General features: G+C 43.7%; 2 protein-coding genes across 2 annotated transcripts in view; both read right to left on the bottom strand.

Moving 5' to 3' along the window:
* Nucleotides 1-19276: 19276 nt before the first annotated feature.
* Nucleotides 19277-55865, bottom strand: GNG4 (G protein subunit gamma 4). The gene is made up of 3 exons (XM_026649569.2): nt 55782-55865; nt 31780-31888; nt 19277-20643 (listed from the first exon to the last, which is right to left on the bottom strand). Exons 2-3 carry the CDS (start codon nt 31876-31878, stop codon nt 20515-20517), a joined length of 228 nt encoding a protein of 75 aa, XP_026505354.1. The 5' UTR covers nt 31879-31888; nt 55782-55865; the 3' UTR covers nt 19277-20514.
* A 7289-nt stretch (nt 55866-63154) lies between these two features.
* The window catches only part of LYST (lysosomal trafficking regulator), a 127226-nt gene continuing 118291 nt past the window's right edge, over nt 63155-72089 (bottom strand). The window contains exons 45-49 of the mRNA XM_029911041.1: nt 69909-70048; nt 69628-69725; nt 67673-67829; nt 67356-67427; nt 63155-65331 (exon numbers count right to left, since the gene is read on the bottom strand). Of these exons, the coding sequence (XP_029766901.1) occupies nt 65193-65331; nt 67356-67427; nt 67673-67829; nt 69628-69725; nt 69909-70048 (606 nt within the window). The 3' untranslated portion in view covers nt 63155-65192. The remainder of the gene's footprint in view (nt 65332-67355; nt 67428-67672; nt 67830-69627; nt 69726-69908; nt 70049-72089) is intronic.

Raw genomic sequence — 72089 nt, 5'->3', positions numbered from 1 at the left:
ACAAAGGTTTCCTTTGTTTCCTATACCATGGATTTACCTGACAAAATGATGCGGATGTGCAGTCAGTTGCCTCTGAGTACACAGCTGTGAGATTCACTCACAACAGCTGTCAGGGTTAATGGAAGGTTTACTGATGCTAGTCTATCAGAAATACATGAGTTAACAGCAGACTGTGACTCTGCTGCTGCCTACCTAGTATATCAGGAAGGAAAGACTGAGGACTAAATCTATAAAGGGATTTGAGAGCTTGTCTACACTGGCAATTAACAGCGCTGCAACTTTCTCACTCAGGGGTGTGAAACCCTCCGCCTCGTGCGCAGCAAGTTGCAGTGCTGCAAAGCGCCAGTGCAAACAGTGCCCCAGCGCTGAGAGCTACGCCCCTCGTTGAGGTGTTTTTTTTAAGAGCACTGGGACCACATGAAGGCATGTTAAAGCGCTGCTGCAGCAGCACTTTAGCGTTGCCAATGTAGACTAGCCATGAGTGTTGCAACATCTAACTTTTAGATGCAAAGTCACTTGGTGGAATTCACAGCCGTGAGATAGGCCCTCATGGTCCCTATACAATGCTTGGAGAGTTGGGTGTCTGAGCATGGGATCCACAAAAGCCCACATACTGAGTGTGAAGCCACCTAAGTTGGCTAACAGGAAATGCCAAGAAGTGGGGTGTGGCCTAAGCTCCGTCCCTCTCAGGTGCTCAGAGGTCTATGTCTGGGCTGTGCTTGAGATTCACAGCTGTGAATCCTCTCCTGGAGTTAGGTGCCTAAGCTGTTTCTTACAAGGTGCTGGTACACACCTAAAATGACTGGGGTGGGAGGAGGGGCAGACTCTCTAATAACCTTTAGCCCAGTGGAGCAGGTCCAGCAGAGGCTGTGCTTCCTGGCAGTGTTGCCCCCCTGCAAACCTGATCAGGTCCCCTGCTGCGAAGCACAGCCCCTGCTGGTGCCACTCCATGCCTGCCCAAAACTTGCAGTTGGGGGGCAGTGCCATCCCCTGCCCCCTCCCAACTACACCTATGTTAAAAAGTGTGGGGTATGTTCCCCTGGCCCTGGCGCCATTGCCCCCCACATCAGACCATTCCATAGTCCAGGGGTTAAGGCACACGATGAGAAGGGAAACCCCAGTTCAAATCCCTTCTCCACATCAAATAGAGAAGAGAATTGAACAGGGGGGTATCCCACATCCTGGGTAAGTGCCCTGAACACTGCACTGAAGAGTAGCAGGGAGATGTTTTCCTTTTCCCCATCCCCTGTATGGGGTTTGGCATGTGTCGCTACCGTTCTTGCAAGAACCCAGCTTAGGTGCCTGGCTCCAGGAGGTTACTGGTCATGGATCACAAGTGGAGACAGGTGCCTAACTCTGTGTGTTGGGTGAGGCTTAGGACATACCCCTCTCCTCAACATGGGCTATTTAGGTGGCCTCCAGTCCCAACTACAATGCTGGCTTTTGTGGATCCCCTTCTGAAGCACTTAACTCAGGGTTTGTGGGATTCCACTGGGTGGAGCTAGGTGCTTAAAAGTTAGGCACTGCAACATTTAAATCTTTGTGGATTTGAGCTGATGTCACTAAAAATAGAGTTTAGTAATACAGGACTGCACAATTCTATTTCCAGTAAAAGTGTGGCTAAGATTTTCAAAACCAGAGGCTGAAAGTTAGGTTCCTAAATAAATATTAACGCCCTCAATTGCAAGGGAATTACTCACATTGTGTATACAGTTAAAAACATACATAAATCTTTGCAAGGTCAGGGCCCTCCGCACCTTGATATTGGCCTGATTTTCAAACATGCTGAGCACCCAGGATTTCACATTAAAAGCCATGGGAGTTGCTGGGTGCTCAGCATGTTTGAAAATCAGGCCAGTACCTAGATGCCTAAATATGGATTTAGGAGCCTAACTTTAGGTATTAATTTTTTTAATCTTGGCCCACATATTCATCTGAAAATAAGAACTCTGGAGATTTTTTACCACGATAATACCTGACTTTTTGATAGCTATTATGAGAAAACTAATGGATTTTGGATTGATAGTTAAGATTGTGAAAAGGAATTCTTTAAAAACTCTGACTCAAATTTTTTAGTATTTTATATTATGTACTTTACAGTATTTTGACTTAGCTGTCCCTACCTACATTAATGAGTATTTTTACTTTATTGGCACTGAGGCCTTGTCTACACAGTTTGTGTACTGATTGAGCTAAATCAGTATAGAAACAGTTTATCTGGTGCAACTTTATGTGGACATTCCTATGTTGGTCTTAAAACTGGTTTAGCTTAAGTCGCTTACAAAATATCCTATGCTATTACAATTATAGCTGGCAGACAAGATAATATTTCATCTTCCTTTTCCTAATACTGTACACTCTTAATTCAGCTTACTAATATGTCTAATGCAAATTGTCTCAGTTATACTGCTGTAACCCACTGAAGAAATATGGGGTTTCACTGCTGTAAACAAAAGGAAACTATGGCTTGATACTGAAATATCATCTTCCGCACTTACAAAAACACTTTGTCTGGTGACATTTCTTCATTCAATTTTGTGTACATGAGGTTTTTCTCATAGGAGACCAGGGGAAAATTCAATGAGTGAGTCTCTCTCTCAGCTGATTTAACTTGCTTCATGTGCCTGATTTCTTCTTCAGTCAATGGGGTCAATCTGTTATGATTAGTTTTTCAGTTCACCTGTTTTTCATAGTTTTCCTTGTCCCTTTTGCTAATGATCAAGGGTATTTGTGTTTAAACAATGCAGGTTTTTTCCTCGCCACTCATCTTCTCCATTCCTTTGATCTGGCAATGAATTTATATTGTTTAATTTGTAACATTGCCATCTTTCCTATGGCAATCCACTACGATGTCATTAAGACAAGATTGATTATGCTCACATTGCAAACATCAAGGAGGAGAAACTCAGCAGTCGGTGTGAAGGATGTAATTCTAACACAAAGCTTATGACATAAATTTCCTGTCTAACTATGTTGCTTCTTGTACCAGTGTTCTCAGTATTCAAGATTGCCCCAGTGAGAAAATCTCTTTTAAGAGTTTGTGATTTTTTTCATGCAGCTTCATTAAGTTGTGATTTTAGGGTCCTTGGCCAGTTTTGTTTACTTTTGCCTATGCATGTGTTGCAAAGCACACTGCCTTTAATCCACCAATCCTGGGGCAATCCTAGTGGGTCGCTACAGTGGCATTCTTCAGAGCAATCATTCATCTATTGTGTTTGATGTGAACAGATCCAACTGGAATGAAAATGGGCCCAGAGGGCTTTGCTCAAACCCCAGTTGCTGGTTAATAATGAATGATTTGAAATATGTCATTTTTCCTTATACACTTTCTGAACATTCAAGTTTCCACTCCCTCCTTCTGTCATAGAGGCTCAGGTTATTTTTGTGACATACACTGAATAATTTGATGGGCAAGGGCTGTTTTCTATATGAGCAATGAGCATAAGGTGGCACTGCTCTGAAACAGTTGCTTTTGTACCTGGGAGCTAGGAATTTTAGGCTCCAGGTTGCTGGCTGAACTTGGGACATCATGTCTTAGGATAAGTATTTACGGTCTCACATGCAGTAGTCATTACTGATGTCTAAAAAACATGCATTGTTAAATACCAGAGGGATAGGTACATACATCAGTGAGCCACTATGTAACATTGACTCTACTTGCTTGCATTACTCTTGCCCTGACTGGGATGTTGGTGTTTTCTTTTAATAGAACAGCAGGGGCAGTTGAAATAAACAGGAATTAGGGTAAAGGTACATGTATGTCTGCAGCGTTTACCCACTAAAAGTTGTGTTTTTCATGCTTGGCCAGTTCTTGCTTCATCCGAAATCAATGAAAGATCTAGCAATGACCTCAGTGGGTGAGATAAGGGTTATATAGTCAGGATAGGCATTTTTCACATAGCACATTGACCAACCAGCTGATGCACTATATCACACAATCCACTGTGCCATCAGTAACACTGCTTGCAAAAGTTCAATGACGTCTAAAGTTATGTGGACAGTACTCTTAGGAAAGGGTAAATGCTACAGAGTTCATAAGTGTTACAAAGGTGTTTCCACCTCCCATTAATATAACAGGTTGCATTGTGGAAGCGTGGGGAAGGATATACTTAATTTTTTCCAGAGCTCATAAGCAAAAGGGGAACAAGTATTCATCAAAACGAGTATTGATGAAAGCAAGGAACCATCAATTCCTTTCCCGTATTCCCAAGGATCTTCAGAAAATTTGGAATATGGCTCCTGTATCCCCTGCTTGGCAACATAATCAAAGGAAGGGCTATCTAAGAACAGGTATAGGTGAGTTCCTAGACTCCTCAGCTGGGCTATTAATGTTATCAATATATTGCTGACAACCCTGCGGGTAGAGGACAGACCTAAGAGACTTCTGCAAAAGTTGAAATCCTTGGAGCATGGACCATCCTTTTTAAACGGAAATCACTGCAAATAAATAGCTGGAGCGGGAAACAAGGAGAAATGTTAGCAGTATGTGACCAGTCTGGTCTCTATAGACCGCCCTGAACAGCCAGAGGGTTAGACACAATTGGAAAGTTTTGACCTACACAAGCTGTGCACACAGGGCAGCAAGGAGCCTGTACTCCTTTACACTGTAAACGGAGGCAGGATTCCTACAAGACTTTGCCCATGGCTACTTTTCTAAATAATCTCTTATGGGAGACCTATGAAAAGGTTTTAAAAAATCCAGATATGTACGTCTACCTGTTTCATTCAATATACTCCTTTACGAAGAGTTTAAAAGAACTACCTGCTCGGAAAGGCAGTTTTTCCCTTTACTGAAGCCATGCTGATTTAACCCTGTCACACTGCTGTTTAAATACTGCAGTGTTTTGGTTGCATGTGAACTGGATCTTTCTATCTATTTACAGTGGTTGAGAGCAAAATAGTCATCAGCCTGAATCTACAAGAATTACCCAAACCAGGCAGTAGAGGTGGGATAGTATCACTAACTATTAAAATTGTCCAACAGTCACATTTAAAATCCAGTTTTCAGTTGCTTATAGCTTGGCCAAACTACAACTGTTAGGGCTGAAATTTTCTATAAGAGCCGTGGCTGTCTCTAGACTGAATTGTTTTGCAAAGTTTCAGCCAAAATGTTTAATCTGATTCTAAGAACAATGTTAAAAAATTCTGCCAATTTTTTCTTTGAGTGCCCCCATGCTTTGGAGCAGAAACTTGAAATTGGGCAGGGGATGGCTTTTGTGTCATAGACATGCCTTTTGCTGTTCCTATGGAAATCTGCACAAATTTGACCAGGTTATCAGCATTTGAAAAATATCAGATTGACATACTCAAAAGACATTCACTAGAGTTTAGCAGCTAAAATCTCCATAGATTCAGTTCTCACTGAGCATTCTCAAGCCCCTCACAGCTTCTATATGTGACCACATCTACAAATTCTGTCGCTACGGAGCAAATGACCCTGCTCCAGCCTAGAGTTATTGGGGCTCAGAAGGACTTTCCCTGTAACTGCTGCTGTCACTTGCTCTGGACCACTGTGGGGCTGGGTTCTGGAACTGAGAGCAGGGAGCCTGTCTCTCCTGTGCTCTCAGTGATCCCAGTCTGTTGGCACCCAGGCAGCATGGAGGGGAAAACTGCCTGTTTTGAATGTAGAGGGGACAAAAATTGGACCAGGGGAGAGGGAAAGTAGATTAGGAAAAGGAGTCTGGTCAGACTGGGATCTGGAGGGGTGAGGTGGCAGGAGAGAAACTCTGAGTTGCTGGGAGGACTAGCAGCCAGTAGGAGAAGAGACTGGGATTTTCTGGGGAAGATGGGAAATGGAGGATACTGGGAGGAAGTTGGCAGGTGGGAAGGGGAACACTGAGATCGGACATGGATCTAGAGGAGCAGGTAGACTGGTACTGGCTGGCCAAGGAGACTGGGACTGAGAACCAGTGGATGGGTGCGAGGAGAGAAGACAGATCTGACAACGAGCTGTAATGAACTGTAATGAAAAGCCTCAGGAGTGGAGACTGGGACTGGATAGACAAGGAGAATGGGAATGGATGTGAATGGGTGAGGAAGAGCCAGGACTGGGACAGGCACAGGTTGGAAGAAATGGGGCAGAAGGGGTCAAGCTTAGGGAGTGCAGGGGAACAGGCAGAAGGGCCTATGACCTCTAGAGAACACTTCCCTCCAGAGCCTGGAATGGAACCCAAGATTCCTGAGTCACTATTCCTCTGCAAACCTTCTGGCAAAGTGTATCTCATCCCCCTCTAATGCTGGTCCACATAGACCTCCACCTACTATGGCTCTCTGTTACTCTATTAGCTCGAGTGGCAGAGGTCTGTGCAGTTGATCTAGCTGTTCCAACCCCGCTGATGACCCTTCTGAGTTTCAATATGATGCTACATGATAGAATTGCCATTTTGTGTAATGAAAGAGCCAGTTGTCTGAAGGACCCTGCTTCGTTTGTTGCAGAAGTTGCAAGGTATGTAGCAAATGAGGCAGGAGATTGTAGGAAGAGGAAGGATGATCTCAAGGTTAAGCCAGCTGAATACTGCCCTGTAGACTTGGATTCTATCACTGACTCTGGCCACAGACTTCCTGTGTGATGCTGGGCAAGTCACTTAAACCAGCGTTTTCACAGGTGGGCATTAATTGTATGTTCTTCATTTTCTGGATGCCCAACTTGGGACCCAGGGGTCTCATTTGCAGAAGTGCTGAGCTTCAACTAAGTCAATGGGAGCTGTGCTCTGAATCTTATATAATACCAAGTACTCTAAAAAAATCAAGTCCTAGTCAACTCAAATTGGGCACCCAAATAGGTGAATACTTTTTACCTTAATCTCTTTGTGCTTCAGCTCCACATCTGTAAAATAGGGCAAATACTACTCTTTCACCCTCACAAGGGTATCGTGAAGGTAAATTAATTCATATTTGCAAAGCATTCAGTGATGAGCACTACAGAAAATCCCATGAGGAAATTAATAATTCTGTATTCAACTCAGATTTGAATAGTGTACAGCAGTGGTGGTCAACCTGCGCCCCCCGGGTCGTCAGGGTAATCTGCTGGCGGGCGAGAGAGACAGTGTTTACGTTGACCGTCCACAGGCACAGCCGCCCACAGCTCCCAGTGGCCTCGGTTCACCATCCCTGGCCGAGGTTCACCGTCCCTGGCCAATGGGAGCTGCAGGAAGTGGCGGCCAGCATGTCCCTGTGGCCCACACTGCTTCCCACAGCTCCCATTGGCCGGGAACGGCAAACCGTGGCCACTGGAAGCTGCGGGCAGCCCTGCTGCGGACAATCAATGTAAACACTGTCTCAAGGCCTGCCAGCGGATTACCCTGATGGGCCATGTGCACCCCACAGGTTGCCCACCACTGGTGTACAGTTAGTAAGGCCTGGTGCTATACATTGAACTATGATGATAAAACAATACTGAATAGCTGCTCATTAATGGAGCACCATCCACCTGTGCACTGAATAATGCAGAAGTTCTGTGGAAAATCATGTAGGTAAAGACAATCATAATGCATAAGCCCAAGGGAGCTGAATTAAGGTTGCACAAGCAACCTTACTTCTGGCATTTCCTAACTTCTGAGTGCTTGACTTTGCAACCTTAATGTTCCTTTAACATAGTTTTGCGTTTATCATATATACATTCCCTCCGTTGAAGTGTTTGTTTGGCAGGGGAAGCTGTAAGATGTTATTCTGTTTTATGTCACTGTACGCGCATGGACACTATTTGTTCTCCTTATTTCCCTTAGTCTGAAATAAAAATAAGACTGAAAAACATACATTTTGCTCTTTGTGAATGGCAAAACCTGTAACAGCTGCCAATCTGGTAAATGTCAGCATTGGAAGGTTATAAAAGAAACTCTGAATTTTATATCCATCACATTCCTTATTTAACTTTTTGTTAAGTTTCCTTTGAAAAGAGACCTACTATGTTTAACTTCTGAAGTCTTGTTTGATCTTCAGAGTATGAAAAAAAAAATTCCCTCTCTCGCTCTCTCAAATCAGGACTCGTGGGATTCCTGCCGATAGAGGCATGATAAGTAAGGAAGCAGCTGATCTGCCTGCAAAGAATCGCTTAGTCAAGAAACAGCCCAGGAATGTGGGCTTAAGCCATTTGTGATTAAAAAGTTGTTACATTAAACCTTTTTAAAGTCAAGGCGATTGGAAAGGCTAACAGTCAGTCTATAGGTCTTTGCTATAATTATAAAGTTAAGAGGAAATGTGGATCCTCCTTCCTCTCACTAAAATAACTTAATAGCACATTCCTTTACAATATGCTATACAAAGAACAAGATTTCTGTCTTAAGGAGCCTAGAGTGTGTAAAGGCAATATAGGGTACAGTTCACAGACTAGAGGTATGTATGGTGTTTGAGAATCAGAGGAGTTTTCAAAAGTTTAGTGAAGGAGAGAAGAGACTGTTTGGTATGCTTTAAGTGAGACATTGTTCAAAGCTTAAGGGGTGGGCTGAGTTCTATGGTATCTAAGTTCTTATTCTGTGGAACTTACAACACAATCTGACCTAGACCTCGGGAGTGGATAAAAGAAACAGTAAGGAAAGTAGCTTGTGAACACTGAACGAAGAAAGGTGGGCAGAGATGTAAATGATGGCAGAGTTGTGAAGTGCACTGGAAGTGAGGAAGAGAAATCTGAATGGTGTATAGAAGACGGTAAGATTCAGGCATGGGAATCATTACAGAACAATCCAAAACCAAAACTCTGCATCCAAAGATCCCTAAACTTATTGACAGTTTAGGTCTGAACACCTCTAATGTACGGAACCAGACAGACACCCACATTGGATACCCTCCTCCAAACTTCTAAATTCATGAGACTTGAATTTAGAAGTTTGGATCTGGAACTGAACTTTGAGCCTCAGGCATGCATTTGGGTAACATTATGCAAAGCCCTGGTGTGTAGCTGCGGTCATGTACATTAAAGTGCTCTCTCTGGGTTGCAGTTTGGGGGGGTTGTACAGGAATATAAAGGAGGTTTCTCATAGCTAGAGCTGGCTATTTAATCCCTTTTTCTTTAGAAAATCTATTATTTTATCACTTTGTCCAATAGGTGGCACTAATAAGTCACTCTATAAGACATTTTTTCAAGGTAGGAATTTGGGAAGGGAAATAGCTGATTTTAGTATAAATCTGCTCTTTCATTCATAGATTTACATGATAAAATTATACTTGACAAAGCCTGCTATGTCTCTTTCTATATGATAGAAAAGCTGTTCCTATGTTTCATCAGGCCTTGCATTTGGTAAATAAAATGGGTTAAATTCAGCTCTGGTGTCAGTGGGTGCACACCCTTGATTTAATAGTACTGCATAAATTTGCATCAAGCTGAATTTGGGCCACACCTCAGGTTGTGGGGCTCTTAAAATATTTACATAGTACTTGCTCCAATAGTTCCACTGCTGCTACTCTCAACAACGCAAGTGGAATTCTCAAGCCAGTCTACTGAATTATGGCTAGTAACATTTCTGAATAAAAGATCTTTTTAAGAAATAAAGGTATATAATTTCTCATTAGTATTGCTAAAGTAACAATCAGACTCTATGACAGTCCTAAAGGACTGTGATATCCTTGGTGTTTTCTGTACCAGTATATACAATTGTATAGAGTTGAAAACACATGTAAAAGTTGATCTGAATGAATGGGAACACTATAAACCACATCATATCAAACTGCAGAGTTTGTTCTCATCTTTTGTTAAAAGGATTATTGCAATATAATCAACCATTACTATTTTGTTTTTTTTAAACATACATCTTCATATATCACTGTTGTCGAAAGAGTGTTCTTTGCTTCTGGTAAGACATTACATTTGTTCCTTTTATATAAGTGACCTGGGTAGGTGGCCATATAATTGCATTAAATTGACAAAGCAGATGGCCAAAGAATGGACATAGCAAAGGGCCAAATTCTGCTTTGTTATACCAACTCTAGGCTCCTCAGAGTACCTCTACTGAAGCTAATTGAACTATTCTAGGTTTATCCACAGTGTGATTAAGAGCAAAATTTGGCCTATAGGCTAAAACTGTGATAATTCAGTTTAAACAAAACTTCCTCCCCTGTCCTCGAATGTCTATAATTAATACAGTAGCAACAGCAAATCTAGAAGTCTTACCCATTAACAGAAACAGAACAGATTGCTGCCAGCTGACTACAGGAGTGGGGAAAGAGAATTCTGTCATGTGGCAGAGCAAAACAGTTTTCAGTGCTGGAACTGAGACACTTTAAATTGAGTATTCAGCAACCTGCAGAGCCCAGGGACTACGAAGTCAGGCCACACTGGGTTGAAAATAGCCAGCCTCAGAAATGTCATCCACCCAACTACTGCTGGATTATATTTTATTATTAACTCACATTGGGGAGTCTTACTTCCTCAGACCAGGAAGCACCTGGGATATGTTCCAGAAGAATGAATCTTTAAATCACAAGTCAGAAACACTGACATTCAGCTTCCTTTCTCAGGGCCTGATTTGGTGAGGTGCTGAGTGTGTTCTGCAAAGTGCCAAGCAACCTCAACTTCCATTGAGAGCAGTGGGGGTCTGCACCATCTTCAGGGCCTGATTCTGCAAGGAGTAAATGTAGAATGACATTGCTAAGAGCAGCATGGATAACACACAGCCAAATATCAAAACTAGACAACAGGCCTAATTCTTTCGTCACTCAGGTCATTGGGAGTAGGAGCAGGCCCAGTGTGTTGAAAATAAAGACTCATTGCTACAGTCTAGAGGGAATAACTTACTCAGGGGAAATAAAGAGGTTACTCACCCTGTGCAGTAACTGAGGTTCTTTGAGATGCATGTCCCTATGGGTACTCCACTGTAGTTACGGCAGCACCCTTGTGCCTGGGAACAGAGATCTTAATCAGTAGCGCCCGTCAGACTGCACATGCACACCTCCCCATCTCATGCTGTATATATAACTCTGTGCAGTCCGACTGCCCCACAGTTCCTTCTCTGCCGCAGATTTTATCTTTCAGCTCCGAAGCATAGTGGGGGAGAGCGGGTAGTGGAGCACCCACAGGGACACACATCACAAAGAACCTCAGTTACTACACAGGGTGAGTAACCTTCTCTTCTTCTTCGAGTGATGTCCCTGTGGATGCTCCACTGTAATTGACTATAAAGCAGTGTCCCTAATTGGAAGGCTGGGGCTTTGGAGTGGCATTTACTGTGGATGTTAGGACAGTGTATCCTAGTAGAGTATCTGATCTGGCGTCCTGAATAATGGCGTAGTGATGGCTAAAAGTGTTCACTGATGCCCATGTGGCTGCTTTGTAAATGTCAGCAATGGGGACATGGTTGAGAAAGGCAATCAAGATGGAGAGCGAATATGTGGAATGTACTCTAGTTCCAGGAGGAGGTTGTCAATTTGTGTAGTTGGTAGTACAGATGTATACAGTGTGAGATCAATTTAGAAATGTGGTGCTTAGAAATGGCTGTGTCTTTCGATCTTTCTGCCGTTGAGAGGAATAAGTGTGGCAATTTTCGGAAAGATTTAATTCCATCCAGGTAGAAAGCTAACGCTCGTCTGACATCCAGGATGTGTAATGTTGCCTCCTGTTGGTTGGCATGTGGCTTTGAAAAGATGCAGGGAAGGTGAATAGGTTGATTTAGATGGAAAGAGAATGGTACCTTGGGTAAAAACTTTGGATGTGGACGTAGCGTAACCTTGTCTTTAAGAAAAATTATGTATAGGGGGTATGCCATAAGTGCTTCAGTTTCATCAACCTGCTGGGCAGAGGTGATAGCAACAAGAAATGCTGTTTTCATAGATAAATGAAGATAGGAACATATTGCCATTGGTTTGAACAGAGGTATGAGCGTATGATAAGGCTGGGGTCCCAAGCGAGTGTTGGATCCTGAATGTGAGGGTAAAGATTTTGGAGGCCCTTCAGGAATCATTCATGAGTGGATGGGTGAAGATGGAGTGGCCATCTATATCGTAGTGAAAGGTCACCTATCTATCTCATAGAGCTGGAAGGGACCCCGAAAGGTCATAGAGTCCAGCCCCTGCTTTCACTAGCAGGACCAAGTACTGATTTTGCCCCACATCCCTAAGTGGCCCCCTCAAGGATTGAACTCACAACCCTAGGTTTAGCAGGCCAATGCTCAAACCACTGAGCTATCCCTGGCTGCCAAATGCACGCGAATGGAGCTTGTGGATAACTCTGATCATTTAAGGTATAAAATATACTCCAGGATAAGTGGTAATGAAGCACTCAGTGCCTCGACCTGATTGGAGGAGCACCAGGATTAGGATCTAGTCCATTGGTGGAGGTAAGTGTGTCTAGTTGTATTGCGCCTGCTATTCAAGAATACTTATCTGCTTTTGAACACGTTATTTCCAAATCCCGGAACCATGGAGGAGCCATACTTTCAGGTGGAGCAACTGTGGGTTGGGATGGAGGATGCGACCACATCCTGTGAAAGGAGTCGGACAGAGAGAGACTGAGGGCATACTGTCATGCGAATGAGGTAGGTGTACCAGATCTCTTATAGCCATGGCAGAGCTATAAGGATGACATGGGCTCGGTTCCCCTGGATCTTGTGGAGTACTTGTAACAAAAGGGGGAAAGGAGGAAAGGCATAGAGTAACAGCTCATCCCATGTGATGAGAAATGCATCTTTCAGAGATCTGTGTCCTAGGCCCGGTCTTGAGCGAAACAAGAGCAGCAGGAGTTCTCCAGTGTGGCAAAGAGATCTATGGTGGGGAATCCCTAGCAGTTGAAGATGTGTTGAAGGGCTTATGATTGTGGGAGAATCTCCTGCTCAATGAGTCCGCAGTGGTGTTCTGGTGTCCAGGGAGGTATGTGGTTGAGACAGTGATGCCGTGTTAGATACAGCATAATTTCAGAGCCTCCGAGCACAGAGAATGGGACCTTGCTCCACCTTCCCTGTTGATTTAGAACATGCAGGAGATATTGTGTGCCATGAATCTGATTGTGCGATGTACGATCAGTGGGAGAAAGACTGCTCATAGCTCTAGGAGGTTGATGTGTAGGATGGATTCAGTTAAGGATCATCTGGCCTGCACCGTATGAGTGTGAAGGTGAGCTCCCCAACCAATTAAGGAGGCGCCTGTTGTTAGAATCATGGACAGAGCAGGTTGAAGGAAAGGGACCCTGACACTGACGTTCTTGGGCTGTATCCACCAGAGTAGAGAGTCCTTGACCTTTATAGGCATGGATAGGAGTTTGTGAAGGCTGTGTCTGTGAGGTATATAGACTGTATGTAGCCATTCTTGGAGACATCGTATGTGTAACCATGCGTACTTTACCATGAACGTGGCCACTGACCTGTAGCTGAGTAGCTGGAAACAAGTCCTGGCTGAGATCTGGGGACAGGTTCTCACCGTGGATACAAGACTGACTCTAGTTGAAAATCTATGAGCTGGAAGGAAGGCTCTGGTTCAAATGGCATCCTACTGTGCCCTGATAAACTCCAGGTATTGCACTGGTGTCAGTGTAGATTTCTCCAGGTTTATGTGAAGGCCAAGACCAGCGAAAAAGTCCATTGTCATTTGGACGGTATGAAGGGCATCAGTTTCGGATGGGGCCTTGAGGAGACAGTTGTCTAAGCATGGAAAGATGAGAACGCCCTCTCTGCGTAGGTAGGCAGCAACTACCGCAATGACTTTGGAGAACACACGAGAGGCTGCCAAGAGTCCAAAGAGCAATACTTTGTATTGATTGTGATCGGTCCCTGTCATAACTATAAAGGGAAGGGTAACAGCTCTCCTGTGTACAGTACTATAAAATCCCTCCTGGCCAGAGACTCCAAAATCCTTTTACCTGTAAAGGGTTAAGAAGCTCGGGTAACCTGGCTGACACCTGACCCAAAGGACCAATAAGGGGACAAGATACTTTCAAATCTTGGGGCGGGGAGGGGGGAAGGCTTTTGTTTGCGCTCTTTGGTTAAGGGGTTGTTCGCTCTTGGGACTGAGAGGGACCAGACATCAATCCAGGTTCTCCACATCTTTCTAAACAAGTCTCTCCTATTTCAAACTTGTAAGTAAATAGCCAGGCAAGGCGTCTTAGTTTTACTTTGTTTTCTCAACTTGTAAATGTACCTTTTACTAGAGTGTTTATCTTTGTTTGCTGTACTTTGAACCTAAGACTAGAGGGGAGTCCTCTGAGCTCTTTAGTTTGATTACCCTGTAAGGTTATTTTCCATACTGATTTTACAGAGATGATTTTTACCTTTTTCTTTAATTAAAAGCCTTCTTTTTAAGAACCTGATTGATTTCTCCTTGTTTTAGATCCAAGGGGTTTGGATCTGTATTCACCAGGAGTTGGTGGGAGAAAGGAGGGGGATGGTCAATTTCTCCTTGTTTTAAGATCCAAGGGGTTTGGATCTGTATTCACCAGGAGTTGGTGGGAGAAAGGAGGGGGATGGTCAATTTCTCCTTGTTTTAAGATCCAAGGGGTTTGGATCTGTATTCACCAGGGAATTGGTGAAAGGTTTCTCAAGGTTTCTCAGGGAAGGGAATTAGTCTTTGGGAATGGTGGCAGCGGACCAAATCTAAGCTGGTAATTAAGCTTAGAAGTCTTCATGCAGGCCCCCACAGTTGTACCCTAAAGTTCAAAGTGGGGATACAGCCTTGACAGTCCCCATGATGAATTGGAGGAACTGTCTATGGGCAGGGTATATTAGGATATGGAAATGTGTGTCGTGGAGGTTAAGGGCTGAGAACCAGTCCCTCAGTCCGAGTGCTGAGATAATGGTGGAGAGGGTAACCATCTTGAAGCGTTGCAGTTTGACAAACTTGTTTAGTTTTGAAGGTCTAGGATTGGTCTTCACCCACCAGATTTTTTTTTGGACCAGAAAATAATGATCTCTAGAACCCACTTGTCTGAAGTAATTAGCCTCCCTGATGGAAAGAAAGGGACTAGATAGTCGCCAAACTGGTGGGATGGCGGAGATTGCTGTTGTTGGAACAGGGGAAGGGTTCTTGGGGCCTCAACCACACCTGCAAAATAGTTGTTTGGTTGAAGGTGTTTAAGAGGTGGCCCCCTTGAGGAGTCGTATGTATGTGCTTGGTAGGGGGCTTTTGTTGACAGTGTTGAGTATCGTAGCATCGCTAGGGAGTTTATTGCGGTGGTCGGGATCATGGGGGAAGTTGGTATTTCCTTGGGCGTCTCTTCAGTGCTGGTGTGTAAAGGCAGAGAGAGATTGGAGAGTTGCTTGAAAGTCCTTAAGGGAGCGTAGGGACTCATCCATATGCTCCATGAATAATTCTGTTCCCTCAAAGAGTAGGTCCTTGATGGTGGTTTGTACCTCCTTACAAAGTTTGGAGAGGTGCAGCAATTATGCCGGTGTCTCATGACTATGGTGGTCACAATGGAATGGGCAGCAGTATCCATGAAGTCCAAAGAGGTTTGTAAAACTGTATGGGCCAAGAGGTGTCCTTCAGAACTGAGCGCCCGGAGTTACTTTTTTTTTTTGTCGTCAGGAAGGTCTTGGCAGAGTTCCTGCATTTTAGAATAGTTGAGACAACTGTACTTGTCCATGACAGTCTCGTAATTGGATATTCAAAATTGGAGCGTAGCAGATGAATAAGCCTTAGGGTCCAAATAGATCCAATAGCTTCCAGTCTGTCACGGGGGGTAGATCAAGATTGGTACTGGTGTCCTTTTTCATGCACAGCATTGACAACTAGGGAATTTGAGGTGGGGTGAGAAAAAAGAAATTCCATGTCTTTTGTGGCAATATAATATTTTTTGTCTGCCATTTGCAGGTCAGTGGGATGGATGCTGGTGTTTACCAGAGCACCTTGCTGGAATTGAGAATGGCCTCATTGACACAGAGGGATATTTTGGATGAGGATGTGTGCAGGATGTCAAGCTGTTTATGTTGTTGATTTTTCACTTCCTTCCGCCAAAGGAATCTGGAGAGAGTCCGCAATCCAGCAAAACAATGCTTGGAAGTGTTTGAAGTCATCGACTGCAGTAGGGAGGCGTCATCTTTTCTTCCCATGATAAGGCTAAGTGGAGTGACGGTGGAATTTCCTCCTCCTCATCAGCTATAGGGAGAGGCTCAGCCTCTGGTGGTCGAAAGACCAATGGAGATGGCAAATGTGTAGGTCTTTGGCTTTGTTCTATGGGACGCTTCCCAAACTGTGCTCTGTACATGGCCCAGGGATTCCAGAATGGCCAATGTGGAGGGAGTGGCACATGGGGTTGCATCTATGGTGGTCCATACCAGGGTCCTGGTCCAGTTGTGGATTGTGAAGACGTGTAGAGGATGCCTTTTGCGCCTGTCCAGAGTATGAGGGTGTGGATGGAGTACTCCTCCTTCTCTTCCTCCTCTGCATCGCTGGGTAAGGGCAGTGCTGTCCGTGGAGGAGAAAGAGAAGAATGGTGTAACTCCAGAGAGGAGGATGGAAGTGGAGAGAGGTCGTGTCTGAGTAGTGGTGACTCAGACATATCAGATACAAGTAGGTCCTTAGGATATCTGAACTCCCGGGGAGGAGCATCACCGGCACCAGCGCATCTGTACTGAGGAAGAGGTGCATTCCCTTGAGCAGCCAGCAGATGGAATTGAAGACTTGCTCGGTGCTGATGGTTTGCTTGGTGCTGAAATGGTCATCAGCACTGGCGGTATTGTTGGTGTCATAGTACCCGAAGTTGGTCTGGTCAGGGCAATTGGCACCATTCTTGAAGGTCTTGTGTCTTGATCTCCAGCGCTGAGACATGGTGCCAACGGCTGTAGGCCTGCCTGATCAGGATCTTTAGACCTTTACTTAGCTCCAGTACCGGAGGTACTTGGATATCCCTTGAGCTATGTCCCCTGGCCAAGGATGTCGAGACAACTGACCTCGCAGGGGATGATGTTCTGGTGGGAGGAGCCTCAGAGGGTGATGAGGGAGCCCGTTTCGTCCCATCAACGCAGGAAAGAGAAGATTTTCTTTTAGAGGGATGTGGCGAATGAGGGTTGGTGGACAACCGAGCAGAGCATGAGAGTTGCATGGGGGAGGTGTCCGGGCTAGGGTCCAATGCTAGATGCAGTGATTTCTCCATGAGGAGAAGTTGTAACCAAATGTCCCATTTTTTGCTTGCCCTCCCAGTCAGGTTGCAGCAATGAGTACACTTTTGCGGGATGTGTCCCTCTCCCAGGCAGTGAATGCACTGTGGGTGACTCAGTTACAGGGAAAGCATCTTGGCAGGAAATGCACCTCTTAAATCCAGGAGATCTGGGTATAAGGGTGAGGGAAAAAGCTTCCTGGTTGGGAAGGGCAGAAAGCGGGAAAACAAAAACCTAAGCTACGAACTAGCGGGGAGGGCAAGAAGACAGAAAAGTGATTTTTTTTTTTTTTAAGTGAGAGGATGAGAAAGGAAGAAGTAACTACTAAACTACACTAAAAATCAACAGGTAAGGCACTAACAGGTCAAAAGAAGAAGGGGCTCTGCTGCAGATTCCATCCCAGACCAAAGGGGGTAGAGAAGGGACGGGGGGCAGTTGGACCACACAACACTATATATACACATCCCACTCATGGCGGGAGATGGGAAGGTGTGCATGTGTGGTCCGATGGGCATTGCTGATGAAGATCTCTGATCCCAGTTGCAGGGGGCACTGCTGCACCTACAGAGGAGCACTATCGGGCATCACTCAAAGAAGAACCAGTAAATCTCTGTCACAGGATAGCCAGAGAACATATTCTCTCAGCAACTGAAGCCCCTTTGTGGGGAATGGAGAAGTATGAGACCTTTCAAATAAGTTTTCCTGTGAAGTTTCTGGGACAAGCAGTTTTTGGAGCTAAGATGGTCAAGAAACTTAAGTAGTGTAGGAAGAAATTTCCAAACATAAAACTAAATTCCATCTCTCAAAGCAGCTGATGCGAATCATCGCAACTGTGGTAAAGTAATAATAAAAAATCCAATAGGGATATGGGCAAAGTCTGTGGCTGAAAGAGGCCATTCTTGAAAATGTTAGAGGTGTCACATGGCCCAAACATGCATAAATGGAAAGTTAGTTCCACCCTTTGGAGAGCCATAAAGGTATATTTTGTTATTAACCCTTGAATAAAGGCAATTCTTAAGTGATCTAGAACTGTTACCACTACATTGTACTATCAGGTCCTTCTAATTAGGCACTATTTGCCCATGGTGTACATACACACACACACACACACGTTAAACACAACATGAACAGTCTGTAAAAATGGGAGAAAGGTATCCCATTTCCAAATAAAATTAGAGTCACATGGTATATTCTCCTCAGATATATTATATACATACAATACGCCAAGTATGGATTACATATTTACCCCCTTTTTACTGTAAGCACAGAAGAGTCTCAGTAGGTATAAAATTAATTATCTTGATTTGGCTGAGTTTTGGACTGATCTTTGTTCAAGAGGATGAAAGTTGTTATAAACATGCTAGTGGGTTATTAGAAAACAAGAACAGACATTTAAGACTAATTCCATCAGTGTTTCAGAGTGCAGACCATCATGCACAAAACAATGAGTTGTTTTCATTTCAAAATAAGTTTACCAATGAACAGACTTGATTTTTGTAAACACAGCTTTTTTAAACACTGATGCGCAAGTGTATTTGATGTGGCTCTTTAATTTGCAGACATTAGAAGTAATCTGAAATAGAAAACAAGAATTCTAAATAAGCTGTTGCAATATTAAAATGCTAGATGAGATTGTGTTAATGAGCCACAAATGCAAACTCATACAAAACCTTTGAGAATACAGCTGTGTGGCCTACATTCCCCTCACTCTCTATTCTATTAAAACTGTATACACTGAGGAAGGACAAGTGAACATGTTACCATGGTGATCAGAACAGCCTTATCAAAGTTACAACATCATTTACTATGTAGAAAGGTTTCCCTAAAAGACCTTATTAAACAAGAAGAAACACAATGATTTTTTTTTTAAAGTTTTCAGAAAACAATTTTTTGTTCCACTTATAATAAGGTATCTGATATATAGGGCCTTTCATTTTCAGTTGTTATTTTATTTAATTTTTCCCAGGAATTTATCAGTGTTTATTACCACAACAACAAAAACAGGTGAAAATCAGTGCAAAAAAATCTAGCTCCTAATGAAGTCAATGACAAAACTTCTATTAGGGGAACAGATAGCTCAGTGGTTTGAGCATTGGCCTCCTAAACCCAGGGTTGTAAGTTCAATCCTTCAAGGGGCCATTTAGGGATCTGGGACAAAAATCTGTCAGGGGATTAGTCCTGCTTTGAGCAGCGGGTTGGACAAGATGACCTCCTGTGGTCTCTTCCAATCCTGATATTCTATTGACTTCAATGGGAACAGGATTTGGCTGAAGCCTTACGCTTTCACACAGTGAGAACATTCTATGCAATGAACCAGCGTGTTAAGACAGCACAGAACATCTAAACCTATAGAAGTCTTCTGGCACATTCTTCAAGGCACTGTGACAGACATCTGCATTTACCATTCCCAATGCCTTGACGTTTTGTTCTGGAGGGATTGTATAGATAGGATCAGATATTGAAAAATAAGCAATACAGCAGTGGTTATTTCAGTGTGGGTGCACAGACTGTAAAAGTAAACATTTAATTAAGGTGAAAGATATACCACTCATGCTCAGTACATCATCCTCATCTTCTTCTAGATGCATCTATTTTAAATAAAGTATTTATATTTCACACATTCCTCACTGAGGGCTTACACGAGGGCAGGTTTGAGGCTTTAAAGTCTATGTTGCAATCAGCAGCAAGTATTAGCTAAGGGCCTACTCTACTTCTGTTCAAAAGCAGCAGCATAACGTGCTCCATAGAACAGCCAAACTGAAAGAATGAACAAGGATTTACTCAAAGCTTCCTACAAGTTTATATCATTACAATTTTAGAATGGGAGGTAAATGGCTTTTTGTATTTCTATAAGCCTTCTTGGTGCAGAGTTAAGCTAAAGGAAAAAAGCAAGCCCTAGATTGTGTGCTCCTTTATTTTCTTCAGCAAAGGAAATTTCAGACTCACAATGTTGCTTAATTCCACCAAGTTTTAAAGTAAAATTTGCTACAGTGTTCACTAAACATCCACATTTATAAATACCATTTACTGTACAGGATTGACCTTTCCAAGCAGCATTACAGCAGTAGCTGACGTTCTGCTTCAAGAGAGGTCATTCTGCCTTTGTTAGATATAAATTTGTAAAGGCAAATGAAAATAAATTACTCACCTTTCTAAGAAAATGAAAATTAAAAATAGGTTCAAGAATATGTATGACTGATTTTGGTCTCAGAAAAATCTATGACTGGCAAAGATATCTACCATTTAATATTATATTTGGTTCTTTCATTAAAAACCAAAACAATCTTTATTGATAACTGAAATTATTAAACTTACGCATTGGCAGGAAAGTGAGGATATCCTAAATCTGCATGTAAACCACTTATTTACCATAAAAATGTATTGTGCTTCTAAAAAGATTGTAACTGTGGGTTTAATTGTTGATAACTCAGGGAAAATCTAATGCTAAAAGCATGCACCATCAGTAATGGATTTTCACAAATGACATTTTTAATTACAAACTGACTCAAAGGATAGTACAAAAGAATTTCTTCTCCCTGAAGGGATTTTCAGATGCAGGCACTGGTATAATAAGGGGATCTTCTCCAATATGAGCATCACAGTATGCCAATAAATCAGCTGCAGCCTTGGATACCTATTGGAGAAAAGAAAGTGATAACCATTATTAAACTTGTGATACTGAAATAGTCAGCGTTGTTTAAACATTCCCATTAAGCATAAAATATCAGAAGTCCCCCTTATGAAAGCAGCAGATGATCAGCGTATCCACTTTTCAAGGTATTAGACCAAAGGTCTGAACCTGCTCTTACTAGGCCAGATCATTCTTTTACACTGTTTTCCAACATAGGGGATAGGAAGCAGTCTTGATTCATGGAGTTTCTTCCTAACTGTTTCCTCAGGGGCAAACAGTGAGTTTAATACCCTTTGTGAAGTCACCAATTAATGTGATAAATATAGCATTAATTATAATCTGAATCTTAGAGTAAATTGTCTTAACATTTATTTGTACTTATTCTTTCATATTCATGGGATAAATCTAAATCTTCCAAAATACGCAGGTAAAAGTTTTACTTTTTTCTGTCCTTATGGAAAAGTCTGATAGAAATTTAACAGAAAATGAAAACCTTTCTTATAGGGGTTTTTGAACTATACTACACAATTTAATAGATATCTACCTCCCTGTTATACAATTTTGTGAACATTAACCTTTCTATGTGTTTTAGCCACTCTATTGGAATGTATGTAGAGTGATTTTTATAAAGCCTATTGGTTTCATACCTATCAAATTCTATAATTTTTCCATACAGATGTACCACTCTCCTCAATTTAGTGCTACACAAAACACATACCGATTTGTGTGCTGGGGTCAATTACAATATATTGATTTCCATTTCATGCAAAAATGTTCCATCATTAGCGGAAATCCTTCAACATTACTCTATTAAGTCTCAACAGGTTTCTTTACTGGAGGACTTTAATGGGAGCTAAGGATGCCCAGCGCCTTGGAGAATGAGGCCCAATATGAGTATTAATTGTTAGCCTTCAGGATGCATTGTAAGTCTCACTTATTTTCCTTAGGCCTTTGTGATAGGGCTATGGCACCTAATCATCCTGTGTCACAAAGTATGTGGAGTATTTTTGTATCCTTTGACTGCCTGGCTGGCTATTTCTACTACGTGAGTTGAGCCATTTAAATTTTTCTTTTTGTTTTTTTTAAAGATTATTGTATCTTAAGTATTGGGACAGTGCCCAGAGCTTCGGATAGGTGCTCTTTTTGTCAGTCAAGCTATATTAAAATAATGGTGTCCAAATAAAGGACAATGATGTGCCAAATTCTCCCTTCAATTATAGACTGAGCTCAGTATGATTGCACCTGTATAAACGAGAGGAGAATTTGAGCCTAAATATCTTATGTTCTCTAAAGAATTTGTAATCAGCCTCAAAACTCTAGCCTGCTCATGCATAGCTTCCTTTGGCAAGCGCCCAAACCTCCAGAGGGCTTTGGATCAGGCCCATAACATCAATGGGAACCTTTCCAATGACTTCAATAAGCTTTTAATCATGCTCCATATGAACTTTCCAATCCGTTTTCATATCAAGGAACAATTTATTCCATACAATTTTGTACTAACTAAAACATGGTGATCTGCTAGAAAACTTAAAACCGACCAAATATTTATGATTGGAATCCCATTACAGACTCCACTCCTTAGCTGAAGAAATCAAAATGTTAAAGTCACGATAACTAGTTTGTAGCAAGTGAACCATGCCGAGAGAGAGAAGGTTGGGCAGAGGCATTACACATGAACAACGAATCACTGGGGCAATACATAACTAGGAAAAACAGTATTACATAGGGCAGGAAAAAAGTTCAGTTGAGCAAATCTTGAGGGGAAAGAGGTCTGCAGAAAGGAATAGTACTTTAGAAAAAGAAACAGGTCAGACAACAGGAAAATAAAATGGGTGAGAAAGGAAGAAAGTAAAAGAGGTGGAAGGAGACTGTTTCCCTATTATTTTCAGACTCCCTCAAATATCTACTGGGTGAGATGTGGCAAAAGAAAAGATGATTTTTCACTTTCTTCTGGAGGTGGTCAGGGATCGGACAAGTCTGAATTGTAATAACCAAAGAGAATTGCAGAATCTTTTCAGCAAATTCTGATGGGATTTTCATTTAAATTCACTGGAGAATTTAAAGAGACTCTACAAGGAGCCTTGCTGTGTATATTAAGGACAAGATCATTGCCCACACTCCAGAAAGGCAAGCCAGAAGATGGCACAATGAGCTCTCCCTTACTAATGACCCTTGCAGGAACTGTGCAAAGTACAACTTTGTGTTTCATTGAATGGTAGGCAAATTACTCTGGCTAATGGGTAGGCCATGGCCCTAGAGGGAATGTATGCTACTGCATTCTGGAGCATAAGGAGAAATGAGTGTGTTGTCCCGGATTACAACTTGGCTGATCTCTCCGCTTTTCCATTCTCACTCCTAATCAGACTCAACTTCACCTCACAATCCTCAAGGCAGAGTTCTCCCCTAACTCACTGAGCTCGTCCTGAATTCACTTGTGTAAATTTAACCCTCAAAGCCAGATCTGCCTCCACAGACATCAAATCCATTACTCTGTAAGGTTATGTCATGTGCCTCAAATAACTTCACTACTGTAAAGAGCTATTACATAGTAAATAAATCTTTAAGCCTACCTCCACAACAAGCTGAAATAAAGTTTAGCTAAAGATGCTTGGTGGGTTCATTCTGAATTATTAAACAGCAGAATAAGAAGACATTTTACCCATGAAGCCGATTCTCCATTACATTTAGGGCCTGATCCTGCAAGCCCAGCATGCACAGAAATGACATTGACTTCAGTGAGAGTTCTGTACACAGGGGACTGATCTTTCTGTAACTGTCTGCTGCCTATCATAGACGGTCAATTTATGGAAGGTAACAAATCTGAACATTAAAAAAACCCACAGATTTCCACTGGATGGGAAAGGAAAGAATAGTTTTCTACTATCACCTTTTGAGAAAAATAAAATAATGTAATTCTACAGCCCTACCACACAAACACCAATGTGACTGAATATGAAGACTGGGAATGATGGCAGAAGTTCCAACTTCTAGAATGCTGATGGGTTAGAATGTTGATTGGTTACAAGTTCTTTATATGGCATGATGTCTGAGAGCACAGTGATATGCACGGTCACAGCAATTCAAGATGAAAACACCTATTACTGAGTCCATCCCTAGGCTAAGGCATGATATAATTCCCACACCTAACTTATAAACCAATTTCTGAATAGGAAAATGGAACACTTCCAGAAACAGAGAGTTGGCGTACCTTTCAACAGCATATTAAAACAACACTTCAGATTTACTAACATCAGAACAAGAATCACAAGTGAGTTGTAGACTCACTACAGTATGATGCAACAGTACCCACTTACAACAAGCAACGAAGCAGAACAGGCCAACATTTCAGCTCAATGATTGTCACAAGCTAAAACCTCCATCTTCTTCCCCATACCAAGCCCAATAACTTTTTTTATGGGGGAACCCCCCCCCCTCAGGTTTACACTGCATTAGGGCTGTTGGAGTAGCTCCCTGGCAGCTATAGAGCTACAGCAGTTGACTATTACAACAATAGCAAAAAAGTTAGTGGTCATACTCCAACAGCACTAAGTCACATCAGGGTGAGCTTCTATAGGTTACGGACATATTTCTGTCAGCACCCAAGAGGTGTGCTGCAACAGCCTACTAATGCATACCCTGCTGTGCCTTATTTTTATATGTAATGTACTGTGTCATTATCACATTTGAAATACAGGAAATGTTAAATAAAGGACATGATTTTAAACTTTAATAACAGTTGCTCACCTTAAAATATTCAAGCTGAATGCTGCTTGGCAGTTTCTGTTCAATGTTGCATGGCTCAGGACTACTTTTATCAATATAAAAAAAATCAAGTGAACCTAACAAATGATTTGCATCACATCCTTCCCTATTTCCCCAATAAAACTGTGGCTTCTGTTTCATAAAAACTCATTTACATCTGCCACAGAAATGGCTAAAATAATCAGAATTCATCGGTCAAACTGAAGTCTAACAAAGTTAACAACACGAGTGCTTCCTTAACACCTCCCCTTTTTTACTGTATTAAAATATGTATTTGCCCAATCTCCCATTTTACATATCATGCTTTTCTACTCCCTTTAGGATAAAGGGAGTACCTAGTTGTCAAAGTTATCAAATAGTTGTGATGCTGAAAACAACTGGCAGCCTCAGGAGGACTGTGGAATTTTACCATTACATTTCAGAACAACAGAGGTGATTAAAACAGCCCAAGTTAGAATGTAATCCTGTTAGCTAGCTGTACTATAATTATAAGCTTCAAATGACAAGGGAAAATGCTGCAATTACAATGTCATCTGCCTTGTCATAGATTGTGACTAATTACTATCATTGCTATGACACCCACTCCGCTTATTCCTTTGCATTCAAAAATCAACAGATCCACACACATTTCTCAGCAACCCCGCCGCTTATCTCATAACATTATTCAGAGGCAGTTAGGGATATTTTCTACTTCCTTTTGAAAAAAAGGAAACAAAGTAATAGCTGATACTGTATGATACTTAAGTGTTTCAGCATTCCTTCTTGCTGAATTTTTCTACTCATGAAGGTGAAGAGCTCAAACAGAACTCAGAGCCTCTATTCATGGGACAACTATGGTGCAGCCAGTTGCAGCACTACATTCTCTTAACCTCTCTCAATTTCGATGACCTTCCTGGTTAGCAGGAATCAGATCTTCCATAGGCACCAGTAGTTGTTCTTGGGGCGTCTCTTAGGTAGGAGCCATTATCTATATCAGCATCCTGATTCCATGCTGTGGGATCGATCCTCACCTTCTGTAGTCAGACGACACCAAACTCAGTTTACTATTCTTCTACTTACATATACTTCGGTATGCATCCGAAGAAGTGGGTTGTAGCCCACGAAAGCTTATGCTCTAATAAATTTGTTAGTCTCTAAGGTGCCACAAGTACTCCTGTTCTTTTTGCGGATACAGACTAACACGGCTGCTACTCTGAAACCTATTCTTCTACTGTAACTCATTCTTCAGGCTTATCATATGCCATCAACAACAGCATTCCCCCAGACACTGGTACACGTACCAGTATTGATGCTTCCAGCTTTTATGACTAGTAGAAGTCTAGTCTCGCTCTCTTTAATGAGCTTCCTTGTTGGACTCCAGTGCACTGGCACTGCTTGCTTCTCTGATGGGCCACGGTGCTTGCTTTCTAGTCAGTTATGAACAATTTAAGCTGCAATGGAGTATGGGCACCTCCAAATGCAACTTTTAGGACCACAAATCTTTGATATGAGCAGGCTCACATAACCTCTGCTGGTTACAGCATGTGAGGCAGCCACAGACAAGGTGATGTGCAATGGAGCCCTTTTTGTTTCTTTATGATGTATGAAGGTGGTCTAGAAAGTTTATTTTAAGAAAAACATTTTTCTTCCTTTTTTTCTTCTCAGTAGAAATTCAGGTCTTATCTACTCTGGAAGACTGATCGGATAGTGAAGCAATTTTTATTCAAACTATTTAAAAACCATTTGTTTTTTATTAATGTCTATTTAACTTAAATAGTTAAGAAACACTTGGGAAAAAGGACATCTTTAAGATTCAGCACTGCTACCTCTTCAGTAAAGATCTGCAAGAGCTCTAAATTCACATCTTGAGACTACCAATGAGTCTTTCAGTAGAGACAGGATAGACCAGATTTGTTATGTCTGCTATTTCTAAGGTTAAAAAATAAAAAAAAAGCAGTCAGAAGAAACCCTTTAAGCTGAGCCCATGTCCCCAACCTCTTAACATCCCTTTTCAAGTTTTCTCTGATCATAAAAATAAGGCACAAACTCAACTGTTTTCTCCTTTGCAAGTCACCTTTAGGCTATTACGTTAATACAGTTGCCATGAAAGACTTGGAGCCACTGGTTTTTCAGCACCTTATAAACTGCTATGATACAAATGTCTGTTTAGTTTGACCTTAGATCAGGTACCAAACTGCAACTGGAGAACAAATGATTGGGCTTTTAAGCTATCTGGGCCTTAGGCCTGCCTCAGCTGTCCATAATTAAACTGACAACAAAAAAGCCTCATTTCCCTTCTGCCTTTGTTGTTTTATATTTAGTTACAGAGCATTACTTTGTACTTCTAACACATTACGTTGTCCCCACTAATTTCCCCGAACAAGTCCTTATCAATAGCTAGGCTGTAGTTTGGTGCTGTAGTAGCTGTTTTAAGATAATGCCTAGTAAATGAAATTATGTTTTACAGGGGAAAAAAGCCAACTGAAAACTGAGTTTTTGAAAAACGGGGATCTTAGTGCAGATACACAAGAACAAACAGATTTTCACTAAATGAAATGCAAATATGAATGTACATCTATTCATGACAATTTCATCATCATGTAATAAAGAGGTGAAATATAATTAAAGCTGTGTTTATATAGTTTTCAATGGAACTTTGTGTAAGCAGTTTCCAATCATTGGTGAATAGATTTAGATAAAATAAAAGCACCAGTGATAATTGATATTCTGACTATTCACCTAAACGCAAGAGTGCCTTTATTCACTCAGTAATTACTAAAATGCCTGTATGACATTGAATTAGAAAGAAAATACTATTTATATGTACATGATGCAGTTTTTAAATACACAATCACATATTTTTTCTCCCACAGGTACCCTGCCTCATTTAGTGCATAGGACGGATTCACAAGGAGGCCAAGTTAAGGTTGCATGGGTAATCTTGTAACTATCTAACAGTGCTTGGCTTTATAACTTAAATAACTGTCTTTTAACTTTTTTTTTTTATTGTAATGTGCTGGAGTGTCACTTCAATTCTGGGGAGGTTATCACATCCAAAGATACTGTAACTTTTAAATGAGTGCTTTGAAGACTTACAGATTAAATATAGCAATTCAGAAAATTAAACAAGAACTTTTCAGCTTCTTAATGACTACATTTGAGACTGGTATAAATTCTAGGGTAGTAGGTTTTATTGAGTTTTTTTAAATACAAAAGGTGATTCCCTTGTATTCATTTTGCAGTTATTTTAAATGTGTATTTGAACAACAGCTTGGCTGCTGTACTTCTTCCATCTAGTCCTGCAGTAAATTTATTGTACTATTTGGGGGACAGAGTGGATAAAAACTAGGGTGAGATTCTCACTCCAATTCCATCCCCTGTATGTCAGGTAAGGGGGCAAGAGCAACTTAAACAGTTCTTTAGACCCCCAAATGTGGCCAAGAGAATTCTCCCCGCACAGGAACTGAGGAAGACAGCTGTGAGGCAGCCATCTAAGAATCCCTTGCAAGCCCTGGCAAAGGAGATGTGAAAGGTGCATCAAAGGTGGTCCTGCAGTTAGGATTCCAGACAGCATTGCAACCTACAGGGCAGTCTCAGAAGGATGTCATCATTTAGCTCCACAGGGATGTCTAAATTATGGTGGGTCACTTAGCCTCCAGAGAAGTCCAGAATTGGGAGAGCATAAAAAGCCATGTTAGATCCTCTTCCCCATGGACTGAGTTCTGTGCTGCACCGCTGATCTTTCTTGAGTTAACCAATGAATATGTATTTATATTGAGACATTTGATATGCTTTATCAGTGCAATCAAGCTTTTCCTGTAGAAGTGCATGGATTGGAGAGACTCCTTCTCAAATATGGTGGTTAAGATGATGGACCCAAATTTCCTCAACAATCACTTTGTTCTACTGTAGCTTTCCCACAGTAAATGAAAAGCGCTCAAATTTGGAAATAGAAAGAGTCAGAGATCCTTGTGTGTTTAATTTAGATTTTGTACATCCCTCAGATACTATGACGTCCAATGTGGCAAGGGCAAGTTGTTTGAAAAAGGAAAGAAGAAGAGGCAGATTGACGTATGATAAACCTCCCACTATGTGTGGGGTTAAAAATACTGTTTTAAAAGTCTCTTACAACCTTTCATGTGTTAATGGATATTGGTGTTCATTACTAAAGAACACACATGATTATGGTACTTCACAAACTCATAGAAATGTCTGGTAGGGACCTTGAGAAGTCATCAAGTCCATCCCCGTGTGTCAGGAACTCATCTGGCTCTGGGCATGGTTGTGTGGCAACCAAATGAGCTTGGCTGGGCCAAACAAACTCTCATTAAATGAGTGTGCTCCCTGACTGGACAGAGGGGCCAAGAGATCAGATCATCCTTTAAGCCTTTCAGCAACAGCAGCACAGTGGCTGCTCAATGTGTTACATACTCACAGCTGCACCAAACCTGCTTCCTATACCAGCCCTTGCTCCAACTGATGTCTGCCCCCACTACAGCCTTAGTCCCTTCCTTCTTCAGAACTCCTGGCTCCGACCACTGGCTGGTCTATTGACCATGACTCCAGCTCTGCCCTTTGGTTCTGTTCTGACTTCCAACTCCGACCATTATCTTGTCCCCTGATTTTGCCCCAGCCATTTGGCCAGATTCCTGTTCTGACCACTAAGTCACACCACCTACACAGTGGTCTGACACCCTGCACTGAGGAAGGACCAAGTAAACCTAGACCATTCTTGACACATGTTTGTCCAAGCTGTTCTTAAAACCTCCAGTGATGGGGATTCTACAACCTCTCTTGGAAGCCTATTCCAGAGCTTAACTACCCTTGTAGTTAGAAAGTTTTTCCTAATACCGAACCAAAGATCTCCTTTGCTGCAGATTACGCCAATTACTTATTGTCCAACCTATACGGGACATGGAGAATAATTGATAATCTTCTTTATAATACATATCACTTAGTAAGAAACAACATCTTTAACATCTCTGTAAATTTTTCTGGAATGGGAGCTACACATTAAGCATTTGCTTTAGGTCTTTAAAAAAATAGGGAAAATATGTATATACAAATATTTTCCAGGTATCACCATTCCATGTGAAGGGTAAATAAATATTACTGATTATAGGAAAGCTATATGCTAGCAATACTAAGCTTATTCTAGATCATGCTATGCAATAACTAAACAGAAAAAGTAACCCTCACTTACCCAATGGATTATTTTAAAATATTCTATTCAAGAGCAGGCTGCATATTTAAGAAATTAAAGCCTATTAAAATTAACTTTTTGCAATGCAAACATTTATTGTACTCTTACACACGACGAACATAAGAAACGCACAAAATTTATGATGAAATTTGTAAAATGGTTAGTTGGAGGAAAATTTAATTAAACTGAAGTGGACTTGCTTAAAAGCACTCCCTCTCTCTTCCCTCTCATCCTTTATTTACTGAAGGTTTTTCAGACATAGTGATTAGTGACTGTGTGTGCAACATGACATCTTAAAAGGAAGCTGATTTTCAGAGTGCTGAGTACATGCCCTTGAAAAACCAGGCCCTTCTAAGGTGACTAGTGATTCTGGGGGCCCAACTTGTCACCTTTTAAAATCTTGGCCTAATGGAAGACATAGGGAGAAATGAAAAGTAATAATTCTACAATTTTCAGTTAAAAAAATATAATCTCTTCACCCCACATGCTTAACAAATACAGTTAAAGGTGTAATATTTAACCCACAAAAAGATGTCTTCAAATATCAGATGCAGACAAATCTGGAGAAGCCAAAATGAAATATTGCATCATTCAACTTAATTCCCCAGCGCAATGACAACTCTGCTGAACAAAATAAAGGTGAAATTGATTGTATATTTTGTGTTTCATCTATGTTCAATGGTAACACAGAATGACAAAACAGTGATTTACAAGAGTGATGCAAATTCGAAGGGCCAAAATGTTCTAAAGGACAGCCTCCTTTACTATTGGTGCAATCTGCAACTGCAGAAACTGCTTTCACCTCAACCCAAATGCTGTTGGGCTCTGTCCTGCCATCAGGAAGAAAAGGGCTTGTGGCTCCTTTAAGGTTCCCCCTCCCCGCACTGATTACAAGGTGAGTGCAAAGAGGACAGTTACCTGAGCCAAGGGCAATTGGATGAGGCTGACTCAGGTGGGATGCCAACCGTCTTGTGTATTGTAGGAGGGAAGGTATTTATAGACAGTTCTCTCCAGACCAGGGGTTCTCAAAATGGGAGTTGGGACCCCTCAGGGGTTGTGAGGTTATTACATGGGGGGTCGCGAGCTGTCAGTCTCCACCCTAAACCCCGCTTTGCCTCCTGCATTTATAATGGTGTTAAATATATTAAAAAGAGTTTTTAATTTATAAAGAGGGTTGCACTCATAGGCTTGCTATGTGAAAGGGATCACCAGTACAAAAGTTTGAGAACCACTGCTCCAGACAAAATCTCTCTCACCATGGACCAGGAGCACTCACCCTCCCCACCCATGGGATCAAAGTAGGTCTGAGTTTTATGATCGGCTGTGGGCACTGCACTAGTTACCTTTTTCTTTGGGACTAAGAAGGAATTTTTCACTCACTGGCAGATTGGCTGGGGCAGGATGTTTTTTCGCCTTCCTTACAGCAGGTCAGGGCCCCGGTGGGGTATTTAATGAGGGTAGGTCAAGTTCTTGCAACTTATCAGCTATCCAGTGCTGGTCCTAATTCCATAAGGGGTACAGTTCCCTGATAAATTGGAGTTGGAAATCTGGGGGAAGGGAGTTGGCATTCCTAACGTCTAGTACAGCAATGAGACGACCCCCCCCACCTCCTTTCACCCTCATAGAGGGGACGGTGGTGGGGTGCAAGCAATGGGTGGGTTGGGTAGAGCTGACGATAGCCCTTCCAAATAGGTGAGAATGATTAAGGAAAGAATGAATACCTACACTATATGATTTATTGATGACTATTTCCCAGATGAGTTAATAAAATCGTGACCTAATTAACCCACATCCCTTGAAACTTGTCTTTCTTCCTGCCGGGTTAGGATAATGCACCTACATTTAACTGCAGGAGCAAATCTGAGTACCTGTGCCTCAAACCACCTGATTGTGGGTGCAGACCAGGTAGTTAGAGATGCAAGTACTTCTATTTCACCTGTTATTATTTGCTGATGTACACTGTACCCACAAAAAAAAAAAAAGGTAGTCTGGGAATCAGTCCTTTGAGAAGTACCCTGATTAAAGTCAGACGGAATCAATTATAAACCATTGTTTTTTCATGTTATTATTCTTTGAACATTATTTCATATATCACATTGCAAAGTACTCAGTTAAGGATTTTCTGAAGCACTGAAGATGAAATTTTACTACACAAAAGTAAAGGGCAATTTCAGAACAACGTTGACTCAATTTACCTTTATCCTGTCCATGTATGCTTCCATTTTTAACTGCTCCACAGCTTTTCTTGCTTGAGATATATTGGTTGTGTTGTTATTAGACATGATTTCCTTCATTCTGTTTTCCCTAGAACAGTCAAAGTTAAAGCATTTGAAAAGTTGCTTTTCTAAACAGATTCTTACAGGCTTGGTTAAGAGTACACTTATTTAATGTAATATAGCGATCAGACTACAGTTAACTCTCCCTAGACTAACAAAATAAAATTAAATGTAAAGTTACCATTGCTAGACTGCATAACTACAAATGTAAATCACATAAGGCGAAGAAATAAGTACCGGTAGTTGAACAACAATGCATCTATACTCAATTCTCCTGTTCATCATCTACCATCCTCCCCACATATTTGCACCCTCAACCACAACTCTGAGCATAACTAATATGCCAAATCACAAATGCAAGTTTCTACACAGAAACTACTTAATTAAGATTGCCAACACAGATCATCCACTCACATAATACAAATACATCTCAACCACCATTTGCAATTTTATTCCAGGCCTCACTTACACACACTAATACAAAGCCACATACAGATCTGTTGTACATATGATTTATGAAAGCCACACCATCCTGATATCAGTCATCAAAACAGATGACCTTTTTAAGCAATAAGATAGTAATAGTTAAATCTGCTCACAGGTTGTTCAGGAAGAGTGCTAGAGATAAGAATAATGGAAGAGAAGCAATCAAGGCTGTAAAGGGGAATTAAGGAGTTGAACATAGATGGAGCGTTCAACTAGATACGTTCATGCAGTATAGGTTCATCAGTGACCATTAGACAGGATGGGCAGGGATGGTGTCCCTAGTCTCTGGCCTTGGCTACACTGGCGCTGTACAGCGCTGCAACTTGCTGCGCTCAGGGGTGTGAAAACGCCCCCCCCCCGAGCACAGCGAGTGCAGCGCTGTAAAGCGCCAGTGTAATCAGCGCCTGCAGCGCTGCACGCTCGCTCGCAGCGCTGCAAGCTATTCCCCATGGCAGCACTGTGAATTCTTAAGTGTAGCCAAGGCCTCTGCTTGCCAGAAGCTGGGAATGGGTGACAGGGGATGGATCACTTGATGATTACCTGTTCTGTTCATTCCCTCTGTGACACCTGGCAGTGGCCACTGTTGGAAGACAGGATACTGGGCTAGATGGACCTTTGGTCTGACCCAGTATGGCCGTTCTTATGTTCAAAGACTTAACTGCTTATTTCCCTGTTTTTTATGGTTTCCATGATTGGGATATGTACTTTACCAGCCTAAACACAAAACAAACCCCCATTAAGTGTAGGAATTACCCTGCTTTTAAAAACAAATCGTTATGTATCAACTTTGATATCTGTCTGCAAACTATGAAGGTAAAAAAGATAAGATGGGTGAGGTAGAATCTTTTATTGGACCAACTTCTGTTGTTGAGAGAGAGAAGCTTTGAGTTTATACAGAGCTCTTCTTCAGGTCAGGGAAATGTACTCAGTGTCACAGCCAAAGACAAGGTGAAATAGATTGTTCAGCATAAAGAGTTAACACATGTTGCAAGAAACCATTCAAGGTGAAGTGGGTAGTTAACACCTCTGCAATCACAGGAGAGAGGGTTAATAGGTTACAGATTGTTGTAATAAGCCATAAATCCACTGTTTTTGGGTCTGTGATTTTTAGTGTCTAGCAACGCTACCAATTTAAGCTTCCAGGCCCATCTTTTGAAGGTGTTGTGCAGGTTTCCTCTGAGGATGACAGAAGTCACATATGGAGTGATCGTTCAGTGAAGTGTTCATCAACAGGTGATATGGTGTTTTTATCTTTTATCATTTTTCTGTCAGTGTAGTGACTGTTTCGTTTCACCCACATAGTTGTTCTTGTGGCATTTAGTGTACTCAGTACTGGGTTTACCATGGCTCCGGTGACACCGTGGGTCCAGGCCCACACTTGGAAGGGGCCCACATAGGGTTAATCCAGCCTGGGCCACAGCCCAGCAATGTGAAGAATCAGCAGCTTCCCTGTGCCAGCTGAAACACTCAGCAGCCTGGGAAGCGCAGTGCGCAGGTGCAAAAGGGAGGGGTGTTGCAGGGTGTGCTGGGAGTTGTAGCTTGCACGCCACTGTGTTCCGCTGGGACCTGCGCTGCCAGCTGCACTACTAGTCCCAGAATGCCCCGCACCATGCTACCAACCACCCCAACTGAAGTGGTCTGAGCGGACCAAAAAGAAACCCCAAGCAAGGAAATGGTCTGGTGCAGGGAGAGGGTTCCCTGCATTAATCCCGCTGAGCTCCTGGCTCCCCCCACCCCTCTCCTGGAGTGGTGGGGAGCTGGGGGCAGCCCCCCAGTGAACATGATGCCCGGGGGCTCCTGGGCACTGTCTCGATCCTGCACTTCACGGGGGGGGGGGGGGGAGAAGGAGGGTTGGTTATCTGTGGTCCCTGGGAGCAGGGCAGGTGGTGACAGTGGGGCTTGTCAGTGCTGGCTGCCGCGCCCCCTGCCAGTGGAAATGCCCAGAAACTGCCCCCCTGCACTCTGGGGAGGGGAGGGGGTGCAGCCCAGTTTGGGGGGAAAGGGGCAGTTGTGGGGCAAGTCAGGGTGCGATGGGGGAGCTGGTGGTGACTCCATGTGGGGGGTGTAGGAGAAGCAGGGTGTTACGGTGGTGGTTGGCAGAGGGAGGGAGGGGAGTGTCTGTGTTGAAGGTGGGGGTTTACTCAGTGTGTGGGGGGGGTAGTAGAAGAGAGAGAGGTGACAGCCCTGGGGTGAAAGTGTGTGTGAGGGGGTGGGCAGTAGCAGGGACATTGAGGAGAGCATTTGTTAGGGGGTTAGTTGTGTGGGATGGGGACAGTAGGAGGGACCAGGGGGAGAGCCCAGGTGTGAAGATTGGGGTAGGAGTTTGAGGCTGGATTGTGGTAGCCTTTGTGGTAAAGTGTGTGTTTTCTCTCAGTGTTTTTCCCTGCAAAAGATGAGCACCAGCAATTTTCCTCCCCACATTCTGCCCCAAAGTTTTGTAAACATTATTGTACCAAAGTAGAAAATGCAGCTTTAAAAAATGTATTTACAAAACACAACTTTGGGTGGAGGAGGAGGTGGTTGTGGTGGGGAGATGCAGGTGTGACACCACTGACAGCTACATCCAGGCTTAATATGGCTCATCAGTGTGCTAATTAAACATTGTGTTCCGGGCCCCAAGCAGGCCATGAGCGTTAAAACTAACAAACAACCCCCCCTCCCACACAAACCAAATTCAATGGTATTCTGGGTACATTGATGTTAGCCCAGTTTGTTCTCTATAGGTGGAGTGGAGGTCTCAGTGTGGCTTCAACTATCTTATTTTGTTTTTGAATAAATGTTTTCATCCCCATCCCGGCAATACCACATTTACTATGGCATCAATGGTGCTGTCACGCTGGGCCCACACTTGGAAGGGGCCCATCACAACCACATGGGGGCCCTCAAATATGTTTGGCACGGGGCTCACAAAAAGTTAATCCGGCCCTGAGTGTACTGGATGAGTTACACGACATATTGTGATGTGAATTTGTAGGACACATGGGTCTTGAAAGATGTGTTGGGGGTGAGGTATTGATCACAGTAGCAGCGGAGGTATGTCTGCAGGTTTTGCATCTGTTGTTCTGGCATGGTCTAGTGCTGTTTTGCGTTGGTGGGTCCTGGTCTGTGGGGAGCTTGCTTCTCATGATGAGCTTGATGAGGTTTGGGGGTTGTTAAAAGGTCATATGAGGGGGGTTTGGGAAAGATTTCTTTCAGAATGGGGTCTCCATTGAGTAGGGGTTGTAATTCTTTAATGATACCCCAGATGGGTTCCACATCTTAACACTTAAGACTGTATAAACCAAATAAGGAAACTCCCCCAGAGAAGTAATTGCATCATAGATCAGGCCACCCAAATACTCCAAGAGAACCTTATAGGCCTAGCTTGACATAAGGAACTTGCCTCATTTCTTAGTGAGCATAATTGGGAAACAGGGCCGGCTCCAGGCACCCAAGCTGGTGCTTGGGGCGGCACCTGGAGGGGGCGGCGGCGCAGCGCTCCAGCCGCCGGGGAGAGCGGGGCCACAGCAGGGCTCGCCGCCCTCCCCCCAGGGCTCCGGCCGCCCTCCCCCCGGAGCCCTGCCCCCGGGGGGAGAGCGGAGCCCCCGCCGGGGCTCGCTGCCCTCCCCCCGGGGCTCCGGCCGCCCCCCCCCCCCCATGGGGGGGGGGCGGCCGGAGGCTTTTTCGCCTGGGGCGGCGAAAAAGCCAGAGCCGGCCCTGTTGGGAAAGTGAACGAAAGGTTAAGTTGTAAATAGGGACTTGACAAACAGTGCGCGGGATGTTTGTGCAAGCAAAAATAAGCAGCCACATCTTGATGGTAGGGACTATGGACAAGATTACATTCCAGGTTTAAGATCAGTTTCCATGACACAGTACATGGACAGAGCATGCTGTACAGGGATTGGTTCTTGCAAAGTAATCAATCCAATAATGAGCAAATTAATGTATAGCAAATGCAATGTAATGTGTAAATGTATATAAAGGAAGAGGTTGTCTGTGTAATTTTGGATGAGTGGTACACCCTATATCTTTTCCCCTAACGCTTGAGTCTAATCAACTCAGTGTAGCTTTGCTGTATGCCATTGCCAAATAAAGGAACCTGAGTGATGAAATCCAGAGTCAAACTGAGTTTTTGGATCCCAGAGAACTGGATGAAGTGTTCTCTTAGAACTGGACATGGTGCTTTAGCTAAGCCAAGTGGAAAAGGTCTCTGAGGGAATCTCAACAAACCTGCTTCAATATGAAAAAAACCCCAACTGTCCTACCACATGCTCCTAGGTGTCACCTATCACCCCCCACTGGTGGTGTGCTTTTTGGGGCTGAAGTGGGTAGAGTGGAAGCAGGGCTATATGGGAGGTAAGCAAGGGAAAACAGTGGGTCCTGAGGAGGAGCTCTGGTCCAACAAGGCAAGGGGAACTCGACCACTACACCGAACTCTGGCTCACCCTTAGTGCCCCGCCTTCCCAAACAGGTAGCCTGTGACTTTAGGGAGCCAAGTGTCTCTGTGCCAAAGAACTGGAAGTTGAAAGGTTACCCTGAAACTGCTGCTCCCACATGTACTGATGTAGTAGCACCTTGGGGAGGGGAGCTGAGAGCTTTTGGTCAATGAAGCTTCAATACAGACGCACATTGGTGTTGGCCATGTTGGAGAGCTGTGGCAGCAGCACTAGATAGGCATGCAGACACTAAGTTCAGATATCAGTGCTTGAAGGGATCCCCCCTACAGTGCTGCTGCACAGTGAATGAGGGGACAAAAGGTATGTTTTGTGCAATACAACAGTTCACTATGTCATCTCTAGAAACCTGGGTTCAAGTGTGCTTAGGTAGTTTTATCCAAGTCCCCCAATTTGCATACAATTCAGTAAAATTATACTCCGGGAGGAATTCTGTGCTACTACACATGCATAATTAATGAGCCACACATTTTTAAGTTTCTGAGCAGAAATAAGCTTGTGCTGAAATGTTGCTTCAGTTTTGCCTTTTTCCCCACCAGAGGGCGCTGTGGCACAAGAACAGCAGCAGCTCCCAGCAGAAAACTTCTGCAGTTATGCCTTTTGCAATAGAACACAGCAACACCTCCCGGCCAGCGAAGGAAGAGAAAGAGCCTGCCTTCTTCGCAGCACCTATCAGGCCAGCAGGACCAGCTCTAGACACCAGCAAACCAAGCACGTGCTTGGGGAGGCACAATTCCAGGAGCGGCTGTTTTTTTTTTGCTTCGGCAGTTGCGCTCTCAGAGGGGTTTTTTGTTGTTGTTGCTGCTTGGGGAGGCAAAAAACTTAGAGCCAGCCCTGCAGGCCAGGTCAGGAGACAGGGGCTAGAGGGAAATAGACAGCGTGGGGTGCTGGGGGATGTCAGACAGGGGCTCATAAGGGCTAGTGGGGGAGGACAGATTGGGGCAGGGGCTGAATGGGAGTGGAGGCACAGGGCCACAGGGGTGAGAGAGGTGCAGGGCCACATGGTGATGGGGAGGGGGGTGGCTGAGTGGGGGTGCAGGGCCACATAGGGACAGGGGGAGGGGTACAGAGCCACATAGGGATGGGGGGGGGAGTGGGTGTCAGAGTAGGGGTGGAAGGACACATGTGGACAGGGGCTACAAGGACACATGGGGGGGTGCAGGAACACATGGGGACAGGGGCAGATGTGCCTGACTGAATGGGAGAGGCTAGGGGTCAGCCAAGGTCTGCATGGGGGAAGCTCTCTAACAATCCCTCCCCGCCCCCCCAAAAAACCTGTTTCATACTTTCCCACCCATACCCAACAGCCCTCCAAGTTCACACCCAGGCTCCTTTCCAGCAATTACTTCCCTCTCCCTCAGCTCCTCGGTTACCTCTAACTCCCCCAAGCCTTTGCACTACTTCTGAGGGGTGCAGGAAATATAATTAAATGAATTATTACCCTGGGTTCTGCATTAATATACCTACTAAGGAATCTATTTGTCAAAAAACATTTCCTGAATCTTTATTCTGTATTGTTAGACATACTTGCTGATACGTACTGTGAAATAAATGACCAAAAATAATTGAAACTGGTGTGATAATATTGTGTTATTTTGACAAATAAAATATGCAGAATTTTAAAATATTGTACGCAGAAAGTTTAATTTTCAAGACCTAATTCAACTTCCATTGAAATCAGTGGAAAGACTCCAATTAACTACAACTGGATCAGATTCAAGTATTAAGAGGTGCTCTGGATTTCAGGTGCATTAGTACTGACATCTGGTGAGATCTACCATAATGGTGGTGATGTCCAATCAGAAAATATATATTTGTATAAGGCCATAGATATGCATGGCACTTTACAGGTATAAAGTGAAACAAGTTTCCTGCCCCATGGAGCATAAAAATCAAATATACAAGTTAAATGATGAGTAAATATAATATACAGGCATTTGCGGGTGGGAAGTGGGTGATGGGGGGGGGGGGCGCTAAGTTCCCTGTAAGGTGCACGGCAGCACAGCAGCCTATTTAGCGCAGTGCTGGCGCTCAGGGAACCCGCTCAGCCGACCTGTCGCGGCCGGGGAAGGGACACGCCATAGGTGGTGACTTCCCCTCTAGCCGGATGGTGCTCAACTCCTCCCTCTGCCCCAGACCCCGCCCCCACTCCACCCCTTCCCCTAAGTCCTCGCCCCCTCCCGCCTCTTCCCCACCTCCTCCCCTGAGCGTACCCCATCCCCGCTCCTCCCCCTCCTGCCCAGAGCTTCCTACACACCGTGAAACAGCTGTTTGCAGCAGACCAGAGGCACTGGGAGGGAGAGAGAGGAGTTGGTTAGCGGGGCTGTCGGCAAACGGGAGGTGCTGGAAGGGAGGGAGAGGAGTTGGTCAGTGGGGGTTGCTGGCAGGTGAGAGGTGCTGGGGGCAGGGGGAGCTTGTCTGCTGATATTTTTCTCTGTGGGTGCTTCAGCCCTGGAGCACCCACAGAGTTGGCGGCTATGGGGGCGCCCCTCCCCCAACTCAGCCCAGCCCTGCCATGGGGGCGCCTCTTCCCCCCCAGCCCAGGTGCTGTAGTGGGGAGAGAGAGCTGGGGGGAGTCCTCTACCCCTGCTGTAGCCCCAGAGCACCCTCCTGCACCCCAAACCCTTCATCCCCATCCCAGAGCCCACACCCCCTGCCAGAGCCCTCACACCCCTGTACCCCAACCCTCTGCCCCAGCCCTGAGCCCCCTCCCACACTCCGAACCCCTCAGCTCCACCCCCAATGAATTTTGTTATGTGCACCAATACGAAGGTGATGTGTAAACTTTACGTACTCAGTCAAGTAGCAAACACCTAAATGATTATGAAGACTTCACTCTGTGAAATTCAAATAGCATTATTAAACCATTGGCATGCTGAATATCAGTTACACATGTGAAGTAAAGTACAAAACAAAGAAATAATCATGTAAGTAAAGAATGAATTATATAAATAGTTCATAGCAAAGAACCAAACGAATTAATGAGAACACAGTTCATACACTTAAAAGTTCTGAATTAGGCAAGTCTTATTTGTGCATTTGCATCTCAGCAACTCCCTACCAAAAAGACACTCAGATAATAGGATGCTGAACACCAGCTACATAGAAAACCCTACAATTGAGTAACGCTGAATCTTGCGAGATTATTAGGGGGGTCTATAGAGTAAATTGCACCTAATGGGATGGTAAAATCAACTAAAAGTTAGATTTCAAAAAGCAAGGGGCACAGCTTTTTAATTGTTTTGCATTTCATGAAATCCAAGGGATAAAGACTGCACAAGTACTGTTTCCCCTTCTCTCCATAGCCTCTCTGCAGGATTGTGGATCTGTGCAGTAGGATGGAGTGGTAGAATACAAGCATCATAAGTCATTTGGAATGGCCAGAACTTTGAGTAAAGCAAGTGTATGGATGGTGGGCAATGGCAGCGCACCCATCCCCATCAGAGATAGGCAGTGAAGGTGCACCATACTCATCAATAAGGTCAGGAGGAGCTGCCTACCATTATCAATACTAGTAAACACCAGCATCTGGGAAAAACACACTATTAAATTGTATCAGTTGCATCTCAAGAAGTCAAGAGGCCTTTTAAAAAGACTACACTGTAGTCATTTGTATTTAAACATGTGTTAGCTGAAATGAATGCTAGACTCCTCTCCTGGGTTCACCTTGACTAGCTAACATGTTAAAATACAACTTGCCATGTCTATGCCAGGGTTCCTAATGGAGTTGGTAAAACTGTTAGCTAACGAATTAAAAAAAACTTTTCTCCTAGTCCCTTGGCCTTTGCTTACATCCTATTGCCTTTATTGCTCACGAAGTACAAGATTACCCATTTGGATGAGGTGGTTCCCTCCTCAAATGAAATGAACTGCTCTGGAAGTCAAAACGTGTAAGAAAAGAACTCCAAGTGGTCCCATAATACGTGACAAACTTTCAGATTCAAGTTGGCTTTTCTGGTTATACGGCAGCATGATCCAGTGGGTTCAATGCTGGACTGGGAGTCAGGAGAGCAGCGCTCTAAAGCCCAGCTCTGTACTGGACCTGCTCCTTCCAAATCCCTTGACCTCCATGCCTCAGTTTCCCTATCTGTAAAAGTGGGGATAAGGATATATACCCTTGAATGTAAAGCACTATGAGATCTAGAAATATAAAGTGCTTAGCAGTACAAAGAATGATATGCAATATAATATTACAGGGTCATAAGCAACTGTTTCCTGTCATTGTTTTGTCCACTGGTAGCAGATAATCTTCATTTTGCTTCGATCCTGTTGGCTAGGTGATAGAAGAGGCAGATCCATTTCTATATTTTTTTTGCCATAGCACTTAAGTCCTGAGACAAAACTAGAAAGCTAAATTTTATTTGAATAAAAAAAAAAAAGTCATTTAAACTCAGTTGAATTAAATGGCATGAGCAAACCAGCTAATTCTAGTTCCAACTGTTTTTTCAGAAATTCACTCATCCAACCTGTACAGCAAGACACAGAGTTACAAGCATTACATCACACCATCAGAGCTCACTGGCTGATCATAGCTGGAAGGCACGACACTATTTCTAGCTCTGATTTTGAAAGATATTTAGGCATCTAATGATTCAAATATAGTTGCGTAGGCACTCTTGAAAATCCACTAAGTGCCAAAATACTTTTAAAAATCTGTCCCTAAGCCTTACAGTGGTGTCACACACACACACACACACACACACACCACACCCTTCTCAGTACTCTGAAAAGGCAAGATTTTCTGAAAGCAAGAACTAGTACAGTAGAACAATAGAAACACAGTAATGTTCTTACTTGGTCTATTCCACTATGCTGTTCGGGACATTCAGTGGCTAGGGCCAGAGGTGTCACAGAAGGCTGTAAACCTGGTGTCACAGAAGGCTGTAAACTTTGTTATCTAGTCATGTGTCCAATCTCTCTTTGAACTCCGCTAAAAATTAAACACACTTCTCACCAAGTAACTTCACAGTACGGTTTTCCTCAGTTCCATGTGCACAAAGTTACCAGGCCAATTGCACCTCTGATCACTATTGGTCTCTTCAAGTGGACCCCATTCGGATCTCAAGCCTCTAGAATCACAGAATCATAGAATATCAGAGTTGGAAGGGACCTCAGGTCATCTAGTCCAACCCCCTGCTCAAAGCAGGACCAATCCCCAACTAATCCCCAGCTATCACCTGTGTTAGGGTGAAATCACATGATTCTTCACATTCAGACTGGGCTTTGGACTGCATCCCCTGGCATTAACCATGATTATCTCAGCATATCTGACAGACTCAGACCCTTTAGTTCTGTTTCCTCAGGGAGCAATGACTGGTATCCAGTAACCAAACAGCCTCCTTAAAGCAAAGTATTATTTTATTTAGAAAAAAAAATGCTAGAGAATACAGACTTTAAAACAATAAACCATCTTCATTTACAGTCATATAGACAGTGCTTTGAAGTTGAGGCTTGGGCTGGAGCTCAGGAACTGAAGCCTGGGGGGGGGAAGAGGAGCTGTTGTGGGCTTGAGAGAGAGTGTTCCAGCCCGAGCTGCAACTTCTACTCCTGGGGGAATTCTGTGCTAAAAAATTAAAAATTCTATGCACAATATTTTAAAATTCTGCAAATTTTATTTGTCAAAATAAGACTATATAATAATGCCAGTTTCAATTATTTTGGTAATTTATTTCAAAATACCTGTCAGCAAGTATGTCTGTGACAATACAGACTCACACAAATATTTCCCCAGGAGTAGAGAGTTAAAGAAATCCCCATGACAACCCAGTTCCTGCTTCTCTTCGCCCTCCCCCGCAGAGCCCAGCCAGGGACGGACGGATGGTCCCCCCCCAGCTGTGGGGCCCCCTGGGTCCAGACACTCACATCCTCTGCTCCCCCCCGAGGCCAGCCACACACACCCCCGGCCCAGCCACTCACACAGCCCCCCCCCAGAGCCCAGCTGCTCCCCTCCCAGCCAGACACTCAGAGACCCTACCCTCCTAGAGCCCAGGGATCCAGAGGAAGAAACAGCCTGCAGCTGAGTCCCACGCTTGCACGGAGTTTCCTGTGCACCGCTGCCTCCTTCCTTCAGGGCGTGCTGGGAACTGCAAGTGCTAGGAACCCTTCAGTTCCCTCCCCTTGACCTTGTCTTCTATTTGCAAGCTGGGCTCTGCCCCTAGTGGCAGCCAATATCTCTGCAGCCCATTTCTGTGGGGAGGAAAGGAAATTTTGCACACACAACATTAATTTCCGCAAAATCCTGCATTGCGCAGTGGCTCAGAATTCCCCCAGGAGTAAACTTCAAAGAACGGCCTACATAGCTATTTTTAAAGAGCAAGCATGAGTCCCGCTAGCCCAAGTCTGTTGACCTGGGGTGGGAGGCTCACTCCAAAGTACTGTGTAGACAGACCCGTACGCTATTCATACCATTATTACTTATCAGTATTTTTAGACTATGCAGTAGCTCCATGTCCACCATATCATGTTTATGTTGTCTCCCGTGCCCTGATGTAAATAATCTAGGTCTCTATAGCTCTGTTAGTGTGGTCAGCTGACATTTTTGATATAGCCTTTTTCAGTCAAGAGGATGTTTTGTTGGTTAGCATATCACATCAAGCAGCTGTTCCCCAATGCCTTCCTTCTGACATGCTGTAGGGGGCTCCTGGGAGCTCCATGATAACATTCTGCCATCCACCTGAAGGGGATTTAGGGATTATTTTTCTGCCTCATACAGAGTTTACTCCCTTTCTGGATGCTGCTAACTCATCCTTGCCAAAGATGACTAATCTCTGGTGCTTCTGAAGAGCTTTTTTTTCTTTTTAGGGATCAAATTGTACCAAATGGTGCTTCAAAGGCCAAATTCTGCTCTGATGTTAGTAGGAATTGGACAAATATTTGAGGGTAAAATTTGGCCCTCCATGTTTTTTGGGGCACCATGCACACTTACAGAGCTCGATAAATACTTCTTATTCAGTAATTTTATACCATGCTGTCTCTATATTTTAACAAACAAGGAAAATTTAGCTGGTCAACTCTTCATTGCCAGGGCTTTGTCATTTTAAATATGCAGCACCACTGGTTTTCAGATAAGCTATATTAAAAAAAAGGAAGATTTGAAGCCATTGTACAAAATTTTCCTCTGCTTCAGAATATAATCTTAAACCAAGTGAGTGTGCTACAGAACTAGATCTAAGAAGCCATCTATTTACTTATGTCTTCTTGCAGCAACTGAGATTGGTTGGGCTGGAATTATTAAAGATCACGTAGGATAATCTTAAGAGTTTGGGAGCTGTGGCTTTCCTTCAGAGGCCCATAACTTTACTGTCTTCAACGCTACATCCGTGGTGTCCTTAGGATTTCTTTTCTCAAATCAGTTCTATAATTTATTGGGCCATGCAGAAGACTAGGACTAAGCCCAGTCATGCCAACTTTTTTTCATACAAGTAGTCCTGTTGATTTCAATGGGACTGGCCAGTGGCCATATGAGTTAAGATTATTCATACGGATAATGATTTGCAACTCAGGCCCAACACTGCAAGGAAGTCCCTATTGCATTAGGACAATGAACAGCCAAACCTAGAATCTTGCAGTTGTTTGATATAGGATAAACATACTGAAGGACTCACTGAAACGAGAGTTATGTCTGCAACAGCAGACCTTCTATTATATACAACAGAAGCTTGACAAAAATATGTAAATCCGAAATCACACTATAATATTCGCTATCTATGCTATCGCCACAGTCTATACCATACATCCTTCCCTGCGCCCTGTGCACAGAGGTGGGAGGGACACCTCCCTGTAAGCTGGGTCTTACTCGGACGCCACTTTCCTGAAATTATTCTGTACATAGGATAAGACAGAATTCTTCTACTGTCTCCCCTTCTCCATGGTTACATGTGACAAAACTGCCTAGCATTAAACTCCCCACCTGCTAAGGCACAGCTAACTGGCACCACTGTTAACTGCCCACAGCAGAGGTAAAGGATATGCATAGCAGGACCACGCTATTAGCACTGAGAGAGAGTATCATTTTCTTACCATGTAGTAACTTCCAAAACCATCACTACAGAGGGGTTGCAGAATGCAAACAGGAATGTTTCTCAGACTCATGCTTGTACCATCATTGATCCTAAATGTGGCAAGATGGTGGCAAAGAGATGTTACTTACCTTGCATGATAACTGAAGTTCTTTGAGATGTTTTGTCCCTATGGATGCTCCACTTCAGCATGTGCATGCACTCTTGATCGGGGCTTTTGCCAGCAATGTCCACTAGTCTGTGCCTGTGCCCTACTCATGCCCGGTGTGAGTATATATAGGGAATAGTGGGCCCACTGCCACTCCAGTTCCTTCTCAACCCTGAAGTCCAAGAATGACTCTGAAGCAGAGTGGAAGGAGGGTGGGTAATGGAGCATCCATAGGGACAAAACATCTCAAAGAACTCCGGTTATTGTACGAGATAAGTAACCTCCTCTTTGAGAAATTGTTCCTATGGGAGCTCCACTTCAGGAGATTCCTGAGCAGAACCTCTATTATGGAAGAGTGTGCTGAAGAGGCAGATTCATAACAGAACATAGAAAAGTGATACCAAAAACCACATCAGTTCTGGAAGCGTGCACAAGAGTACAGTGCTGTGAAAAAAGCATGCACCAACGATCAAGTAGCAGCTTTACAAATATCCAAGAGGGGTATGTACTTCAGTAAGGCTAAGGAGGTAGACTGGGCACAGGTGGAATGAGCAATCACTCCAGGAGGGCTTTATAACAGGCTTTATAATATGCATCCTGACATCTATTTAACATAAAATGGCCATACCAAAGGTCCATATAGCCCAGTATCCTGTCTTCCGACAGTGGCCAATGCCAGGTGCCCCAGAGGGAATGAACAGAACAGGTAATCATCAAGTGATCTATCCCGTCATCCATTCCCAGGTTCTATTTATTATTATAGTCTTTACAGATCAGGTGCCTTCATTCGTTCCGTGATAGAGATTAAAAGTCTAAGAGAAGCCCTGAAGGGCTCAGTCCTGTTGAGGTAAAAAGCAAGTCTTGCATCTAGTGATTGGAGACTAGCCTGCCTCTAAGAGTGACCCTTGTTTCCTACCTAAGGTATCTTTTTAGAGTTCCACATTATTAAGACATTCATTTAGTGGTGTTTTACCCCAAGTGTCACTCTTAGAGGCAGGCTAGTCTCCAATCACTAGACGCAAGACTTGCTTTTTACCTCAACAGGACTGTGGAGCTCTAAAAAGATACCTTAGGTAGGAAACAAGGGTCCAGACAAAATATCACCATCAGTGATGGATTAGCTAATGGGCCCATGGGGCCCATGCTCCCGGCCAATTAGGGGGCTCCAGAAAGATGGTCACACCACCCCCAGCAGACATCCACTGCAGGGCGGCAGAAGCATGGAGCCCTGGTAGATGCAAAGGATGGGTGGGGCGGGGGAAGCCCCTGCACCCCGATTCCTGCTGCAGCCCCGGGACTGGAGGAGCTCTAGCGGCAGCCTCAGGGCTGGGGGAGCTCTCACTCCCTGCCATGGCCCCGGGCAGTGATGGGGGAACAGAGCTTCTCAGGTCTTGAGGCCATGGGGGGGGAGAAAGGAGCAAACGGGTTGCAGGGCAGCGGGGGGTGGGGTGAGGATGGGGCTGGACTGTGGGTGGAACAGGGGCGGGGAGAAGGGACAGAAAGATGTGGGGCCATGGGTGGGGCCGCAAGCAGGAGTGCGGAGGCCCCCCCTTGCTCTGGCTCAGAGCCCCACAAAACCTTAATCTACCTCTGCCACCTTTCCATGATAAAATACTATGTATGGTGAGTACCCACTAGGGCCCCTAGCTCTCTTACCCTCACAGCCAAGGTGATATCTGTAAAGAACAAAGTCTTGAAAGAGAGACGAAGGAGGGAACAGCTATACATAGGTTCAAATGGGGGTTTTCTCAGCACATTTAGAACTATGTTGAGGTTCCATGGAGGACTATGTTCCTTGAGAGTAGGAAAAAGGTTAAACAGGCCTTTAATGAACCTTGCAGTAGTTGGGTGAGTGAAGACTGAAAACCCTTCAATGGGATGGCAGGGTGAACAGCTGTAAAGGCAGCTAGGTGAACCTAAACTTAGCTCAGAGATAACCCGGTGGTTTTCAAATTTTGCAGACTAGAGAATGCTGGAAAAGTGAGACTCAAGGAGGTATAGCACAGAGTCTGAAAAGATTTTCACTTTTTACAGGTAGGTTTTCCTTGTAGGGGATTTTCTACTATTGAACAGTACTGTTTGGAGGTCTGGAGATCAGTCCTTTCCTATGCCACAGAGGCATCGAGTAGCCATGCACTGAGGTTAAGTGACAAGAGATGGCAGCGAGTCATGGTCCCTGACTCCTGGGTAAGGAGACCTGCTGTCAGAGGAAAGTGGAGAGGTGGGTTGCAGGGACAGTCAAAGGAACTCTGGAAACCATACTTGGCTCGGTCATGGTGATGCTATGAGGATGGCCACTGACATGGGCGGGGAGTTGTATGGACCCATGGTGCCTGGGCACCAGGAATATTCCTGGTGCCCAGGCACCACGGGCCCGGCTCCAGCACTGTCTGAGGCAGGTACTGGTCTCTCCCTCAGCCCGTCTTCCGCCCCTGGGCGCGCTCCCCCCACATCCCCCGGGCCATTTAAAACAGCCCGGGGCCCCCCCACTCACCACTGGCAGTGCAGCGGAGCTGAGCGACTTCCTGCCTGCTCACTTCACGTGTCTGCTGGCCCCTCCCTGCACCCCCTGGGCGGGGTGGTCTGTGACCCACCCCAAGTGCCCCAGTGGCCAGTGGGAAGCTGCGGGGGGCAGTGCCTGGGGGTAGCAGCAGATGGAGACTCCTGGCCGCCCTGCCTAGGAACCCCAGGTAAGCACTGCACCCCCCCATCCGCTCCCAGAGCCTGCACCCCCCCGTTGGCCCCCAAACTCCCTCCCAGAGCCTGCATCTCCCAATTTGGCCAGTAGCGTAGCTAATGGGGTGCAGGGGAAGCAGCCACTTCCCCTTAGCACATTTTCCAAAAGCAGAGCCCACTCTCCGCTCTGAAGCTTGGTCTGCCTGGCGGCGCTGGGCTCCTGCAGGTAAGGGGGGGCAGCACGCCTGGAGGAGCCATGGGGCGGGGGCGGCACGGCCGGAGGAGCGAGGGGGGCGCAGCATGGCGGCCCGCAACTCCCCCCCCCGCTGCAGACAACTTTGATGCACTGACCGGGTCCCGGGGCACCCCCGGGGCCAGGAGGGTCTCCCCCGCCTCCTCGCGGCAGCCACACCGGGTGGACCCACGGCCGGTCACTCCCAGCAGGAGCCTCGGCGCTGCCCTCGGCTCACCGGAATAAATCTCCCCCGAGGAGGGGAGAGCGCTTCCTCCCTCCCGCCGCGGCCTGTCAGCGCGACCCGCCCACAGCCAGGCTCCGCCAGCAGCCCCGGACAGGGCAGCGCCCCCGGGCTGAGCGGGTGAGCCGGGCTGCAGCTCGCTCAGACCGCGCCTGGCGGGACTCGCTGCCTTCTGCCCCCACCCCCCCAAGGGGTAGCGCCAGCGCTGAGCCTGGGCTGGTGCTGCTCGCGGCGAGCCCCTCCGAGGCAGTGACAGCGGGGTTTGCTGCTCTCTGCTGCTGGCTGAGCCGGGCCTAGTGGCCGGGCCCCAGAAAGAAGCAGCGGAAGGGCAGGCAGTGGACTCCCAGGCTCTCCTGGTCCCGGTCGCAGCTCCAGCCCCCTCTGCACAGAGAGCCCCGGGACCCCAGCCCACGGCACTCTCATCCCCGGTAACCCCTCCCCAAGCTCCATACCCCGTGTACCTCTCCCATGTACCCCGTGGCCCTGCCTTTCCCTCCCCTTCACCTCCCCTCATACCCCCATCCTCTGCCACTCTCCCTACATCCTCCCCTCAAGTCAAACCCTCTGTCCCCCCTCCTTCCATATCCTCTCCTTCACCTCCCCTCGTACCCCCGCCCTCTGCCACTCTCCCTCCACATCCTCCCCTTCACCTCCCCTCAACCCCCCTGTCCTCTGCCAGCCTTCCTCTACAGCCATGGGGGCGGGGGGCAGCGCAGCCGGAGGAGCGAGAGGGGGCACAGCATGGCCGCAGTGTGGCCGGAGCCAGCCAAGGGGGGGGCACGGCGTGGCTGGAGGAGCCAGGGGGCGTGGCCAGAGAAGGAGCCAGGGGGGCACCTTTTTTATGTTTGCTCCCCCTGCTCTTAGAACCTGGCTACGCCACTGCATTTGGCCCCCAAACTCCCACCCCCAGCCCAGAGCCTACACCCAAACTGCCTCCCAGAGCCTGCACCCCAGCCCTCCGCACTGATACCAGACACCTCTGTGTTCTTGGGGAACCAGGGTGCAGTATCCAACCTGACTCATGAAAGACACCCCCCCCGCAGCCTCTGCTTAAACCAAAACCCATCAGAGGGGAAAAAAACTTGCAGAGAGCAGTGAAGGGCGTTGGGAGACACACCTAGACCCCTCCTGACAAGGGTGACAAGATTACGACATCTCCTTTAGCATCCAGAATGGAGAGCAGAGACAACACCCCTAGCCTCATCTGCATGAAAGATGGGACAGGGAGACATCTCAATTTACATACAGAATGGAGAACAGAGAACCACACTGAATTCTGGGACCAGAAAAAGCAGGGAAGCACTGCATCCTGGGAATCTCTGCTCCAGATGCTAATGAACCTATGTCTGCACACACCCAGCTCAGCAATTATCAGACCAATTCTAGTAATGAATCCTTAATTGATATCCAAATACTAAAGCAGCCTAGTTGCATTGTGAGCTCCCTGGAAAAAAACACCACCCATAGCCAAGAGTGATCAGCTCCTCTTGTCTAGCCTAAAGAAAACACTTGAGTCATCAGCTTACCTATAAACAAATCTAGTGTTCTCCCTTGAACCATTGTATTTTCTCTACAAAAATCCCTACTCACCCTCTAGTCAGGGTTCTGATGCTTAGATCCAAACTATGCATCAGTTCCACTGGGACTCCATCTTCTCCTGATGGATCGTGCTGGGGGCTCTGCCTGTCTCCAGCATTCAGGACCCTCCACTACCACCATTACCTGGGAACCCCCACCAGTTCAAGCCTCATGGAGTGGGTGAGATTCCACCCCCTTCTCTCTCTCTGTTTTCCTTTCTACCTTAGGTATTAACCTTTAATAATGTATGTTATGTTGGTTTAGCCCTCCTTGTGTAGTTATCACTATTATTCAATAAATAACTTTTATGGTTAAGTTGGTTGCTTCTCTCTCTCTTGCTGAACTTTACTCTTCTGTGTTTTTAGCTTCCCCCATTCACTCTACAGCAACGCTCCTTTTACCTAAGCTAAAGATCCCTGCAGTGCCCAAAATACTGTGGGGTTTGCTCATCAAGTAGCAGAGGGGTAGCCGTGTTAGTCTGGATCTGTAAAAAGCAACAGAGTCCTGTGGCACCTTTAAGACTAACAGATGTATTGGAGCATAAGCTTTTGTGGGTGAATGCCCACTTCGTCGGAATGCCCACTTCGTCGACGAAGTGGGCATTCACCCACGAAAGCTTATGCTCCAATACATCTGTTAGTCTTAAAGGTGCCACAGGACTCTCTGTTGCTTTCATCAAGTAGGTTACTGCTAGTACAATTGTGTTGGGGGAGTGGGGATAGGGACGTGCTGAATCTGGGACACATAAGGGTAACAGCTTGAAAGTGCTGCTTCCTCCAGTCCATGGAGCCCAGGGGCATATAAGGGGTCAGCTTGACAGTGCTGATTGACCCGATCTGCTCAGACTTGCTCTGTTAATGTATGTGTGGGTGTTCATCCAGTTCTGGGGCTGGAGTAACCCAGCCCTAGGGACCCTAGGTCCTGCAGGATAGCTCCATTGGGAGGGGACTTGCAGAAGGGAGAAGTAGAGCTCCGTATGAACACACAAGTGACACAGGCAGTACATTGATAGGATTACAGAATCCCCTTCCCCAGAAAAGTAACCCGAATAAATGAGCATACTCCAAAGTAAGGGGCAAATCTGGTAACAGCACTCCCTCCCAGAGCCTGCACCCCCACCCCTTGCACAAGCCCAGAGCCTACACCCAAACTCCGTCCCAGAGTCTGCACCCCTCACCCCCCCCGTACTCCTACCCCTACCCAGAGCCTGCACCCAAACTCCATCCCGAGTCTGCACCCCAGACCCCCCTCCCCCACCCAAACTCCCTCCCAGAGCCCAACCTCTCAGCTGTCCTGCACCCCAATCCCCTGCCCCAGCCCAGGGCCTGCACCCCAGACCTCCTCCCCCCCACCCAAACTCCCTCCCAGAGCCTTAGGCAGGTGGGGGGGGGCAGAGTTTGGGTGGGGGTGGAGTTTGAGTGGGTGGGTTCTGGGCACCACCAAAATTTCTACAAACCATTGATCTCTCCTGTTTCAACTTGTTCAGGACTTTAAGGAGTAAAGGCATCAGGGGATTCCTGAAGGGATAACTACAGCATCTCCCAGACAGTTCTAACTGCCACCGGCGCCGACTTTGTTCTTTCCCAGGCGGCTGCTTGACCCCCGCTCCCCCACAGGTCCTGCTCCTACTCCACCCTGTCTCTTCCCACTCCCGCCCCTGAATGTTCCTGCCCTCACTCCTCCCTCCTACACCTCCCAGCGCCTCCTGCATGCCACTAAACAGCTGATCCATAGTGGGTGGGAGGTGCTGGGGGTAGCACTTATTGATGGGGCTGCCATTGGGCAGGAGGCACTGGGGGGGGAGAGGAGCTGATGGGGGGCTGCCAGTGGGTGCTAAGCACTCACCATTTTCCCCCCAGGGGTGCTCCAGCCCCCGAGCACCCATGAGTCGGGACCTATGCTGACTGCATCCTCCTCTCAACCAGAACCATCAGCACTTCGCACTGGAAGGCATCACAAACAGATCTATTTCCAGAAGACTCAAGATAAGGCAAATCTTCTGGAATACTGCATCGATGAGCTCTCACTTGTGGTCGTGGCCCAAAAATCTGCTCACAGAGACTGCTACTATGTTCCGTAACCCCAGTAGATAAACCACTGATCTCTCTGTATCCTGTGATACGCATCATTCCATAGTTTTATGGATTCTGTGCATAAGAACTGGGATCTTGCTCCTCCTTGACAATTTACATAATGCATTGCTGCTCTGTTGTCCAACATCAGTCTGATTGAGAGGTCCCGGATATGCTGTAGAAAGCAATGGTAAGTGTAATGGACTGCCCTGAGTTCTAAAATGTTGATATGGAGAGCCATCTCCTGGGGAGTCCCCTTGCCTTGAGCTGTGAAGTTAGTGAAGGTGAGTGACCCAACTTAGCAGAGAGGCATCTGTGGTGATCTTTGGGGGAGGCGGATTTGAGAACAGTACTCCCATACAGACCTTTTTTAGGATTTTTTCCCCCAATTGAGGGAGTTGAGGACCTTCTGGGTATCGATACCTGCTTGGACAGATGGTGTTTTTGGGGTGTGTAGACTGTTTAGTCAGGCTTGAAGATAATGGGGGTGTAATCTTGCCAAGGATGGTATGAATTTACAGGCTGCCACATGGCCTGGGAGCTGAAGGTTTGTGGGCTCTGTTATATTGTAGAAATGAGGCTAGGTATTGTAGCAAACCTGCCTGTGGGTAAGTATGCTCTGGCAATAGTAGAGTCTAGAGGAGCCCCTGTGAAGTTTGTCCATTTTGCGGGTAGGAGCGTAGACTTTCGCATTAAGGCAGAGGCCCAAAGAGCCTTGCTGGATGCTAACTGTCACTCAAGAAATGAGCAACCCTTCAGAAGCTAGCTGGTCAGGTAGGAAAAGAGGATTATCTCCATTTGACCGATATGGGCTGCAACAGCCAAGACAACCTTTGTAGAGATCCTTGGGGCAGTGGAGAGGCTGAAGGGTAGGACCCGGTATTTGGTAATGGTCCCTAGCACCAACGAAACATCTGTGGGAAGAGTGCATGGATATATGAAAATAAGCATCCTGAAGGTCCAGGGAGACAAACCAATCTCCCAATTCCAGAGGGAGAGTTACCATTCTGGCTGCCAGAGTTACCATTCTGAACCACTGCGACAGGAGGTGGGAGGGAGCTAGAGCTGAACTGAACTGAACTGAACGGAGTAGCCTGTTGAAATCACTTCCAGGATCCATCTGTTAGAGGTGATGAGCTGCTAGGAAGGAGTGGACCCATGGGCACTGCTGACAAAAATCTCTGATCAAGAATGCATGGGCACATACACATCCTGAAGTGGAGCATTCACAGCTACAATTACTTAAAGAACAAAACTTCTGATAGCTGAGAAATGTTAGACGGTTGTTTAGAATTGTGGAAGTTCCAAGATATCAGCATCAGAGTATCCCAATGTTTTCCTTTTTTAAAATCAAGATCTCCTAGGGTGACCAGACAGCAAATGTGAAAAATCGGGACAGGAGGTGGGTGGTAATAGATGCCCATGTAAGAAAAAGACCCAAAAATCAGGACTGTCCCTATAAAATTGGGACATCTGGTCACCCTAATATCTCCACTCTGCACCCAGTTCCTCTCAGTATTTTTAACCAGTACTTTATATAGAGTATACATGTGGATATGCCTTTGCCAGTGCAACCCAGTGTCAAAAAAAAAAAAAAATATCCTAAGAATTAAATGATTTTGTTTTATTTTGTTAGGTACTTGAAGGCTTTCCAGCTTGGGTGATCCATAAATAATTAAAATATTTATGGATATGGATAATTCAACAGCAGTGTTTTCATCTTAGGCAACTACTATATCCAATACTACAACTAGCAGCCTCCAGGAATTCCAGGTTTTTCATGCCCTCTATCAGATTCCACCACCTCTGTTTTCAGAACACAAGATCTAAAATATGACTGAATTAATCTACCATTTCACAAGCACAAATTCTTATACAATTCACTTAAAAATCTCATTAAAAATGCAAGGACATGGTTATTTTATTTCATGCTTTCTTTTTGTTCAGTACTTCCATGTTTCCGGTTTCTGTTCCATAGAAGTTTTTTTTTTTTTCATATTCACATTTCAGCTATTTTCACCTCCTACTAATTTTATTAGGCTTCCTATCTGTGTGAGTAACATCTGTTCTTTTCCTCTATAATTATGAAAGTTATTTTATTGTAATGTTTTCTATTTATAGCATTTTTTACATTTTAGTTCCTCTGCATTTTTATTTCATTCCCAACCTTATTTTATCCTTGCATGTTTCCTATAGGAGAAAAAGATGCTGAATTGGTTTTCTATCCTCTTCTCATTTTTGCTGGAGAAAATGGAACACTCACATTGATTATTAATTTCATAAAATAAGACAGTAAAAGTACAACCCAGCCCAAAGAGAGGTAACAATACATCTGCAAAAAGATGCTATTATGTCTAAGGGATGCTGTTAGGCTCAGTTAATTAGTGTATGTAAAGCACTTTGAGACCATACACTGTAAAATGCTATTTAAGGGCCCAATTCTGCAGATACAGAAATTTTACTCATGTAAGTTCTATAATTGACTTAACAGGACTGTTTATGTGAGGTAAAGCTACTGAGACATCTAAGTGTTTTCTAGACTGGATTCTAAATCACAAATAATAGCCCAGGTTGTTGTTTTCTCCCTCCTTTCTTTCTACACTCACAAGAAATGACCCTCCTGGCACAAATCCCAGAGTTATCTTGGTATGTCAAAGAGATGGGTTGGACATTACACAGGCCAGGTTGGGGACATAGTGGAAGGAGTGGAAAAGACAGGTGGATCTGGAAAATCACTGGACAAGCCACAGTTTAAGACTGTTCTAGCTTTTCCACAGGTTCTGAGTAGCCACCATGGCGAGCATGTGCATACATGCCTGGCAGCAAAAAGGCCAACAGAAGCACACTGCCAGGATCCAGAGAACCAGCGCATTGGCATAGATTCTCTGTGCAGATGACCCTAGACTCCCACAAGGTTTAGGTTTGGCCACTCCAGAGGACATCATCTTGTCCCTTATTGTTGTTTTTTACATTAAATTAAAATTCAAGAGAAATAAAATTGCTACGTGTTCACAAGTTCCCTTTTGTAAACAAATATGAAGAGATTAGGTTATTTCAGATTAATTCCTTTTTCAATTTTCATTAGCTTGCAATGAGTTGAAGCTAACAAAAGGCTATCAGAAGCCCAGAATACTTCTCAGAAAGGAACATTTCCAAGTTACCTCTTTGAATTTTCTGTTTTAAGTGCATTATCTTAATCGGTTTGCAAAATGTGGTATAGCTCACAGCACCATGACAATAAAGGAGAGAATGTATGTGCAATACTTGAGGCTTTTTAGATGGTTACTACAAAACAACAGCCACTAGTTGAGAACGATGGGGCCTCCAAACCTACACCGATCTCCGGACAAAATAACAGGACTGCATAAAAATACAAGCTACCTAGTCAATAAATTCACTGACCATCAAACAAGCTCATTTCTATGGAGAAAAGCAAGTAATTGGAAGCGCGCACTAGACTCCAGGCTGGGACTGACTTGTTTACAGGCAACATTTACAGACCAAGGTAAAGAACCGAGAGTGGTGGTGACTAGTCAATTCGCTGTCGCTCACGTTTTCCAACTCGCTATAAACAGGCAAAGATTTCGGATCAGCCTCCCCCCCTCCAATTAAGCACCCCACCCCCCACGGGGGCCGCTATGCCAGCGTCCGCTCGGAAACGCTTCCAGGAGGCCAGCTGAGCCTTTGATGTTTCTGAGGCTGGAGGCGGCTTCTTCCAGCGCTTACATGTTCGTTAGTGCAACGAAAGCAGCTCGCTCCTGCGCGGCCGGCATTTTCCACATGCCCGCCCAGCCCCTGGCAGAACCAACGGCGAATCAGACCCGCTCACCTCGGTAGGACCGGAGACATGGACCCACACCTCCGTCTGCTGCCTCCGCTAGCGCTCCCAGCAACCCCCCAACCACAGCGCGCCGGTCACGGCCCCGGGCAGTGCCGGGGCTGGGAGGATCCCCCCGCCCCACGGAGCTCCCCACCCAAGGCCAAGCGGCTGGGCAGGCTCTCCCGGCGCGGACCGCGCAGCCCCCGCCACTCACCTGCCGGCGTCGCGGAGGCTCGGAGACTGCAGCGCGGCTCACGCCCCAGCAGCCTGGCTCGGGGAGCGGCACATGGCGGGGCTGGCTCCGCACGCCAGCCAGGGGCCCCGCTCAGCGACTCCGGGAGAAGGAGAGGAAGAGGCGGCGGCTCAGCCCCCCGCAACAGCCCCGACTGGCAAGAGGAGGCGCGCGCGCTTCAAGTCCTTCAGGTGCATCAGAGCCGGCGCGGCGCGAGTCAAATCCCAACGGCCTTGGAACCAGTGCGTGCCGCCCACGCGCATCCCAGGCGCTTCCTGGGAAAGTCCATTTTATTGGGAGGGCAGGGGTTGACGTGACAGAAAGTGAGGCGGGGGGAGGGCAGAGCACGTGCTGGTTTAGCCCACTGCGGCCTCTCCCATAGAGGGAGCTGTTAGGGCCCCACTGCTCAGGTTCCTCAAGGTAGGCTGGACCCACTCTTCCCTTCCCATCGGGGTGTTTGTGCACATGCACGCCCTCATTCAGGCATAGGGTGACCAAACAGCAAGAGTGAAAATTGGGACAGGGGGTGGGGGTAATAGGAGCCTATATAAGAAAAAGACCCAAAAATCAGGACTGTCCCTATAAAATCAGGACATCTGGTCACCCTATTTAGGCAGGGCATGCACAGAGGGGGTGTGTGCACATGCACACCCTCATTCAGGCATGGCCTAACTCAAAATCACAGTGCAAGGGCTTTTCATGCCAGCCTGAGTTAACCCATCACCGGGTCCTGAGCAAACACACACTGCTCCTGGGCATGTGCAAAGGGTAGGCCAGGGGCTGGAGCACAAGCCCACTCAGCAAGGGCAGCTCCTGTCCTGTGGAGCTGGTCCCGCTCTTCACTCTATGTATAGTGCAGAGTTGCAGGACTACTCAGGGTTAGGCTAGCATGCCAGGTCACAATGCCTGGAGTTGGGAGCCTGGGTCCAATCCCTCAGACAGAAGCTGTGTCTCAGATGAACATAAGGGGGCTTGATCTCAACCCCTCTGCCACATTTTAGACCTAGGTACATGCCTAGTTTGCCTCTGTGTTAATCCAGCTTCATCCTGCACCCCTGTGGAGCACTGGGAGTGCTTCGGCCTATGCTGTATGCAGAGCACCACGAGCAGCCATCCAGCCACAAGGAACACCAGAAAAGACAAGGTTACTTTAAAGCGTGTGGCAAAAGTATAAACCTGCCTCCTGCTTGAGGTTTATAGAGTAAGCAAACCATGAGCTGCCTTGGGAGTGATAGGTGTTTAATGGGACACAGGGTTCATCAACAGAGCAGACTCCCCAAGCAACCACTGTTACTTCTTGTGTTTAATGGACGGTTCTATACCTATAAATAATTATGTAAAAATCAGGCCTGCCAACAGCAATTCCAGACCCCAGGGCACAACAGTCAATGGGTCCCCTAGAAAGGGATGGCAGAGGTTTGATTCGTGCAGGGAGGGCTGGGGGCAGGCCCCCCGCTGCTGCTGGCCCAGCGTCACCACATGGGCATGGAGCTGGACCACGTGCAGTGGCTGGTGCACACATGCACAAGCCACGGACATGGTCCGCCTGCCATTTGGGCAGTGCTGCACCTGTGCTGGCTGGTGTCCAGCGAGCTGCCTGCTGTGCTGCTAGGCATGCTCTTTCAGCAGGGCAGGGCTTCCACATGCCTGCTTGGCTGCCATCGGTACCACCCCACACACGCTTAGGAGCCCTGTGGCCCGCCCGGGCAATTGCCTCCTTTGCCCCCGCATCAGCAGGCCTGGTAAAAATGGGACCTCTTCTTTCTGGGTGGATTCAGTTAGATCAGCTGACCAAGCTAAAAAGTGGGCTTTAGTTGCCTTAGTCTTAAAGGGCCAACATAGCAAGCTGGTGTCTATTCTGGCTGATGCACTAAAAAGAATTAACTAATTTCCAATTCATGGCCAAATTCTGCCTTATGTAGTACCCCTGCAACAGCACAGAAGAAAATGGAGTTGGACATGTCAGTGAAGTTTTAGAAGTAAGGGACTTTTTTCTCACCCAGCTATTTCAATTTAAAATATAAGTAATGTTGAAGGAAAAGGGAGAGAATGGGGAAGAGATAACCAACCGAGGAAATGTTCTTCCCTCTAAGTAGGGTGACCAGATAGAAACTGAAAAAACGGGATGGGGTGAGGGGTAACAGGTGCCTATATAAGAAAAAGTCCCCCAAAACAGGACTGTCCCTATAAAAATGGGACATCTAGTCACCCTACCTCTAAGTCACGTGACCTCTAACTATAAGCATTCACTGTTTCCTAGCTCCCTTTCTTTCCCCTCCCCCCACCTTTGTAATGTGGTGTTGATCCTTTCCAGCGTGCTTCACAAAGACATTCTTACAGCACCACTGAAATACAGCCCCCTCTCCAGTGTGGAGAGTGAAAACAAAACTGCATTCACCCTATGGTACAGTAATAGGGGAGGAGAAATTTAGGCCATTGCATTAATGGCAAACCCTTACAAAAATGCTGTGGAATAGTTTATGATCACATGGAATAGACAGGATAATCTTTTAAAAAAACAAACAAAAACAAAACAAAACAACAACAAAAATATGCTATTAGGAAGTCCAGGAACTGTGAGGCTGTATTTTCAGCCAAACCCAACCATCTTGACTATATTTTTTTCCCAAGCGTTGTAAGTAAACTTTAGTTTTATACACACATTACTATGGGAACTGAAAAATGTTGCAAACACTTCAGTTTGTTTGATTTCCAGTGCTTTTACAATTCTCTCCTGGCCTTGTCCTGGCAGCTTCACCCTCACCCAGCAAATGCAGCAGTAACTCATAATTCAGATGCACCTTCCTAAGTAGCATTTGTGATGTAAACACTCATGCCCTTGTAACTGGATTGAGATGACTAGTTACACACAACATGGGTTATTTTAAAACAGCCACTGATCACTGACCTGGGTTTGAACCAATGACTCAAGAGTTACTGGTTTCTGAAACACATATCAAGCCCCAATATAAACATATTTTACCAGTCTACCCATCACGACTTATCTCTTCTTCCCCTGCTATTCTTGCCTTGAAGGTCACCCTCTAAGGGGGTGGGCACCCACCTCTCTTGAGCACCCCCTGTGGTTGGGTGTGTCCATGGTCTTTAAACCAGTCTATCCCCGGTATGGGGCCATGTCCCCACAGCTTCCTCCCTGGAGACACTATCTTCCTGCAGCCCTCCCCAGGCTCAGTCTCTACTTAGTCCCTGCAGCCAGCCAGGAGCTACTTAATTACTCCCCCAGTCCCTGCTAGCAAACTGTCTTTGGCTCAGTCCTAGCAGCCAGCCAGGAGCCTCTTGCTCCCCCAGTCCCTGCCCCCACTTAGCTGTCAGTTATGCTGCAGTTCCCTCAGCGAGACATGCAGTCCTTTCTTCTCTAGCTGCAAGCAGCAACTAACTGTGGCTCTGTCCTCTGTTGTGCAGCTTTGCCTGCAACCACTCTAGCCTGCTTGGGGGACCTCACCACTGCTCCTTACCTGGGAGGAGTGTGACAGGACTCTGAGGCCTTCAGCAGGGAGCCTCTGGGCCTAGTCCATCCCCTCACACCCTCCATTCCCAATCCCCTTGTCAAAAATAGACTATAGGGTGAACATTAATGGCTCTTAGGAAACAGAGCTATTAGGGAAATCTTGCCCAAGATGAAGTGCCATAACAGGGGAATTGAGCTTTGAGGAAAAGGGATGGATTAGCATTGACCTAGTAGATAATTTAACATTGCGAATGAAGCACAAAAGGTCAGTGACATTTAAGAGACCATTAAAATTTTAGTGAAAAAAGACAGTGCTCTAAGTAGTAATATTTAAATGGCAGGTGGTTCTGGAACAGTGCTTTAGTTTAATTCTGTCCTTAAAACAGGGCTATAATTCAACATGCTCATGTGTACTTTTGTTAAGGAAAAGAGAGCAGGGTAATTATGCCCTATTTTCAAGGATATTCTGAAATGACAACATACTGGAGCATAACTTATACTCTTATAGGCATTTTCAAGTAATACAGCATCTTGTAAACATTATTTTGGCTCTTTGCTTCTGTAGCACTATATTACAGCATGGAAACACATGACAATTTATTTTCTACTTTAGGGTTTGTCTTGGCCTGTACAAACCACTAAAATACCACTATCTTTGGTATAATTATTTTTAAACAGCAGAGCAATTCATCCTCATTAGGGAACAATCAATAACAAATCTGTTTTTAAATTATAAAAATGACAAAGCTTGAAACTACCATATTTTAAAAATGTTGTAGTTCAGAAATGAACTACTTTCAAAGTCTTTCTCCAGGCAAAAGTATTTATGCCAAGTTTCAGTCCAGCCTTATTTATTGAAAAAAGAATGACTCTCTGAAAGTAGGGTTACCATCTTTCACATGGACAAAGACCAAAAAACTATGCCTATGATCCTGTCCACCAAACTACACACCATCTCTTCTAATGGAATTGTAATGTGTACATTGCATTTTGAATTCACTGTAGTAGCAGCTCTAATTAAGCGCATAAGAACAGCTATACTGGCTCAGACCAGTGGTCCCTCTAGCTCAGTATCCTATCTGCTGACTGTACTTAGAGCCAGATCCTTCAGAGGGAATAAACAGAACAGGGCAATTATTGAGTGATCCATCCTGTCCTCCAATCCCAGTTTCTGGCAGTCTGAAGTTTAGGGACACCCAGAGCATGGGGTTGTCTCCCTGATCATTTTTGCTAACATCTTCTGTGAACTTAGCTAACTCATTTGTGAGCACAGTTACACTTCTGGCCTTCACAATGTCACACGGTGTACAGTCAACCTGTGCCAGGGGAAGTAGTACTTCCTGAAGTGGGTTTTAAGCCTGCTGCCTCTTAATTTAATTGGGTGACCCTGGTTCTTGTGTTATATAAAGGGGTTAATAAAACTTTCCTATTCACTTTCTCCACACCATTTGTGATTTTATAGACTTATATCACATCTCCTCTGTCATCTCTTTTCTAAACTGAACAGTCCCAAGTCCCAGTCTTTTAAATTTCTCCTCATATGAAAGCTGTTCCATACCTCTAATCATTTTTGTCACCCTTCTTCGCACCTTTTCCAATGCTTATATATCTTGTTTGAGATGGGGCAACCAGAACTATATACTGGATTTATATAGGAACATTATATTTTCTGTCTTATTATTTATCCCTTTCTTAACTGTTCCGAACATTAGCTTTTTTGACTGCTACTGCATATTGAGCAGATGTTCTTGGAGAAGTATCCACAATGACTTCAATCTTGAAGTCTTTCTACCACTCTTTCTTGAGTGGTAACAGCTAATTTAGACCCCATCATTTTGTATGTGTAGCTGGGATTATGTTTCCAACATGCATTACTTTGCACTTACCAACTTTGAAGTTCATCTGCTGTTTTGTTGCCTACTGACCCATTTTTGAAAGATCCATTTGTAAGTCTTTGTAGTCAGCTTTAGATATAGCTATCTTGAGTAATTTTCTATCATCTGGAAATTTTGCTGTTCAACATATTCATAAATGATCTGGAAAAGGGGGTGAACAGCACAGGTCTCAGTACAGCTCCTTCAGGGACGCTGGTATTTACCAATTTCCTTGGTGAAAACTGACCATTTATTTCTACCGTTTAACCACTTACTGATCCGTGAGAGTACCTTCTCTCTTATCCCATGACTCCTTACTTTACTTAAGAGACTGTGGTGAGAGACCTTGTTAAAGCTTCCTGAAAATTCAAGTACATTGTATCAACTAGATTACTCTTGTCCACATGCTTGTTGACACCCTCAAATAATTCTAATAGATTGGTGAGGCATGACTTCCCTTTACAAAAACAGTGTACTCTTCCAACATATCGTGTTCATCTGTGTCTAATAATTCTGTTCTTTACTATAGTTTTTCAACCAATTTGTCTGGTACTGAAGTCAGGCTTACCGGCATGCAATTGCCAGGATTGCCCCTCGAACCTTTAAAAAAAAAAACTGGCATTACATTAGCTATCCTCCGGTTAAACTACTTAGTACAGGAAATACCTACTGGACTCTACCATCATAAATCCTTAACAGGAAGATAAGCTTGTCTGTTTGGAGAATTATGTATTATAAGTAGTAAATCTCATGGTCTTTCTGTCCATTTTAAAAGAACCCTTCACAAATAGACTATCTACAAATCTACCACAGGTACTATGAAGGAACTCTTCTCTGATTGGTAGAGCTAAGAAGTTAGAAGGGGAAGAATAGCCTTCTTGCTGCTGATTGCTAAGAAGGGACCCATTGCTCTTCTCCAGACTGTTTCCCAGCAGTTCCCATATCAGAGCAAGTGGGTAGCCATTCAGTGGTGGTCCAGTGGGGGGATAGTAGTGAGCCAAATCCTGAGATCCTCACTCAGGCAAAATATTAGTCAACTTGAGTAGGATTTTTGGCTGAGTAAAAAATTGATTAAGGGCCTCAGGATCTGGGCCAGTGACATTATGTCCGTACTATGCAGTAGTTTGATTTTAAATGAAAGTCTTAATTTAAGGAAAGGACTCACATCCTATAAACAGATCTACATCTGCCAACCCTTGCTCTGTAATGGAGGAGTCTAATTACAATGGGATTCCACATGGGAGCAAGGCTCTGCATGTATGGATTTGTTTGCAGGACTTCAATTCAGTTGAAGCCTCTGCCCTTACCAGCAATAGTTGAACCACCTGTTGTTGCTACACAAGTCACAAAATGATTGGACATATTTAATATCTGTAGGTGCTTAAGTAATGGCATGAAAACAGCTCAGTTCATTTTATTTCCAGTTGAAAGTGCTATGGATTTTACTGTGAAAATAAAGAAAGGACATAACCTGGGAAAATGAGAGCTGGTACATACGAGAACCAAGAAGAACTGAATTAAAGTAGGTTGAAAAAAGTGGCTTATATAGAAAAGTATTTTCATTTTGCAGATTGTCTACACAGCAGTGTTCATACATGGTCATAGCTATACAGAAAAATCTCTCTCCCTTGGAGTTTACAGTCTAAATTAGACAAAACAGCAAGTGATCAGATTAGTAGCAATTGGAGGGAAGGTGGTTACAAAACAAATAATGGACCAAATTCTGCCCTCATTCACATCCAGGTAACTGTATTGCCTTTAGAGTGAGGTTCCCTACATGTAAGAGGGGGCAGAATTTAACCCTGTAACTGGTTCTGTTGTGAATGCAATTTGTTCATTTTACTTTTTAAAGAGAGTAGGTTAAGGAACAGCCGCAAATGGCACTGGAGAAGTGAACAATAGAATGCTAACTGAAAAATGAATTGATAGACCGAACCCAAAAAACTGCTATAGGTATTGCATAAACAGCCTTTTATCTGTATTTGTATCAAATTAATGATTTATTACCCAACACCACAGGTGGCAGTGTATACAAAGACAGTGCAACATGTGATTATTTACAGGAATTTTCAGCCTGACATGCACATATACTATCATGAGATGTTTTAATATTTCCAAAACATGTTATCAAGCTGAATAAATATTCCCTGCCCCAAAAGTTCATTTGTGTTTTACATAAAAATATAATATTGCACTTTTTACAAGAACAGCTATTTTGCATATCTGAGATTTATAACAAATGGAATGCTGCTTTTTAAAAAATAAGACTCCATGAGCAACATCCCATATTTAAATTGGGGAGCAAGTAAAAGCCTCCAAAACAAAAAAGTTTTAAATGAAGCATATCACTTCAACATGAACCAAAAAGCTTCTCCGTTTGTATTTGGAGTATGAAAAACATGATTAAAGCCAGCTTGTAAAATGTACCTGCAATATATGCATTTAAAAAAGTTAAATTCATACAGTATGCAGACATTTGCTTATTCTTCACTGGTCCAAAAGATCTATTTTTGGAATATGAACTGTGGGAAGATCCTTGTACTTAATCTATCAAGTTTTTTGAAAATCTAGACGTTAAAAGATGTACACTTGGAATTTTCACAACAAATGCACAGATTGTGTATATATTATGATTTGCAGGTATCTATACATATTTTGTCTTTATCACCAGGTGACAAATTATAGATCTTAAGTACAGTGTTTTGTAGGAGGATAAATACATGCAATGAGTAAAAATATAGCCATTAAAATCTATATGGTAGAAGTGGAATGTGTAAGTGACTTAAAGGAAAAAATAAGTTTTAACTATTTAATGGGTTTCTGTGGCATTCTTGGGTTGTAACTTTTTTCCCCTAGTGGAGGAATATGTAATTATGCTCAGCTGATATTGGCTTTCCGAATATTTAAGTTACTGAGCGTGTCAGTCCTGTGTGGAGGATGCCATAAAAATTCACCTTCAAATTCAATTGAGAGGTTATGAAGTATTAACCCCTGACCTGAATGCATGTTCCTTTTTCAAAGATTAGCACTTAGGAATAAGTATCATATTTGCACTTTGTGTGTGTAAACTTTTCTGAATGATCTGACATATATGATGAACACTGATTAGTCAAGCAGTTATGGTCTTATTCAAACATTTTACATGTATTTAACTCTCACATGGCACTAAATGGGAGCAGATGATATCTGCGCTGTTTTCTTTGTATTTTTGAACTCTGAAATGTATGCTAAATATATTCTGCCACTTAGATTCATAATAACTAACTAGTGTTATGCATTTGTGCAATTTACAATTAGATGAAAAACCTTGTTTAACTATTGCTTCATGATGCCATGAGGTGTCTGGTTGTTATTAAAACACAGACACATTGGTTTCTGTCTGTTACAGGAATATTGTCCTATTAGAGCTGAGAAGACAATTAGCAAAAAAACTATGGAATATCAGGGAATAACGGAAGTTCAATTTTTAGCATTATGACACACCATAAAATGGTTGGTGCACAAAGCACCTACTGAGTTATTTGCTTCTCCAAAAAGCAGTTTTGAATCCTCCATGTTTAAATTTTTGGGGTACTAATGCTAGAGCCAATTGGACTGTACTGACTGATCAGATACACACATTGACAATCTTCTTATAAATATTTAAGAAATTTTAATGCTATTGGTACTTTACAACACAAAGAATAAAAGGGAAAAAGTCACCACTAGTGATTCAAGATTTGGAATACTTGTGTTCAAGAAATTTAAAAAAATACTATTACATTTTACACTGCAGCATTTCAGCTTGTTGGTTAGAGCATTTGTGCGCCACATTCCTTGTATCAGAGTATATAAAACCAGAACTTCCTTGTAACCTTGATATGGTTTAAAATTTGGGGCATGCATATACACATTTTACAATAGCTTCAGATTGATGTATGCTTTCATCAACTCACTTGTTTTAAAGAAGTTCAATACATTTCAAAATCCAATTAAACAACAGAGGTTCTATGATCTACTCTGGATTTAAAGTGCTTCAGAGATACGGTGATTTAGCAGCATGAAGAGTCATCAGCCAGCTGCATAGCTGCTAAGGAATGAGTAGAACATGGGTAGTTTCAAGCGCTGCTGGTCCTTGCGACACCAAGCTATAACAGTTCCTTCACTATTTGCTGTGTACAAGTGATGACCATCACAGGAAAATGTAAGGCTGAAAACAACAAAAATCTAATTTTTAATATCATATTTAGCAAATTATACTATTTAACTGAAAATACTAGAGGAGATACTTTAAAAAAAGACAAGTACAACATAACTGCAACCAACACAAAAATCAGTAGCTTGCCTTCAGTGAGGCAAGTTCCTATGAATGCATAATTCTAGTGCTGTGCGCGCGCGCATATGTGGGCGTGGGCAATACCTGCCTGTTCAAACTGCAATTCAAGGTGTCAGTTACAAACTTTACTGACATAAATTTAACTTAATGCCCAGTCTATGTGTTTTTCTCTTTGTCACTTCAAGTACAATCTGCTGTGCTGTTCCTGCTGTCATTTCCTGGGTGGAACTATCTCTGTCTGGCAGAGGGTGTTCACAGTGCAGGGTCCATCCCCTGAAAGCTGCTCTCAGATGGATGGCCAGAACCAGAATCTGGCAAATTTCATGGGATACGTTTTTTGTTTTGTTTTAAGGCAGGCATTTCTTGATTTTACCACCATAGTAAGTAAATCCACCAGTTCTTTCTACCCCGATAGAATGCTGTCCTCGGGAGCCAAAAAAAAAATCTTACTGTGTTATAGGTGAAACCGCGTTATATCGAACTTGCTTTGATCTGCCGGAGTGCACAGCCCCGCCCTCCCCGGAGCGCTGCTTTTCCGCATTATATCCGAATTCATGTTATATCAGGTCGCGTTATATCGGGGTAGAGGCGTAATTGTTTTATTTCAAGAGACTTAAAAAACCATAAACTTGTACGAAAGTTCGTGTTTCTAATTACTGTGAGGTGCTGCTGAGGTGATGGTTGGTACACATTAAATTAAGAATGACTAAATTAACTTGATGCTGAGATCACAAGTTAAACCTGAAACCCCATTACAAATGTGAAGAGAATTATGTATCTATGCAAAGCTGTCAGATGGGAGTTCACCTCCAGCCATTCACACACACATTCAGAATCCCTAATTACACATTTGTACTGCAGAACCCAAGTGTTTAGTTTGCTGTACTTACTGCAATTTAAATAACTCAATGTGGGTAGCAATGCCTCTCGTGCTCTATTAGTATTCTAACACAACTAATGTCAAAATAATCATTTTCCTCTCTATTTAAAAAGTAATTCTCTGGATTAACCAAAAACAGTTTCTAAATAAATGGATACCGTATCCCAATTTAAAAAAAGAATTTCTGCTGCTTAGAAGAGCAAGTCAGTGTTTCAGAAACCACTATTACCAGGGTGTGGTAACAGTGGTAAGTGTTGGCTTTAACAGTGATCACTATAAAATGTTTTAAAATGTTGCTTCAGTAATAGGCACAAATATAAATTCTTGTAATAAAATTTGTTACTGTGTTACTATTGAATAATTATGAAATTTAGGGCATGATCCTGTAAGTCCTTCATGCAAGGAAATTCCCATTGAGAGCATGCTTTAGTGGGAGTTTGGGCCCCAATTCTGCAAACACTTTAGCATGAGCATAGCTCTTACATAAGTGATCAGTGAGCCTCTTCATGTGTGCAAAATTACACGGGTGCTTAACTGTTTGCAGGATCTGGGCTTTTTTGTGCCAGCCAGGGGGAAGGGTGAGGCGGAAACACACAGCAACAAAATAAAGCCACACAAGTTATTTACTACTGAAGCTCATACTATAACCATTTAAAAATCTGCTTAATTGAAAAGTAAAAAGATAACTTGTCAAATTAGGAGTTAATATGAAAATCCTGGGGGAAAATATGAACTTTGTTTTAAAAGACAAATGAGCAAGTATTGTTCAGTCCACAGGGGAATCCTTCAAGTTTCGGTCTGTGTTTATCTCATCATGCTTGCAGCTGAGAATAGTTATTACTGTCATGTTGCAATGTATTTGTGCTCATTTTACTTTCATGGGGAACTAGTAGGATTGTGTGCCTGTTTTTAGATAGTTTTGTTCATCCACTTCCCCCATTTGTCAGTGTCTTAAATAAGTCAAGATTTATTTTTAAAGGGAACTTGAATCCTTTTTATGCAGCAAAATTTTTTTTACCTTACAATAGGTTTATTTGATTTAGGAAATGTAATTTCCCGCACAGGTTTCAAGTCCCAAGTACTCCACAGCCTGAAAGAAAGAAAAAAGTAATTATTTTCTCCATATTCTACTTAACCTAAATATTTAGGGATAAACATAAGTTTAATTTTAGAAACTGCGAACAGTTGAACAGCTAGTTCAATTTTTTGTAAAAGCAGAACATTAGCATGATTTTAAAACTGCATACAGTCTCAAAACAAAAACAAACATTGATTTTATAAGTGTCTGTCAGCAAAATACTTCAAGAACTTAAGGAGGAGAGTGTATGCTCTTACCTTACAACCCCATTTTCTAACCCCCCTGCAATAACATTGATGGACACTCCTTCCGGCTGGTTAGAGAAAGCAACAGAGCATATGATTTCCCTGCAGTGAACATGTCCTACAAGATCACCATTTACCGTCCAAAGTCTCAGATCACTGCCCCCTCCAACTGTAATACAAAGTAAACCACGAACGTTACAAGATAATCTAGACTATTTGAATAGCCTATGTCATTTAGCTTTCAAGACCACATCAGCAACAGATCAGTTTAGTAAAGATTAAAACTGATTCAGATCAGAAAGCTGTACAAATACTGTACCATAGTTATTTTCTCTTTTTACCATATTTACCATATTTTGTATAGGCAAACCCCCACAAAATTAATAGGATTTATAATATAAGCCCTAGCACTTTAGCAGTAAGGAAGCTATAAAACATTCTACTCACCAATATAACTTTTTGAAAATGCTAGTTTTCATGTTAGCAGGTCCGAGTAAACACTGTAATCTCTCTCTCTCTCTCAAGGTTTACCTCGATCTGCTAATGTGTTCACACTACAACTGCCTTGTCTTTACTAGGATTTTACCTCTTGTTAATTGCCCTATGTTAGCTAACACAAGGTAAGAACACACCATTTTTTCCTAGTGAAGACAAGGCCTGAGAGTGGTAGAGATAAAGGAGACGAATATCTCAGGCTATGTCTTCACTGCACACCTTACAACAGTGCAGCTGTGACACTACAGACGCACCATTGTAAGGCATGCAGCGTAGCCGCTTTTTATCACGAGGAGAGAGCTCTCCCATAGACAAAATAAAAACACCCCCAACGAAGGGTGGTAGCTTCATCGACGAGAGAGCAGCTCCCGCCAACAAAGTGCTGTCCACAGCGGTGCTTTTTGTTGTTAAAACTTTTGTCATTTGGGGTGTTTTTTTCATACCCCTGAACGACAAAAGTATTAACAACTAAAGTGCAGTGTAGACAAAGCCTCAGATTCAGTCTCGGACCTGCCCCTGGAATGTTAAGACCATGTATTGTGTTTCTGTAATTGCCAGAGGTCCTAACCTTCAATCATCCTTTAATATAATAACCTACTTGTGCTACCTTGCAAGATTTTTATTTACAGCCCTGATTTTGAAGGGCTAGAATGGTATTTGATCCACCTCACTCTACATGGGAATACAGGAAGGAAGGAAGAATGAAAGCAGCTTCCTGAAGAGATATTAGAAGCCTCTCCTTCACAGTACGAGTTTGGCATTGAGAACCAAGACATTATGCATAGAGGACTGGACCCAAACATTAGAAATAAAGTGAATGTTGGGACAAAAAACTGCTTGTTAATATAACTCTTTGTTAATATAACTCTTTGTTAATATAACTCTTTCTTGCATCCGAAGAAGTGGGTTGTAGCCCACGAAAGCTTATGCTCTAATAAATTTGTTAGTCTCTAAGGTGCCACAAGTACTCCTGTTCTTTTTGCGGATACAGACTAACACGGCTGCTACTCTGAAACCTTTGTTAATATAGCATATGTGGTGCCTCAATATAGTGCATATATCAAGGGACATCTGAATACTCCAACAAGACACTAGTTTTAGCAAATGTAATTTTGCTTTGTATAAGTAAAACTCCTTAGGAGGATACAGTATCTTGGAAAACAAATCACTGCTATCATGAAAGTAATTAACTTAATAGAATTTGAATCTCTCAGGACTCAAACTTTAAAATCTTTAAAAAAAAAATCAAATTACACATGCAGTCCTGTCAATCACTTACACCTGCATATTTGTAACTACACAAAACATATACACATCATACTGTATATAGAAATAAGAAGTTATTGAGTTGATCAGTTGGCTGCTCAAATGATTCAAGTCACATGACAAACTATTGCACTGGGAAAGTTGGTTCATCTTTAAATCTAGTCTATGAATGTGGATAGGTTATTCATTCATGATACCATACATACCTGAATCACAAACTGTTGCAATATCACCTGTCATTTCACTAGCAGAGACTGCTGTCACAGGACTCTTGTGTCCAGCAAGACTTTGGACATAGCACAGCCTACAAAGAATAAAAGATCTCTAAATAACCTGCAGTTTAGCTTCAGGAAACTGAGTTTTGGTTTCACACAAGATTAAAATACTTGGAAAGTAATAATCTGAAATGATTATTTTACACGAAGATTTTAAAAACATGGTTAGAAAGTAAGCATTTTTAGGCTAACCTAGGAAATTATATTTGTACCTGTTCAAATCCCAGATGATACAGGTTCCATCCTTGCTTACACTTATCATTATACTATATGGTTTGCAGACAAATAAGCTGGTTATTTCTGCTGTGTGACCATACAGATGTACTTGAGATTCCATTTCTATCTCGGAATGCTGAAAAATAACAATATTAAAATGAGACCTGAATTATTAAACACATCCACTTATTATTTATTGTTTTGGAAGTGTGGCTTCCATTGTTTTCAATTGGATCAATACGTATAGATCTTAGGGAGTGAACTGGCACTCCATGATTAAATGCTTCATATCTTTAGTTCAGATGCTTTTTGTAGGACTTTTAAAGAAGCAAACACATTGCTGACATGAGTATTTGGAGTAAGACATTAACTGTGAAAGGCACTATATTCTCCCACTTCTCACACACACAAGCTTTGAAAAGAAGTTGTGTGGCTGGCTGTTTTCCAAACACACGTTATGTCAGTAGCTCAAATAGAGATGGCAGCTAGATCTCCATATTTCAGTTTGACTGGCTGGAGAGGAAATATTGGGGGGTGAGGGACAGTCAATGGCAATGACCAGCACTTTTAAAAAAAAGTTAGCAAAACCTCCAAGTTAATGGGAACATATTGAGCCAGTGCCAAGTCCTTAGATGGGGCTTAACTAGGTATTAAATAGGTGTGAAATTTGAAGCTTTGCTCTAATACAGAAACTGTCAAAAATTAAATGCCAAAGAGAAGATGAAACTGCTAAGCATAAGTGCTACTTCTTGTGTTTTATTTCATTGCAATTCCTCAGACTTTTTTTTTTTTTTTTAAAACACCCTCTAAATTACAAGAGTTGCTTAATCAGAATGATAATTGCCCAATTAAGAGAAGTCCACTGTACAAGGAGATTGGAATAATGTTTATACAAGAAAGGTAAACGTCTCTCTGCTACAATGAATTTTCCCATAGCTCTTCTTTACTACTTCAGAGCACAGTAATAAACAATCTAGGAATTTGGAAGAGGAAATAGGGCATACAATAGCTCTACTAAAAGATGAAAAGAGTCATCAGAGAACAGAAAAGGAGAAAGAACTGGTAATAGATTTTACTCACAAAATGCTAGTTATATATTCTCTAGCATGATCTGAGCAACAAATAGCACCATCCATCTCTGTGCTAGTTATATTGATTACTAGTCAGGACAAGATTGACCTTTAATAATCATAAAACATTTAGAGAGGTTTCATTTAAGCAATCACAAGAAAACGATAAACATATCCTCCTACTGTGTACTATAATACTTGCTGATAAGAATATCCAGTCTCTACATCCCTTCAGAGTAATGTATCTACTATTCATAGAAGTATGGTCTGCCATTATTTTAGAATTTTAAGAACAGAACTAGAACAAGGTTTTTAATGGGAAAAGTGTCAAGCCAAGATTAATTTTTCTGCTAAACTATTTTGTTGCCTCATCTTTCCACTTCCCCCATCTAATTTGTCTGTTTTGGCCACCTTTTGCTGACACCTACATCTCTGGGACAGGGATTCTGTTATTTGTCTCTACGGTCCCTAGCTCAATGGGGCCTGATCCTGGATTGGAGTTTCTAGGAACTATCATAATACAAAGTAAAAATGATAGTAATGGGAAAGGATGGAACTCTAGGACCAGATAATCTAATTTATTTGTGCTAATAAGTCATGCAACTATGACTTTCCATGCCATCCTCTATGCCTGAAACATGCTTGTAAGTACTGTGTGCCATGGAAGCTCTCGCCTCCTCCTTCAAATCTCTTAAGACTCATTTCTTCCATCTATCCTTCCAATGCTGATGTCCACTTCACTACACTAATATAAACACTCCACTCACAATAAAATATTTTTAAAGTGGCATAGATATAAAAATAAATTCATTTAAAGTTGGTCATATATTTAAAATGCCCTCTTTCTGTGTTAGACTGGATGGCTATGGTTAAGGCACTGGAGTAAGGGATTATACAATAATTACCACACAGTTTCATCTATTCTCTCAAAAGGATATACAATAGGTTAAAATGCTTCCCTCTCTGTTAGCAAGAAAGCCCCAGATAGATTAGGAACAACTAAAGGGTGGAGCAACCCACTTGCCCAACATCCAGAACCTCTTGGCTGAGGCCTTTTAAGGGTAGTGATTTGAGTGACTTCTCATAACAGTACTTCAGTGGGTTTTG

Source organism: Terrapene carolina, unplaced genomic scaffold (genome assembly GCF_002925995.2).
Source record: "Terrapene carolina triunguis isolate 2854851 unplaced genomic scaffold, T_m_triunguis-2.0 Scaffold85, whole genome shotgun sequence".
Lineage (NCBI taxonomy): Eukaryota > Metazoa > Chordata > Testudines > Emydidae > Terrapene > Terrapene triunguis.
Note: the sequence above shows the minus strand (reverse complement) of the source record. Positions and strands in the feature narration are given on the sequence as shown.

Coding starts and splice junctions, on each gene's coding strand:
- GNG4 (XM_026649569.2), bottom strand. CDS start 31,878: ATGAAGGAAATCATGTCTAATAACAACACAACCAATATATCTCAAGCA. Junction 20,644..31,779: donor CATACATGGACAGGATAAAG/GTAAATTGAGTC, acceptor TTTCTCCAATAG/GTATCCAAGGCTGCAGCTGA.